The 72,089-nt window shown below is 44.6% G+C and overlaps 1 protein-coding gene across 4 annotated transcripts; it reads right to left on the bottom strand.

Moving 5' to 3' along the window:
• Window positions 1–32,372: 32,372 nt before the first annotated feature.
• Window positions 32,373–68,154, bottom strand: DDX3X (DEAD-box helicase 3 X-linked). 4 transcript variants are annotated; one of them, XM_084626707.1, is made up of 18 exons: window positions 68,001–68,154; window positions 65,426–65,480; window positions 63,905–63,955; window positions 58,255–58,389; window positions 55,918–56,041; window positions 54,235–54,396; window positions 54,041–54,140; window positions 49,468–49,603; window positions 44,357–44,442; window positions 43,134–43,232; window positions 42,897–43,057; window positions 40,604–40,748; window positions 40,297–40,486; window positions 39,806–39,987; window positions 39,588–39,705; window positions 36,928–37,084; window positions 35,404–35,552; window positions 32,373–34,910 (listed from the first exon to the last, which is right to left on the bottom strand). In XM_084626707.1, the coding sequence occupies exons 1-18, from the start codon at window positions 68,043–68,045 to the stop codon at window positions 34,825–34,827; spliced, it is 2,181 nt and encodes a 726-aa protein (XP_084482833.1). In that variant the 5' UTR covers window positions 68,046–68,154; the 3' UTR covers window positions 32,373–34,824. The 4 variants fall into 4 exon arrangements, with proteins under 4 accessions (XP_084482833.1, XP_084482834.1, XP_084482835.1 ...); XM_084626708.1 differs by having other exon boundaries at window positions 40,342–40,486; XM_084626709.1 differs by lacking the exon at window positions 58,255–58,389.
• Between the last annotated feature and the right edge of the window lie 3,935 nt (window positions 68,155–72,089).

The raw sequence follows: 72,089 nt of genomic DNA, 5'->3' as shown, positions 1-72,089 counted from the left end.
TTGTTCCTAGGTGTATAAGTTTGCATTTAGCTATATTTAAATGCATCTTGTTGCCTTGGATCCAGCTTACCAAGCAGTTCAGATCAATCTGTATCAGCGACTTATCCTCTTCCTTATTTACCACTCCCTCATTATTTATGTCATCTGTAAATATTATGGGTAGTGGTTTTATGGTGTCTTCCACGTCATTGATAAAAAAGTTAACATGCATAGGGCCAAGAACAGATCTCTGCTGGACTTCACTAGAAAAACACCTGCTCGATTATGTTTCCTCATTTACAATTACATTTTGGACCCAGTCAGTTAGCCACTTTTTAATCCATTTAATGTGTGCCATGTTAATTTTGTATCATTCCATTTTTTTAATCAGAATGTCATGCAGCACCAAGACAAATACCATACAGAACCTCTAAGTATATTACATCAACTCTATTACCCTTAGCAACCCAACTAGTAATCTCCAAAAAATATCAAGTTAGTCTGACAGACTCTATTTTCCATAAACCCATGGGGATTGGAATTAATGATATTTAGGCTTGGATGGATCAGATTTTTAGAGGTAAATGTTAGTAAACATTGATTTCACTGTACACACCCAAACAGATGAAAAATATTTCCATTGATGATGATAATCAAAATGTACAGATAGGCAATGAAGAAAAATGCTGCTTGAAAACGTCTTAGAGTTTGATTTAAGGATTTTTACTTTGTATATTTTGACATGTGATGTGGACAATTTATATTTTACTGGTTATTCAGCTTTGACTTGTTGAACTCAACGTCCACGGTCATTAAATAATTGTCTGGCCTCCCTCACTGTCTGACCCTGCCTCCTCGCATAATTTCCCACCACTGTGAACATTTAAATTGAAGGCTGGTTTTGTGGTTGGTTACACTGGACTGGGATTCAAGAAGAATGAGGGGGGATTTGATAGCTGCTTTCAACTACCTGAAAGGGGGTTCCAAAGAGGATGGCTCTAGACTGTTCTCAATGGTAGCAGATGACAGAACGAGGAGTAATGGTCTCAAGTTGCAGTGGGAGAGGTTTAGATTGGATATTAGGAAAAACTTTTTCACTAAGAGGGTGGTGAAACACTGGAATGCGTTACCTAGGGAGGTGGTAGAATCTCCTTCCTTAGAGGTTTTTAAGGTCAGGCTTGACAAAGCCCTGGCTGGGATGATTTAACTGGGAATTGGTCCTGCTTCAAGCAGGGGGTTGGACTAGATGACCTTCTGGGGTCCCTTCCAACCCTGATATTCTATGATTCTATGACCTGGATTCTATTCCTGAGTCCTTGGGTGACCTTGACCACTCATTGTATCTTGCTCTGCCTTGGTTTCCCCATGTGTAGGCTATTTGGCCTCTTCAGGGTCCTCCGCAGCCTACAGTGGCTTGCTTAGAATTCAGGAGACAATTCTGGCTGGTTTGGTGCTGAGGATCCTTCCAAGGCTTGAAGGATGAGGAGCCCACACTCACAATCACCTCCTGTCTTGGGAGGACCACAGGAGAAAGCAAGGGTTGGTGGATGGGGCAGCTGCAGGCCTAGCTGCCAGTGTTATACTTGGCATAATGTATTTTTAGATCATGCCTGTGACCCTCCAAGGTGTCATGGTGTGGGAGAAAGGGCAGCTCCAGAGTCTTTTCTCATTAGGAACCTCCTGAAGTGAAAACACAACACTGAGACCAGAGGGAACTGAGAATAAGACTGGCTTGGTGCATGTCATAGGCACTCAGTGCTGAGAATGGGGCATGTGGTAAATGCTACGGGCATAGAGCACTAGACAGTGTGGGGAACTGAGAACAGGTGGACTTGGGGCATGTCTCCGGGCTTCATTTTCCCCATCCGAGGTTTTGCGCTGGGCGGATCTCTTCATTTAAGCAAAGGAAAATGCTCTGAAGCTGTGTGAAAGGGGAGCTGTTATCCTTCTGTTCTAATCTGATTTGTCTCACCCCAGTCCTTGCCAGTGCTAAGTAATCCAGGACATCTTCTCCACCCATAAGGCTGATCAAGCATATCCTCCAACTTCCTGCCAGCATGTGAATGTCCTCAGCCAGCTACCTGAGGTGCAAAGGCATGCAGCTGCTAGCTTTGCCACCACCCCATGAATTGTTACTGACTCCCTGCCTTTTCCCTCTACCAATCACACCTCTCTCTCTCTCTCTCTCACACACACACACACACACACACACACACACACACACACACACACACACAAGGACAGAGAACTAGTGGAATTTTTGCTTTTCCTCAGTCATGTGGGAAAAAGTAGAGTTAGTCCATCAATATGCATTCAGAGCTTTGTTGGTGTTCCCATTGAAGTCAACTGAAGTTTTGCTATTGACTTCAACCAGCGCAGGATCAGGCCTCAGTCTGTAGTGACAAGATTGAATTGTCCCTCTTTGCATTAATAGAACTTACCACGCTTAGTGGAAGGGTCTGTCTAATAACCCAATAAATAGTAACCACTAAGAGTAATAATACTTGGCACTTGATGTCTTCAAGGCTTTATACAGACCTGTCTTAATGAAGCCGCACAATAGCCGTGTGAGGTGGGGAAGTATTACTATCCTAGTCTTACAGGTGGGGAAACTGAGGCATTTCTAAAGTCCAGTATTAACCTAACTCGCCTCTCATTTAAGTCAGTATTTAGCTCCCTTTCAGTTAAGTGGGAGCAGAGCTACGCCAGCACTGAGCACGTTGGAAAATCCAAAGAAAACATATGGTTTTACAACCTCGTGTTAAAACCCTGGTTCAGACCTCAGCATGATCAGCTACAATACACAAAGGCAGACAAAGGTCTTGTTCAAATGGGCCCATAATATATGGAACTACTCCTGTTCCCATGAAGCCAAAGGTAAAACTGCCTTTGACATCACGGGGAGCAGACCATGTAAGCCAGACAATACACCAGCTGCTGAGATGAAGCTCCCTTTTCATCAAATGGTGCCGATTTTACAAAAGGAAAATATCAAATGATACAGAGCAGTACATGTGAGTAACAAGACAGAAATTCCAACCAGCAGAGATGCACCTTCAGCTCTGTAGAGTGTTTTCCAAAACTGGAGCAAACTGAGCAACCCCGTCGTTTCTCTTGTTAGCTGTGACCCACTCACTAGCACAGAACTTCAAATGCCCTGAATTGTGAACCAGTGACACAGCTTCACCCAAAGAATTTTCACGTTACAACACACCGAAGAAAGTATCCGGTTACATTCTGAACGCACAACTTAATTCTAGTCAGAAAAATGAGGCAAGGACTGACGCCTAAGTCAAGAACTCAGGAACTAGCTCTTCCTTCACTTTAGAGATTGTCTGATATTTTTGCACTATTAAGAGTGTATAATGACTTATCTGGGCATGCAGTTGATGTCTCCTGCAGAACTGCTTTGATTTGAGAAGTACTGATGGGGTAAATAGCTTATTATGAGGATTTGGGGGTTACTATATGTAAATTTGTCAATCTGCATCAAAAATATGTCCCTGCACAATTAGTGGAAAATGACTTAGCTATCCCACTAATCTACGCAATTGAGGTCTGACAAGGCAGTTACATGTTCTTGTTTGTGGCTAATGATTTCTTGGTTGTATACCATCTACTGGCATTTAATTGTTTGGGGGTGTTTAGGTTTTTTGGTGTTCTACTTAAACAAATTCTTACAATTAAAGAAATGTAGGTGCTAGAAGAACACATCATGGGAAATATAAATCCCTAAAAGCCTGGAAAATAGAAATGTATCTACACAGAAAAGTTTTAAAGTGAAAAATCTAGCTAGTGTCTATAACTTTTCCCCACCCACAACAGACACAATTTATTTTCCAGCTCCCAGAATTTTGGCCAGTTTCCTTTAAAGTGGTTTATACCACTTACTACTGATGTGTACAGGAAATTTGTTTTATTTGTGCCACTTTTTTTTCTTTTTAATTAAGACAAAAACAGCCCAAATCTGCCCTGATCCCAGCATGGACAGGGCTGACTCATTGACGTCCGGTGCTCAGATGTGTTACTGATAAAGACCCCAGTTTAGGACAGCACTTAAGCACATGCTTAAAGTTAACTGTGTGTGTAAATCCTATAGCATATGCTGAAATGCTGTCCTGCTTAGGGATACTTTCCTGAATTGGGGCCTTGAAGATATCTGGTGATACCAGCATTAACTCCAAGCTCCAGCAGGTTTGAATTAGTTGCTATCTTAAACAGCTCATTTGCATCAATCTGTTCCTCTCCTTTCAGAGGCTTATCTACCCCATAAGCGTCACTCTCCACTCCTGCCTTTTGTTTTACTAAAATATGTAGGTCATCAGCAGACTTGCTTAATCTTTCCTCGTAACTCAGATTCTCAGAATCCTGGCTCATTTCATTAGGTTTCCTTCTGCTACAGCTTTTCGCCTGCCTTAATATCCTTGATTATAATATGGTGAGTAAACAATATACTCTGTGCACCCTAAACCCACACAATTGAATTCCTCTCACCTATCCCCCCTCCATTTAGGGGTAATCTCACATGCTCAATAATTTTCAAACATCTAACCAGATTTCAGCTTTCTGCTGCTTTTTACTCCCTCATACCTGAGATGCTCATGTGAATTCCATGCTTAGGAAGGCAGTAGATTAAGAGACCCGACACTTTCTGTTTACCCACAGAACAGGCAGTAACAGTGCCAGCTTCCCCACAACACTTTAAGGCAGAGGTCTCCAAACTGTGCAGCACGCCCCCCTCAGAGGAACGTTCAGGGGCGCTTGGCGGAGTCCAGGCCAGCCCCCACGGGATGGGAAGGGAGCACCACCCAGCGCTGCTCAGACCCCCCAAGCCTAGCCACGGCCTCAGGTCGGAGCCAAAGGCTGCATGTCTTTCTTCTTATAACGTGCATCTTTTTCTCTAATCTTCCAATCCAGCAGGCTTGGATCCAACGTAATGGGATCTGACATATCTAAGCAATGCTTTCTAGTCCCAATGTTGGTTCCTTAGTTTTTTGTTCAGCATACGTATCTGCTGAATGTCTGCCTTATGGATTGACTCTGAATACAGAGGCTGACACCTGTGCTCCTGTGTTTAGGATTTGCTGATTTTGGATCTTCCTTCTGAACTGGTGTTTTCTTGGAGTCCAGAACTATGGTTGACATGATTTTCAGAGATTATGTTGGCTTTTATTGCTAGGTGAATCAGAGGCAGAGGAGAGTCTATGCAATCTTTTGGCTCTTCTAAGAGGCTCAGACCTTGCTGGCTTGGCTGCCAATGCTTCCCATAAAAATATTGCTTGCAACCTATTCTGCCTTTTTTTGGGAGCCTTCGGCATGAAGGTTGAACTAATGAAGCATCTCGATGGACTGTTCCTTCAACATGTCTCCGCCTTTTAGGCCTGTTGGACTCCAAGAAGACCAAAAGGCAGGAGGCACAGTGATTAAAACCTGCTTGGTTTGAGGATGTCCCATCCCAGAACTGAAGATGATCTTATACCTAACTATTTACACTAAGACTTTAAAACCTATAAAGATGTATGTAATTCTATCTTAAAACTATTTAAAAAGGACTGAAAAGAAGGAGCAGGTCATCAGTCAGATGTGGTAAGAAGACTGATTGTCCTTCATGTGGGAACAAATTATACTGCTAGATTCTTGCTGGGATCCACCAAGGAAAACTATGCCAGGCTCGGAAAGATGCTTAATGAAATGGAGACCCACATGCTCTTCAGTGGGTTTCAACCCGTCCCTAGCAGAGGAGAACGAAGGTGAGACAAGAGACAAGATTATGAAGATCAACAGATGGCTCAGGCAGTAATGCTATAAGGAGGTTTTGGGGATGTTCAACCACTGGGAGGCATTCATGGACAGAGGACAGTTCTCATGGGATGGACTCCACCGGAGCAGGGAGGGAAATAAATTTCTGGGATGGAGATTGGCTCAACTGATTAAAAAGAGCTTTACACTAGGAATTTAGGGGAGATAGTTGGCAGATGTTCATGCAATCTCCATGCCTTATTCTAACACTGAGTGGGAGAAAAATCAAGTGAAAGAGGATACAGCAATGTAGAAAGAATCAACAGAGGGTAGGAGAATGGACAAGAGGAAAGATTGTGCCAGTACCACTGATGGTAACAGCCAGGTAGGTGATACTGGCGGTAAAATGACCTTACCTAGTCTGGCAAGGAATCTGGGTGAGGCCAAGCAGGAACAACTATGATGTCTATACATCAATGCAAGGAGCCTGGGTAACAAACTGGAGAAATTAGAACTACTGGTACAGGAAGTGAACCAGATATTATAGGGGTAACAGAAACATGGTAGAATAGTTGTGATAACTGAAATACAAGTAGTGAAGGGTACGTGCTGTTCTGAAAAGAGAGAAATAATAGTGAAGGTGGTGGAGTAGCATTGTATATTAGTGATGAGGTAGATGGTAAAGAAATTTGAATGGATAAAACGGAATCTGTTTTGGGTCAAAATCACTTTGGGGAAGAACGACAGCAGAGGCTCCACTGGGATAATGCTGGGGGTCTGACACAGACCCCCAGGATCCATCGGGATATGGATAAAGATCTCTAATATTTTTCATGAAATAAATACTACTGGGAATTGTGTGATTAGGAGAGACTTTAATTTCCCAGATCTAGATTGGGGGACAAATGCTACTTATAATGGTAGGACCCAGGTATTCCTGGATGTGATAGCCAACAGATTTCTTCACCAAATAGCCACCAAACCAACAAGAGAGGATGCCATTTTAGATTTAGTATTTGTAAGTAGTGAGGACCTCATAGAAAAACCCTTTGTAGAGGACAACTCTTGGTTCAAGTGATCATGCATTAATTCAGTTGAAACTAAATGGAAGGATACACAAAAATTGGATCTCAGAGTGGTAGCCGTGTTAGTCTGATCTGTAATATAGAAATCTGCCTTGATTTCAAAAAGGCAAACTTTGAAAAATTAAGGGAATTAGTTAGAGAAATTGACTGGATTGAAGACCTCAAGGATCTGAATATGGAGGAGGCTTGGAATTACTTTAAGTCAAAGTGGCAGACACTATCTGAAGCCTGCACCCCAAGCAAAGGGAAAAAAATTCATGGGGAAGGATTGCAGACCACACTGGGTGAACAAGCATTTCAAACAGGCTTTAGGTAAAGCAGAAAGTCTACCAGGAATGGAATGAGGGATGGATCAACAAGGAAACTCCCTCCCAGATGTCAGAAATTGTAGGGGAAAAGATAACTGCCAAAAGCCAAGCAGAGCTGGACCTTGCAAAGGGAATTAAAACCAATAGTAAAAGGTTCTTTAGACATATAAGGAACTGGCACATGAAATTGCAAGCCCATTAGCAAGAATTTTTAATTCATCTGGAAACTCAGGGGTTGTACCGTATGACTGGAGAATTGCTAAAATAGTTCCTATTTTTAAGAATGGTAAAAAAAGCGATCCGGGTAACTACAGGCCTGTTAGTTTGACATCTGTAGTATGCAAGGTCTTGGAAAAAAATTTGAAGGTTAAGGACATTGAGGTCAATGGTAATTGGGACAAAATACAACATGGCTTTACAAAAGGTAGATCGTGTCAAACCAACCTGATCTCCTCCTTTGAGAAGGTAACAGATTTTTTAGACAAAGGGATTAATAACAAGAATTTCTGTTATAAACTGGGGACGCATTACTTGGAAGTAACAGAGGAGGAGAAGAACCTCAGAGTGCTGGTTGATCACAGAATGACTAATGTTGGATCATATTAAAGAAGTTCTGTATTAAAATCACAAATGAGTTTGATTCCCCATAGTTTAAATTCCAGGGTATTATTAATTAAGAGGTCTCTTGGTTTTTGGTACTGTTTCTCTTCTTCTATGTGTGAAACTTGCAAGCTGCTAATTGTGTTAGTACATTCTAAGACAGAGTCTGTTCTCAAAGCAATTCTTTGTAACAACAACCACTCACACAGAGAGAGACTCAAAGCAATACTCTGTAACAACAGAAACAGCACCCAGAGGCTCCCCACCCTTTTGTTGTATTAACAATTGTGATTAAAATAGAGATAGAGGATGTATGTGGATGGATGCTTGGTGTGGATAATAACTGACTGATCAGGAAGGTGCCAGCCTAAGAATCCAGTGTCCATCAGCTGAAGAAGGCGTCAAGTGGAAATAACCAGAGGACCCCCGGAGGGCAGACTGGAATCCACCCAACAGCCTCAAGAATGGGAGAACCAAAGAACAAGATAACATCTGGCAGCACGGAGCCATCAGGAATGTGACATCTGCTGATTGATTCAGCAACAGCATGATGAAGCAATTCCCATAGTCTGGCATAGGAAGAAACTCCTATAAAAATGGACTCTAGAAAGTGAGAACTTTGGGGTCTGATTCTGCAAACCAACTTCCAGGAGCATCAGATGAGCGTCTGACGAGGCCCTGCTCCCTCCTCATGTCCAGGCCACCTGGCCAGTGGCTTAGCACGAGCAACTCTAAGGCTGGTAACTATGATAACAACCTTGCAGAACCTGTGTGTGTGTGTATGAATGAATGTGTGAATAGATATGAAATTGAATGGAATGTTATAGCTATAACTAACTGCTTACTATGATTCTTTCTGTATCCACAATAAATGTGGTATTTTGCCTTTTCCCCTTTAATAAGATCCTGCTGGTTTTTATTTTATTGGTATAACATTTTGGTGGAGAATTGCAAAAGGGGGAATATTGGTAAAAAACCTCAGTTATTGTAAATATTGGTGTGCACACTGCCAGCTTTATTGAGCGAGGCATTTCTATTAGGTTAACCAGACCTGCTGGCCTCCGAGAAGGTAGCAGGGAAAAACAGGTTAACCAGACCTGCTGGCCTCCGAGAAGGTAGCAGGGAAAAACAGGTTAACCAGACCTGCTGGCCTCCAGGAAGGTAGCAGGGAAAAACAGGTTAACCAAACCTGCTGGCCTCCAGGAAGGTAGCAGGGAAAAGTGTATAAATTAAGCTAAGGTTACTAAAAACGATGAGGTTTAACCAGACCTGCTTGCCTCCGAGAAGGTAGCAGGGAAAAACAGGTTAACCAAACCTGCTGGCCTCTGGGAAGGTAGCAGGGGACCTGCTGGCCTCCGGGAAGGTAGCAGGGGAAAAACGCATAGATTAAGCTATGATTTCAGAATCTAGGCTGTGTCACTTGCTAAGTAATACCAGGAGTGACAAAGAGATTAAAATATCCGTGTTAAAATGTTTAAAAGAAAACACAGTAAGCTAGTACCAGAGGGAGGAATGGAGTCAGAAGGAACTCCAACCTCATCTTTTGTTAAAAAAAAAAAAATAAAAAAAAATTACACCTTTTAAACAAATCCTTCAAAAATTTGGGCACAGTCCTTGGACTAAACAAGCCCTAGCTGATGTCTGCACTATTTCAGACCTAGAGGATAGATTGGCTCAGTATATCCTCATATACAAACCTTCTAGTGCTGCCAAAAGAGATGCAGCAGCAATTTGGTTGTTGTGGGAGGCATGTAAGGATTCTTCCCTCCGCTTGTCTTCATGTAAAGAGGAAAAGGCAGAAACGGAAAAGGGAGCAGACAATTGGAAGGTGCTGGCTACAAATACCCAAAGCCAGCTGAAAATAGTGAAAGAGGCACTCCAGGAATACAAAAGAGTGAAAAAGTTAACTCTGCAGAGGCTGGAGGGACACAGGTAAAGGGGGAGAAAGTCCTATGAATGGCACCCCCAGGCATAATTACAAAAAGAAAAGAGAGTAAAAAGATTAACTCTGCAGAGGCTGGAGGGAATTAAGCAGCTAAACTTTGTGAAAATGTTAAAAAGGAAAAGTGTTAGAGAAAGAGCATTCTTGGTTTCTTTGCAGCCATTCTGAAGGAAAAATGGGCCCTTTTCCAAAGGAATGTCTGTAAATTAGCCAGGCAAAAATAAACTATCTGATTAAAATCATTTGATTGGACAATTTAGTCAAATTTGCTAAAAGAACAGAAGGGGGTTCTATTGGAACTTAACTGCCTCAAATGTATAAAGGGAATGTAAGATGTAAAAAAAAAAAAAAAAAAGAGCAGCGTGGAAGGGACGTTAAGGAAAAGAAAATGTGTATGTATCTGTCTGTGTGTGTGTAAATATGTAAAGTTCTAAGGACCAACTGGTTTTGTTTTTGTTTTAAATAATGCCACTAAAAATCCATTTGACTCTTTAATTCAAAGTTGCAAAACTGACAGACCTGTTTGCTAGATACAGGTAATTAGTGTTGTTTGGCTTTGGGATTTGGCATTTAACCCTTAAAAGGTAGCTCAATGCTTTAAAAAATTTAAAATGTTTTTAAGTTGTGGCTGCAGCAGGGCAGTCAAAATCAGGAAAATATAAAAAAAAAATTCTGGATTTCTTTTTGTTTGTTTGATTTTTGTTTGTTTGTTTTTGTAACAAAATAGCAGATGAGAGTTTTCAGAGTAACAGCCGTGTTAGTCTATATTCGCAAAAAGAAAAGGAGTACTTGTGGCACTTTAGAGACTAACCAATTTATTTGAGCATGAGCTTTCGTGAGCTACAGCTCACTTCATCGGATGCATACCGTGGAAACTGCAGCAGACTTTATATTCTCTGTGTGTATATAAAGTCTGCTGCAGTTTCCACGGTATGCATCCGATGAAGTGAGCTGTAGCTCACGAAAGCTCATGCTCAAATAAATTGGTTAGTCTCTAAGGTGCCACAAGTACTCCTTTTCTTTTTGCAGATGAGAGTTGTAATAAAAAAAAAATTAAAAAAAGACAGTGCCCCTCTGAAGCAACAGCAGGGGTGAGGTGCACAAAACAAAAAGAAGCAATGTTAGAAACACTGAGTCTTAAAATGGCTCTGAGTAATCAGACTGTCACTTTGATAAAGGTACATGAAAACTCTGTAAGCAAAAAAAAGAAATAATTACACCTTATGTAAAAATGGATCTGGATAATGTTATAGAAGTTAAACTATGGAAGGAATGTGCATTTGCCCCAGAACATGTGCAGGGTATATTGTAGAAGGGGCAAAAGAAATGCAAACATACCATGCTACTTAATTAAAATGCTATTAGGGCTCCAAAGGGAGCCAGAATAGGTTGGGTTTTCTTTTTCAGATTGCTGTGTGTTTTGGAAGCAGAAGTTAAAAGTAATCAAAACTCTGGTGAAAGTTGATTGTGTCCCTTTTAAGATAGAGTCTCTGAGCTGCTGATGGCTTTAAATCCAAAAGCAGGAAGTGTCTGTGAAAATGCAAATGACCTAAATGATAAAGGAAGGAAAGAACTAGCAGCACAAAGGAGCTGCAGATAAAAGACTCACCTGGTCAGCAAACAAATTGTCTAACTAAAAGGCATGGGATAACAAGATAATTTTAATAAATTTAACGATAATAAGTACCCCTGTAACAACGTATAGTGTGTATGATTTTTGGAAAAATCCTTTAAGGTTGTATGGTAATGATGCTTCTCAGCTATTACCTGTAAATAAACTTAAAGCTTAACACAGCAGGAAAAACATTATAAACTTGGCCTGCTGTATAAGAAGGAAAACTGAGGTACCCCACCTCATGGATTTAATGACTAAACAGTGGGATAATTTCCACATAACCCTTAAAAGATAGAAGCCATTGAAACCTGGCCTGCCTATAGAACAAAAACAGGAAAATATGGGGGTAATTCCTCTGTTTTGCCTACAATCAGTAAGGGTATTTGTAAAAGAAATATTTTAAGCAATAATCTGCCACCCCAAAAAGGGGTAGAAACATGTTTTTTTATCTTTCAGAAAATCAGGAAAAGCTGATGCCAGCTGAAGAGCAACCCAATACCATGAATTTACTGTCACAATAGAAACTGTGTTTTCAGTTCTGTGTTTTGTCTTGTTGCTAGCACTGTTGTGTGTTTAAAAAAAAAAAAATACTGAAGACCTGCAGGTACTTAAAAATAAATTAAGCTCTCTGTCCCAGCTACAGGACAGCATGATACAAAAACAAGTACATGCCAATGTAGACTTGGTCCAAATTGGTCTGGGTAACCTAAAAGCCCGATGGAATCTTTGGCAATGGCTTAATACTACCACATGGCTTATGCATAAGAAAAAAATTTAGAAATAGGAAACTACACAGCTATAGCTATGGGATGCACTGAAATGCAGATACTTGCCCTAGCTACTTTGGAACACAAAACGTTCTGGGTCATATTGGGAAATATTAAGGGTTTGATGCATTTGTTAAAACAAAGAAAGAGATCATTGTTTGACACTTATCAATATGAATGGATGCAATATGTTTCCAGTATTGTAAAACCAGACTTGTTAATGGGAGAAATTGTTGTCAAAATTGCACACCAACAGTCCCTGGAGGCAAAGGTATTGAAGGTTAGCCCACTCCCCATATTACACATGGGATCCTTCTGGATACCCTGGACCTCGAGCCAGTGGGCTGCGGAGGGAGGGAAGCTATTGGACACTAGAGGTTGTACGAATGGACTCCTCAAAAGTGGGTGTGCCTCACCTTGCCTGTTGCCCCAGAACTTTGTAGTAAAGATACATCACTAGGATCATGTATGTGGGATGAATTGGAATCACAAACTCAAATTGCCTCACAGTACCTTCTCTTGAATAGGCTACATAGAAAGTGACACTGACGATTATAAATCTTAGTGTCAAAAGGGGGATTATGTTGGATCATATTAAAGAAGTTCTGTATTAAAATCACAAATGAGTTTGATTCCCCATACTTTAAATTCCAGGGTATTACTAATTAAGAGGTCTTTTGGTTTTTGGTACTGTTTCTCTCCCTCTATGTGTGAAACTTGCAAGCTGCTAATTGTGTTAGTACATTCTAAGACAGAGTCTGTTCTCAAAGCAATTCTTTGTAACAACAACCACTCACACAGAGAGAGACTCAAAGCGATACTCTGTAACAACAGAAACAGCACCCAGAGACTCCCCACCCTTTTGTTGTATTCATCTCGCTCTGTTAACAATTGTGATTAAAATAGAGATAGAGTATGTATGTGGATGGATGCTTGGTGTGGATAATAACTGACTGATCAGGGAGGTGCCAGCCTAAGAATCCAGTGTCCATCGGCTGAAGAAGGCATCAAGTGGAAATAACCAGAGGACCCCCGGAGGGCAGACTGGAATCCACCCAACAGCCTCAAGAATGAGAGAACCAAAGAACAAGATAACATCTGGCAGCACGGAGCCATCAGAAATGTGACATCTGCTGATTGATTCAGCAACAGCATGATGAAGCAATTCCCATAGACTGGCATAGGAAGAAATTCCTATAAAAATGGACTCTAGAAAGTGAGAACTTTGGGGTCTGATTCTGCAAACCAACTTCCAGGAGCATCAGATGTATATCTGACGAGGCCCTGCTCCCTCCTCATGTCCAGGCCACCTGGCCAGTGGCTTGGCATGAGCAACTCTAAGGCTGGTAACTATGATAACAACCTTGCAGAACCTGCGTGTGTGCGTGTGTGTATTTGTATGAATGAATGTGTGAATAAATATGAGATTGAATGGAATGTTATAGCTATAACTAACTGCTTACTATGATTCTTTCTGTATCCACAATAAATGTGGTATTTTGCCTTTCCCCCTTTAATAAGATCCTGCTGGTTTTTATTTTATTGGTATAACAAGGTTATGGGGCAAGTGATGCTGCTTTTCCACAATTTCAGCCCGTGCACGTCAGCGGAAGCATTCTATGTAGAAGTCCAGTCTGTTGTTTTGACCTTCAGGAGGAGTCCACCCAGAATCCTTCTTTTTGTAGTGTTGGTAGGAAGGTCTCTGTGGATTAGTATGTTGTTCAGAGGTGTGCTGGAAATATTCCTTGAGTCGGAGACGTCGAAAATAGGATTCTAGGTCACCACAGAACTGTATCATGTTTGTGGGGGTGGAGGGGCAGAAGGAGAGGCCCCGAGATAGGACAGATTCTTCTGCTGGGCTAAGAGTATAGTTGTATAGATTAACCATATTGCTGGGTGGGTTAAGGGAACCATTGCTGTGGCCCCTTGTGGCATGTAGTAGTTTAGCTAGTTTAGTGTCCTTTTTCTTTTGTAGAGAAGCAAAGTGTGCGTTGTAAATGGCTTGTCTAGTTTTTGTAAAGTCCAGCCATGAGAAAGTTTGTGTGGAGGGTTGGTTTTTTATGAGAGTATCCAGTTTTGAGAGCTCATTCTTAATCTTTCCCTGTTTGCTGTAGAGGATGTTGATCAGGTGGTTTTGCAGTTTCTTTGAGAGCGTGTGGCACAAGCTGTCAGCATAGTCTGTGTGGTATGTAGATTGTAATGGATTTTTTACCTTCAGTCCTTTTGGTATGATGTCCATCTGTTTGCATCTGGAAAGGAAGATGATGTCTGTCTGTATCTGCACGAGTTTTTTCATGAAGTTGATAGATTTCCACTCCATACGGCTAAATGCAGTGCCTTGCATAATGACAGGTTTCAGAGTAGCAGCCGTGTTAGTCGGTATTCGCAAAAAGAAAAGGAGTACTTTACATATTCTATTTCAGCTCACCATGAAAACCCTTTTTGGGAAGTCTGTCCTTGTCCATCCTGACAACATGACCTGTCCATCTAACCTGAGCTTTGGGTGATCATTGTCCCAATGCTGATTGATTTTGGTCTTTCAGGGATGTTAATGTTTGAAACTTTGTCTCATCAGTGAACCTTCAGAATAGAGTGCAGACAGTGCAGATGACTTTTTTCAAGTTGCTTAATGTGTCTGTGGTAAACTGTCCATGTTTCGCACAGTTAGAAAAGGGATGCTCTCACTGCTGCACTGTATATCAGTTTTGTTGACTGTTTGATGGCGTGCTGACTGAGTATCCTATGGTAAACTCTTCCAAAGGCCTGCCTTTCATATTCTATTTACAGTAAAAGCTTTGTTATCTGGCATGTTGGAGCAATGGGAGGTGCCAGTTAGTTAAAAATTTCAGTTAACCAAGAGTTATACTTGCCAATGGAATACCAATTTTCAAAGAATTAGAAAACAATAAAATTAATAAAGTATAAAATAATATACAGGTACTCACTAATCCAGTATTAGTACTGCAATGCAAAGTGGTTGGTTTCTTGAAGCACTTAGGTGTATACAGGTTTACTATACAGTAGAAACAACAAGGAGTCCTTGTGGCACCTTACAGGCTAACAAATTTATTTGGGCATAAGCTTTCATGGGCTAAAACCCACTTCATCAGATGCATGGAATGAAAAATACAGCAGGCAGCTATAAATACACAGCACATGGAAAGATGGGAGTTGCCTTACCACTCGGTAGGCTCACATGGTAAGGCAACTCCCATCTTTTCATGTGCTGTAATATATGTACCTGCCTACTGTATTTTTCACTCCCTGCATCTGATGAAGTGGGTTTTAGCCCACGAAAGCTTATGCCCAGATAAATGTATTAGTCTCTAAGATGCCACAAGGATTCCTTGTTGTTTTTGCTGATACAGACTAACACGGCTACCCCCTTGGAAATCTATGCAGTAGGTTATCTTATGACACTACATATCACTGTGGACAGTGCATGGTGTACACCCAGATCACTAAAAATACACTTAACAATAAAACTATACTGAACATAATTTAAACTTTCTTTGATGATTCAGAAGGCACTTCAGGATCTTGCAGTGCCTGATGGTCATCATTACCAACATCAATTTTCATTGTAGAAGTAGAAGGTGTAGGAGCTTGGGCTGAATCTGTAATGATCCTATGACACACCCTGGAAGCTGCTTTTTTGAATAAATCCCTGATATCAGCTTGCTTACTTGTCTTCTGCTTCTTTTGCATAAAAGTAGAGTGCAGAATGTGCAATTGTATAACTTCCTGGGCAGTATACTAGTCCCAGTTACTAGATTGAAGATTTGTATTGGGAGATATCAGAAAAGCTGGCTAATAGAACTTTCTGGTTGATAAAGTGCTGGATAACACAGCTTTTACTGTAATATTTCTTGATCCAGGGAATCATTACTTGAGATGAGGCTGCCAAGGTATGAAAAGTGATTGACACTCTTTAGTTCTGTACCATCAATGTTGATGTTTGGCTCAGTGGTAATGGATGATGGAGCAGGTTGGAAGAGGACTTCAGTTTTTTCCAGGCATCTGATGGTGAGTCCAACACTTTAGTTGCCTCTTAGAAACTGTCAAGGATAAACTTAGGTCACTTTCATTATGACTAAGTTGAGCACAATCATCTGTAAAAAAGCTTACGGGTTCCTAAGCCTTCAAAGACTGAAGAGTTTTCTATGAGTTCTGTGCCCCTTATGTAGATGCCATTTTGAAGATTGTCCAACTGCATAACTCAGAACATCTGCAAAGAGATCAAAAAAGGCTGGTGCCAGTACACAGCCTTGTTTCATCCCATTAGATATGGAAATGGTTTAAAAAGGCCACCACCTGAGTGTACTTGACCAGTCATGTATTTATATAATTGACATGGTGTTAATGAATTTGGTAGGACAGCCAGAGTTTTCTAGAATTTTTCAGAGCCCACTTCTGCTCACAGTGTCAAACACTTTTTTTAGATTAATGAAGGATACTTGCCTACTTTGTAAAGTGCTTTGAGATCTACTGATGAAAAACACTAGAAAGAGCTAGGTATTACTAGCAACCAACTAATATATTGGCAAAACCACAGGTGCAATCTATTCTCAGTAGGTTTAATGAAAAAAGACTAGCTGAGCGGAAGCCTCAACAGACAGTCTATATAGTATCTCTAATAAGTTTGCAAAACCTGTTTTCAGTGATTTTGTACATGAATGCACTCAAATAGCAAATGTTTTACAAGGTTGGCCTGTGTACTAATGAATCAGATCTACTCTGACCAGCCTCACTAAGGTCCATGCAGCTGTAAGTAGAATAGAATAGGAGAGCGTAGGTAAGGATTACTCATTTGGCAAGTGTAGAAACATTAAAGGAGATGTTATTCTACTGATTATTGTCCATGATGCCCAGGATATTCTGCGTTATACACCAATGAATACTAGCAAGGACGAATAACACTTTTTATGGGAGGAGTCACGTACTGTTGGAAGGCTACAGGTGCAATGTAAAGAATTCCCACTGGAAATCATTAGATAACTCTGACGTTTAATTCAGATTACCAGCATCCCCTTCAGGGTGTAAACTCCTCGAGGCAACAGCTGTCTTTGTTTGTGCAGCACCAAGCACTCTGTCACTGGCCTATATATACTATATGCCCTGTATGCTATCAAGCCATTGGCCGCTGACTCTGCTCTGCCAACAATGCCATTTGTCAAATTTTCTAAGAGGTACTGTGGTGCTTTCTGGTATGCAGTGTTTGTGACTATTAGTCTATATAATTGTTTCCTACTTAAAGATTAACTATGAAAAATAAGTTATTTTTGATAATAAATGTTATAAACAAGTGCAAAAGAACCAATAAGTCTAAATTAGTCCATACCAAAAGGCCTACTGATATAGTTCAAGGACTATGTTAAGATTGGACTTAATAATTAAAAAATATAGGGCAACCACATTACTTATTGCCAAATTTGGCTTTATGGAAATGGATTTAATTAGTAAACAAAATAATGAGGGGATAAACTATGCTGCCCACTTTTCCCCACCTCTTTTTTAAAGGAAACTTTAAAAAAGCATCTTGGCTTCTCAGCTAATCTCATGTTCCTTGACCCCAAGACAGAAGGAGCAGACCGGAGTGAAGGAAGGCCATGACATTGAGTCATCAGACCAGTGGGGATACCTAATTGTCAGAACTGCAGTCTGCAGCGGAACGTAAGACCCTGTTCTGTCTCCCTTCCCTTTTGTGTTACTTTCCCCTGCCCCACTGTTTTTTTACCTTTATGCTCTCTTAGCTTTTCAGTGGATCCCGATTTAATTGCACTGCATGCGTTACCACAGTAAAATGAAAAAAAAAACCATTCAGCCCTGCCCTTTTGAAGGAAAAAACAAACAAACAAAAAACAACCAGACAATATCCCTGACCGAAATGTAAGCCCAAGTTCAAGCAAAAAGCGTCATGGCCGATGTATCTATCTAATGCCTTGCCTCCATCCGTGACTGACCAGCCATCAGTGTTCCAAGAGCATCCAAAAAAGCCATATTTCCCCCACCCGTTGTAACCTGTCTCTCCTCCAACTTGTCTGGTTATTAAAAACAGAAATAAATACACTTCACACAAGACTGAGTAAAATTAACCCTTTCCTTTTCACAAAAAAAAGATGTGAGTAAAAATTAAAAAACTCTAATAATTTGCCTCCAAAAGGGGAGAAACTTTAATAATACATTTTAATTGTTTGAAATGGAATAATTATGCCAACCAGTTTCAGTGTAAATGCTTGCTTTGATTTACTGTTTTTCCTTGTGTTTAATCAATACAGTTCCAACTTTAAAATGTATGCTTTTGGGTATTTGCCAAAAAAAACAGCATCTCTGTAGAAACCCCTCTCAACTTTTGTATCACTATTTTAATGTTGGACAATTTTAAAAAAGTTTAACAGCAATGCAACAGGATTGCTCCTTATGCTCAGAAGTCCCCATAAAAATCCACATGGCAACACATTGTCCCTCAAATACTGCCTTAAAACTTCTCTCTGTCATAAAATCTATGAAGGCCCAGCAGCAGTTAAGCAGCGGGTGTGTGGTGACCACAGCTTATCTCGTTGGTCTTAATCCTTCCATTGTTACCTTGGACGCCTTCCTTCTGACTGTTATCCACCTGTTGTCACTCATCATATATTTGACTTGTAACCCCTGAGTTACAGGGAACTGTCTCTTTCTTGTATGTCTACATGGTGACTAGGTCAATGGAGCTGGGACCTCCGAGAGCAGTGGTCCCCAAACTTTTTACCTTGTGCCCCTCACCCCTGGAACCAGGGCCAGGAGCATGGCCATGCCTCTGGGAGGGGGAGGGTTAGGGGGCCAAGGCTGGAGCCACACCTGGGGGCGGGGGCAAGACCAGGAGCAGAGCTGAGGCTGGGGGCGGAGGCTGGCAGCCGGGTCCAGGAGTGGAGCCACAGGTGCTGAGTCAGCAGTCAGGGCCTCAGGCGCGGGGCCAGAAGTGGAGCCTGGGGCTAGCAGCTGGCTGGCAGCAGCAAGAGTGGAGGGGGGCCAGGAGTGGAGCTGGGTGGCACTCCCTTCCTGCTTTCCCATGGGGGCTGGCCAGGGCCCCAGCCGCGCCTCCTCTGCACACTCGGGGGGGGGGGCATGCCCCACAGTTTGGGGACCTCTGCTCTAGACATTAGAGTATTACAAATAAGAAATAACACTGATAATTAGGAATCAACCTTTTAAAAAAATAATATACCTGCATGTTAGTGCTTGATTTAATTCAGTAAATGAAACCAGCTTTTCCTTAGCTTCCTTTTTGGGATGATTCCCCCCACCCCACCCCACCCTCAAAAATCCTTTTCCCCGCTGCCATAATGAGGAGAAAAAAACAGTTACCTACCTCTCATAACTGTTGTTCTTTGAGATGTGATGCTCATGTCCACTCTACATCCATGTCAGGTGTGTGCGCTTGCCGCATGCCCTGGTGCCAGATGTTTTTGCCCAGTGGTATCTGTAGGGCCAGTTCTAGTGCCCTCTGGAGTCATGCGCATATGCGCTGGTATAAGGGGCACCGTTGCCCCCTCCTTCAGTTCCTTCTTGCCAGAACTCTGACAGAGGGGAAGGAGGATGGGCAATGGAATGGACGTGTGCAACACATCTCCAAGAACAAGAGTTACGAGAGGTAGGTAACTGTTTTTTCTTCTTTGAGTGCTTGCTCATGGTCATTCCATGTCAGGTGATGATCCTGCATTTGTCACACACATAGGTCTCCCCAAGGCAATTCAAGCTTCTCTGATGGGGATCACCGACAGGATTGGGCTTCTTGCACAGCTTGCATGGCTTGAAGCCCAGGGATGGGGGCATGCCCCGTCCCCGGGCTAAGTCCCTCAGGGGACTATCTAACAACCTATGCTAAATTAACTACACTAATTATATACAACTATATACACTAAAATCACTGCTGAAAACAGATAGGAAAGACCACTGGTATGAACCACTTGCTGAGGCAAGAGGACATTCCCGTACCATCACTGGCAGTAAGAAGGAACTGAAGGGAGGCTGGCAGAGCATATGCGTGTGACTCCAGAGGGCGCTAGAGCCAGCCCTGCAGATACCACTGGGGGAAAATCTTCCGGCACTGGTGCATGTGATAAGCGCACATACCTGACATAGAATGGACATGAGCAAGCACTCGAAGAAGAACCAGGCTTATACAGTCCAGTGAGCTCTTGAATGCCTCACCTCTATCCCCATCCTAGATTCTCTGCCTCCAGGTTTCTTCCCACTAATGGCATTTACTTCCCTATGTCTGGCTAACTGGAAGGGCCTGTCCTCAGGGTGGTAGATATCAAAGGGCAGGGGAGGTTAAGCCTCCCCTAACCCAACCCATGGCTCTGCCCTGAGACCCTGCCCTCACTCTCCCTCTCCTGCAAAGCTGGTGAGGGGGCTCAGCTCCAGCCAGTGGCCTGGAGCTCGGAGCTTAGGCCGGTAGTCAGGGGCACTGTTCCCTCTAAGCTGATCCTAAACCCTGGCAAAACACCACGCGCACAAAAATTTGCACAGAAGCACAATAATTGGTACAGAAGACATTTTTTACGCACATGGCCAGTCAAAAATTAGAGGCAACATTGGTCAGGGGCGGCGACGGCTTGAGGTGCTGGCCATGGGTGGGGGAATGTTTGGGGCTCTAGCGGATGGGGGGAACGGGTCCTTGGATGGAAGGGCCGGGGGCTAGCCTCCCCGAAGGAGGGGTTCACCCACCGTCCAGGCCTGTCCTTTTTACTCATCCTGTTTTGGTCTTTCTGCCATTCTCAACACTGCCAGACACTGCACTTTTGAGACACCGTGCTTTCTTGGTTTCCCTGCTTTGCTTGTCGCTTCTCCAGTAGCTCCATTAGTAACTCCTTTGCCTCCTCTTCTGCCCTGTGCATGTTGCTCAGGGTTCTGTCCTCAGGCTGTGTCTAGACACCCACCATGGCTGGCTTATGTCAGCTGGCTCGGATTCACAGGGTTTGGGCTACGGGGCTGTTTCATTGCTGTGTAGACTTTCGAGCTCGGGCTGGGACCCAGGGTCGAGGACCCTGTGAAGTGGGAGTGTCTCAGAGCTCAGGCTCCAGCCCAAACCCGGAAGTCTGCACAGCAATGAAAAAGTCCCACTGGCAGAGACCTGCAAGCCTGAGTCGACTGGCAGGAGCAAGCCGTGGATGTCTAGTTGCTATGTTGACATACCCTGTGCCACTTCCCAGGGGATCCAGGGTTCTGCGGCACCTCACCACCACCTGCCCTTCGTGCATGTTGATGGGAGTCTTGTCTGTGCCAGCTGTGGATCAGCTCCCTAAAAACCACCACCCTGTAGCAACAAAAGCACTGGCTTCCAGGACTCTGCAACCCTCTGCCTCTCTGGCCAGGTTAGTTATATTACAGAGAGACAAGATGGGTGAGGTAATATTTTTTATTGGAAGGGCTTACTGTGGGGGGAATCCGGGTGTGGGGTGAGAGGATTCTGTGTGGGACAATCTGGGTACAGGCAGCCCTGGGGGAGGGGGGAAATCTAGGTGTGGGGGGATAAGACAATTACCTTTTCCGTAACTGGTGTTCTTTGAGATGTGTTGCTCGTGTCTATTCCACAATAGGTGTGCGTGCTCGCCACGTGCACCGGTGCTGGAAGTTTTTCCCCTAGAAGTACCCGTAGGGGGAAGCGCCCCCGCACCCCCTGGAGCGGCGCCTTCCTGGCACGGTATAAGGGGCGCTGCGCTCTCCTCATCCTCATTTCCTTCTTTCCAGACAACTCCGACAGAGGGGAAGGAGGGTGGGATGTGAAATAGACATGAGCAACACATCTCGAAGAACACCAGTTACGGAAAAGGTAACTGTCTTTTCTTCTTTGAGTGATTGCTCCTGTGTATTCCACAATAGGTGAGTCCAAGCTATATCTGTTGGAGGTGGGTAGGAGTTCACAAGTTCTTGGGATGGAGGACAGCCCTGCCGAACTTGGCATCATCCCTGGCCTGGGAGACGATCGCATAGTGCAAGGTGAATGTGTGAACCGAAGACCACGTAGAAGCCCTACAAATGTCCTGGATGGGGACATGGGCCATGAAGGCAGTCGAGGAGGCCTGCACCCAAGTTGAGTGTGCCCTCACAATAGGCGGCGGGGGAACCCCCACCAGCTCATAACAGGAACGGATGCATGAAGTGATCCACTTAGAAAGCTGCTGAGTGGAAATTGGCTGACCCTTCGTGCGCTCAGCCGAGGCAACGAACAGTTGCAAAGACTTTCTGAACGGCTTGGTCCGCTTGAGGTAGAAAACCAGAGCTCGCCTCACGTCAAGTATGTGGAGACGGCGTTCCTCGTCGCATGAGGCTTGGGGTAGAGGACTGGCAGAAAAATGTCCTGACCCATGTGGTAGGCGGAGACAACCTTCGGGAGGAACGCGGGGTGTGGGCAGAGATGGACCTTGTCCTTATGAAAAACCGTATACGGTGGTTTGGAGGTTAGGGCCCTGAGCTCCGAGACCCACCTGGCTGATGTGATAGCTACCAGGAACACGTGGCCAGTGGTTCAAACGGGGCCCCCGTGAGATGAGCCAGCACCAGGTTTAGGTCCCATTTCGGAACCAGGGGCTTGGAATATGGGTAGAGATGGTCCAAACCCTTAAGGAACCGGCCAGTCATAGCACAGGAAAACACCGAGTTCCCTTGCAACGGGGGATGAAAGGCCGATATGGCCACCAAGTGTACCGTGACCGATGAGGGCGCAAGTCCCTGGGCCCTCAGGTGGAGGAGGTAATCAAGGATAAGCTGGATCGGGGCGGCCGTCAGGGAAACACCCTGGCCTGCTACACGCCTCGAAAACTGAGACCACTTCACCGCATAGGAGTGGCAAGTGGAGGGCCATCTACTTTTGAGGAGGACGCGCTGAACCTGTTCGAAGCATGTCTTTTCCTCGCAACCTAGCCACTGAGCAGCCACGCCGTGAGGTGAAGCATTACTAGGTTGGGATGGAGGAGGCAGCCCTGAGAGAGCAGGTCTGGGCGGAGCGGCAACTGCCATGGCGGAGCTACCACCAGCCCCGAGAGGGTCCCGTACCAGTGTTGCCTGGGCCACGCCGGGGCAACAACGAGGACCCTGGCTTTGTCCATCTTTATTTTATCCAGGACCTTGCTGATCAGAAGGAACGGGGGAAAGGCGTAGAGGAGCTGGCCTGGCCAGGACAGGGTAAAGGCATCAGAGATAGCGCCCCTCCCTAGGTCCCCCCTGGAGCAGAACCGGGGGCATCGTTGGTTCTGCCTGGTCGCAAATAGGTCCACCTGGGGAGTACCCTACCTTCGGAAGAGCTGTTGGAGCTACTTCTGGGTGTAGAGACCACTCGTGCTGAGAGGAAAAATTCCTGCTCAAGTGGTCCGCCCTGACATTCCGGGTGCCCATCAGGTGAAAGGCTTTTAGGTAGATGTTGTGGGCTATACAGAAGTCCCACAGACTGAGGGCTTCATGGCAGAGGGCAGAGGATTGGGCCCCACCTTGCCTGTTGATATAGAACATCAAGGCCATGTTGTCCGTGAGGACCCTGACTACCTTGGCCTCCAGGTGCGAGCAGAAGGCCATACACGCCAGTTGCACCACCCTGAGTTCCTTGACATTTATATGAAGGGGTAGGTCTTGCAGAGACCACAGGCCTTGGGTCTGAAAGTTCCCCACATGGGCCCCCCAAGCCAGGTCCGACGCGTTGGACACCAGCTCCAACGAGGCCATGTCCCTGAACGGGACCCGTTGGAGCATATTGTTTGGGGCAGACCAGCACCGCAGAGAGCTGATCACCGAGTTCGGCACGGTGAGGACTTTGTCCATTCTGTCCGTGGCCTGGGAGAACTGCAAGGCCAGCCAGAGCTGGAGGGGCCTTATTCTGAGTCTGGTGTGACGGACCACATATGTGCACTCAGACATGCGATCCAGCAGTTGCAGGCAAGCCCTAGCTGTTGTCCCCGGGAACCTTGTGACTGAGTCAATGAGCCCTTTCAGGGTCTCGAACCTGTCTGGTGGGAGAGAGGCCCTGGCCAACATTGCATCCAGTAGCGCCCCAATAAACTCTATGCATTGGACCGGGACTAACGTGGACTTGGTGTTGTTTATCAACAGGCCCAGGGCAGTACATGTGGACAGGAGGAGCGCCACATGATCCCTCACCTGTGACCGGGAGGTGCCTTTGACTAGGCAGTCATCCAGATATGGGAATATTTGGACCCCCTTGCATCTGAGGTAGGCCGTTACCACCGCCATACATTTTGTAAAGACCCTGGGGGCAGTGGACAGACCAAATGGTAGGACCGTGAATTGGTAGTGACTCTGTCCCACCACGAAATGGAGGAAGCGTCTGTGCCCCTTGAATGTGTGGATGTGGAAGTACGCGTCCTGTAGATTGAGAGCAGCGTACCAGTCCCCAGGATCCAGGGCGGGAATGATGGAGGCCAAGGAAACCATGCGGAACTTGAGTTTCACCGTGTAGTGGTTCAGTCCTCGCAGGTCCATGATGGGCCTGAGCCCCCCTTTGGCCTTTGGGATAAGGAAATACCAGGAGTAATACCCCTTGCCCAGGAACTCCTTGGGCACTGCCTCTATAGCTCCTAGGTCCAGGAGCCACCCCACCTCCTGCTCGAGCATAGCCTCATGAGAGGGGTCCCCCAGGAGGGATGGGGGCGGAGGGCGGTTGGGCGGGGAGGAGGTAAACTGAAGAATGTAACCTCAGGAGATGGTGTTGAGGACCCATCAGTCCAAGGCGAGCAGTGACCATTCCGGGAGGAAAGCACATAACCTACTGGAGAAAAGGAGCTTTACTGGGGGGTAGGTCCCTGCTGAGAACTGGCAGGGTACCCCTGAGTGTCCCGTCAAAAACGCCTTTTGCCCACCTGCCTGCCTGTAGAAGACCCAGGCTGGGAGGCAGGCTGGGATTGCCATTGCGCATGCTTTCCATAGTCCCGCTGCTTTTTGTGGGTGGCCTCAGCAGGAGCCTGCTGCAGCTTGAACTTGGGTTTTGCCGGAGGAGGGACATAGAGGCCCAAGGTCTGGAGGGTCGTATGGGAGTCTTTCATGCCATGCAGCCTTGTGTCTGTTTCCTCAGCAAACAGAGCCTTCCCATCGAAAGGGAGATCTTGCTTCACTGGAGAGCTCAGAGATCAGAAGCCATGATGCCCGTCTCATGGACACCGCTGAGGCCATGGACCATGCAGCTGTGTCCGCTGCATCCAAAGCAGCCTACAGGGATGCCCTTCCTCCACAAGGGCCTTAAACTCCTTCTTATCGCGCTCCCGGAGGGGGTCCTCAAACTTGGGGAGGGATTCCCAGAAGTTAAACTCGTAGCTACCCAGGAGAGCCTGATGGTTTGCTACTCGTAGCTGAAAGCTTGACGACGAATAAACTTCTCTCATGAAAGTATCCAGCCTCCAAGAGTCTTTGTTCTTGGGGGTTGGGGCTGGTTGCCCCTGTTGCTCCCTGTGGTTGACCGACTCAACCACCAAGGAGTTGGGCGCCTGGTGGGTATACAGATACTCGTGTCCCTCGGTGGGTACAAAGTACTTGCGCTCCGCCTTTTTAGAGATGGGAGCCAATGAGGCCGGTGTTTGCCACAGGGCATTTGAAATTCTTGCCACCCCGCCCGGTGCTGAAGGGAACAGCACATTGAACAGGGAGTCTGAGGGCTCTTCCATCTCCTCAGCCTGGAGGTGGAGGCTTGCTGCCACCCTTTTTAGGAGGTCTTGGTGGGCCCAGTAATCCTCCTGCAGAATGGAGGGGCACGGAGCAGCAATCAGCTCCTCTGGACGGGGCGAGGCTGGTGTGGGGCTTTGGGTATTGTCCAGCACCAGAGGATCCACCACCTGGTCAGACTTGGGGCAAAGTCCCCATGACCTTTCTTCTGGTGGTCGAAAGATGGACGCTGATGGTGCTTCTGAGGCCCCGGCCATTGAGCAAGCCCGCACTGGGCCACGGTGCCCACTGGGCCGGCCATGACATTTGGTGCCATTGCGCTTGCTGAGGTACCGGCGGGGCCGGCTGTTCAGGCTGGCGAGATTGGCCTGTAGACGGGCGGCTGGGCTGGCGTAAGATCCGCTGCTGCCTCTGGACTGGGAGTAGCGGTGGTGCCAGGATCTACATTGGCCACGGGACCATGATCTTGACACGGAGAAGCGGCACCGACGGTAGTAGCTGCTCAGTGAATGGCCTTGACAGGTGGACCAACGTCAGCGATATGCCAGCAATTGATGCCCGGGGCTACGGTGCCTTGGTGGGGACTTGGAATGGGAGTCTGAGCAGGAACGGCGTCGATGATCATGCCACGACCAACCGTGATATCTCCTGCGAGACAAGGACAGTTGGCGACGTCTGCCACGGTCCTGTAGGTATTCGCGAAGACGAGCAGTGCCAGGAGTCCCAGTGGGGACGGCACCCATCCAGACAGTCTGGCCAGCGTCGAGGGCAATCCATGTGGACTGAGCCCTGAGTGGTTGCTGGGCGGTGTCAGGAACGTTTGCTCGACCAAGACTGGTACCAGGCCAGTGGCAATTGCGGTGATCCCAGCAGTGGCTTGCCTCTGGAGTGTGGGGCCAACATCAGCATGGACATGATGTCCCTGGCTGCCTGGAGGGCTTCGGGCATAGATGACATCCGGAGAGGCCTGCTCCGAAGGGGCTGGGCTACTCCACTCAACATGAGTCAGAGGCCTAAAGCCCGATGGGGATCGAGGACTACCCGACATGGGCCTAGCCTCTGTCCCAGACTTCCCTCGGTGCTGCTGCGAAGAGGGAGTCTTTCTGGTCCTCTTGGCATGCCCTGTGGACAGGGAGCAGTGCCAACTGAATGATGGTACCGGTGGGTTTCTGCATACTGACACCATGGTGTGCCAGGGTTGGGGCCAGCGCCAACTCCATCAGGATTGCCCAGAGCCTAATGTCCCTTTCTTTTTTGGTCTGGGGCTTGAAAGACTTGCAGATCTTGCACCTTTCGCTGATATGCGTTTCTCCCAAGCAGTCTGCGTGCAGGTGGCTCCTTGGCATAGAGTGCCTACAAGAGCCACACACCTTAAAGCCTGGGGCATGCCCTGGCCTGGGCTCAATGTCTAACTAAACTAACTGAATTAGCTAACGGACTACAGGTACTACTGAGTTCTGGGGACGAACTGCAGCAAAGCTGGAGCTGAGCAGTTCTGACGCACCTTCACTGGTGGCAAGAAGGAACTGAGGGTGAGAGGAGCACAACCCCCCCTATACTGTGCCAGGCAGGTGCCACCTGAGGGGTTGGGGGGGCACTCCTCCTTAAGGGTACCGCTAGGGGAAAAACTTCCAGCACTAGTGCACATGGTGAGCACGCACACCTATTGTGGAATACACATGAGCGATCGCTTGAAGAACTGGATGCACAGAAGTGCGTTTCCCAGGTGAAAGTGGTGAGGGCTCTGGGGGTGGGAGTCTCAGCAGGGGCGTTGAGGCTCAATTGGGTGGTGTTTGAGTATGGAGAGCTAGGGGGGTTCTGGGTTCCCCTAGGAGTAACTGCAGCTTACTAGTTATGCCTTGCACCACAGTTTGGCTGAACACACAGGCACAGTGCTTGTATATATAGTGACAAAGTTTATTAGTACTTCATATCAGAAATAAGTGGTTATATATAAACTAGTTCTTCTCCTGTCTCAACTTACCCAATGTTGTCTCTGCTTTTTTCAAGCAAGCCTGGCTGAGATTGCTTTTCCATGATGCAAACCTGCTGTCTGTTAGTGGCACCCAAACTTTTCCACTTGCACACCCCACCCCTGCAATGGACTCTCCCTGCCCCCCCGGGGCTGAGTCATGGTAAGAGTGGAGCTAGGTAGCACTCCCTGGGGGAGGGGGGGTGTCCAACAGTTTGAGGACCACTGCCCAAGATTAAGGATGTCAGTCTTTCTTTCTTTGCACTCCTATATATACCAGCATGTGCCCTCAGGATTTACCACTTCATGTTAGGTTTCAGAGTAGCAGCCGTGTTAGTCTGTATTTGCAAAAAGAAAAGGAGGACTTGTGGCACCTCAGAGACTAGTGTTCTGTGTCTGCCAGCTTGTCATTCACATTTGACAGACACCCCCCAATTGTAGGAGATATGTACACAGTGCTTCCCCTGGCAATAAGTGGCTCTCTCACTGGCAGAGTGTACCTCAAAAGCAGGCCACACCTAGGGCATGTGTCTTACCTGCATACTTTAGACTATGTGAGGAGGTTGGTGCACACACATTCTTTTCCTGTCTACACTTTTATGAAAAGCACTATGACAGAGGCTTTCAGTACAGAACCAGGGGGAAGCCAAGGTGCTTTGCCAGTCAGCATCCAGGTTTCTTTGGTCACAGTCTCCTTTGGGCATCCAAATCTCTTTCAGTTTTATGGTGTAATGGGTCAGTACTAGTTCCACCCAGATTGTTGGAGGTGGTGTTGCCAGATTTGCTGGGATAAGTGGCATCCGGGCTCTGATGTTTTCTTCCCCGCCTTCTATTTGCTGGTAGACCAGAAGGGGGGGTGTCTGCTCACTCACGGAGCCTCATCCTTTGGGCTCTTTGGAAAAGGGCAGCTCTGGGTCTGAAGTGATGTGTTACTCTTATGTCCCTGAATGTATAAGTCCTGCAGGCAGAGGATTTATACACTCAGTGCCTATTGGGAAATTGACCCCCCCCCCCTTAAAAAAGGCATCAGCTATGCCTATTGACCAAAGAAATGAGTCTATTAGAGGTCAGCTATAGTTTAAATCCTGAGAGTTTAGCATAAGGCACCTCACTCCCAGTCCCCAGGGGGTTCTTTTGAGTGTGGGGGTTAGGACTGTCAAAAGGAGGGCAAAGATGAACTGTCTTTACAAACTAGGCTAGATTATTAATTTGATGCTTGGAGACAAATTAGACTGCTCACCCATTCCCTCTCCATCCTAGGTGGGCAGGTTCATGGCTGCTCTGTGCCCCTTATATGCCTATGTACAGTGCCAAGTCATTACTATGAAAAAAGTAATCTGATGTTGCAGGCATAAGGATAGAGCCTACTGTTAAGGACAGTTGCAGGTCATTTGAAAGTTACTGCAACTGCTCCAGAATTCTTTTTTGCCATGAATCTAACTCAGACACTATTATGACCACCATTTTTTTTTAGTAGTGCTTAGTTTTTCAACCAGATTTGTGAGATGTCTTTTGACAGTAACTTCTGCGTCACCCCACTCTTCCCTTGAGACATTTGCCTCTTACAGTGGAAATTAATCCTGTTTTACCAACTCTTCCCCCTAAAGTTCATGAAGGCATTCTGACTACAAACCTTAGGTAGGCTAATTAGCAGCTCTGATTCCATTCCCATTCAAGTCAGAGGCAAAAGCCACCTTGACTTCTTGGTAGCAGAGACAGAGTCCCCTTTCCTGAAATAGTCATCCTAGTTCCTGGTTTCAGAGTAACCGCTGTGTAATCTGTATATACACACAAAGCATGAAAAAAAATGGGTGCTTACCACTACAAAAGGTGGTCTCTCCCCTCCACCCCACTGTCCTGCTGGTAATAGCTTATCTAAAGTGATCACTCTTACAATGTGTATGATAATCAAGTTGGGCCATTTCCAGCACAAACCAGACTCCAGTGAGAGAGTGTTGAATTGGAATTCATTTGCAGATAGGCTTGAATAGAGACTGGGAATGGCTAAGTTTAATTGTAGCCAAAGTCATTATGCAAGGTAACGTATTTCCCCTTGTTTTTTCCTACCCCCCAGGTGTTCTTGTTAAACCCTGGATTTGTGCTGGAAATGGCCCACCTTGATCACACATTGTAAGGAGAGTGATCACTTTACATAAGCTATTACCAGCAGGACTTGGGGGGGAGGGAAGGAGAGAGAAAAAGCCTTTTGGAGTGGTGAACACCTATTTTTTTCATGTTTTGTGTGTATAAAACAATCTTCTATACTTTCCACAGTATGCATCTGATGGAAGTGAGCTGTAGCTCACGAAAGCTTATGCTCAAATAAATTGGTTAGTCTCTCAGGTGCCACAAGTCCTCCTATCCTAGTTCCTGTATCTCTAATACAATTGTAACCAATTTCTCTGCAGTGAAAGGCCAGTTGAATCATTGGGCAGTAGCTGAAGCCCTACTTTATCATTGAGGAAAAAAAAAAAATGCATTGACCTTGTAATGTATTTTGGCAATAGTTTGTTACTTTGAGGCTCCTTAATTTAAAACAGACCAAATAGAAAAATGTAAGACAAGAAAATGTAAGGGGAGGCTTTGCCCATGCCACCCTTCAGGCATAGGAGTTCCCCGTAAACACTCATGAAGCTGCCTTGTCCTTTAAATGGCTCCTGCCCTGGTGCCTGTGGAACAGCTCTCCACCACGGCTAGGCAGGAGATCTAGTTTTCGTAGTATTCAGTTGCACTCCCATTCTCTACCTTTTTTAATACTTAATTCTTCAGTATTCTACACAGCACCTTGTACAATAGGGGCCACACGACTGATGCTGTGATGTGGAATTATTTGAATACTTACCTCCTCTCCCCAGAAAACCAACTTAAAATGATCCCCATCTGACTTCTGAAAGTTTTAAATTTTCCTTATAATGTCAAATAGATAATTGCTTGAGCTTCACCTCTTGTCAGATTGGAGATTAGAATGACCAGTCTGATCCAGTATAACAGTCCCACCTAAGCCCCATGTTTTTCAGAGGCAAAGAAAGAACAGGGTGTTTTATCATGTGATCCTGTCCTCTAGTCCCAGCTTCCGGCAAGGCCAAATGTCCCCACATCTGCCAAATCATATTTTAAAAAGCAGGCTAACATTTTCAGAAATGCCACATGTAGAATGTGCACCAAGCCTGAAGACATCTGTCCATTTAGCTCAAGGGCAGTCCAAGGGCCCCATTTCAGTTCTACAGCTTTAGTGCACATATGGCCAGCCTTTTCATCAGTTGCACATGCCTTGTGCATAGAAGGGAGTCTATTCCAGCATTCCTTTGCTATTTCTAACTTTGAAACATTATAAAACTGATTACACACAATTAGAAGTTTTGTTAACGATTGCAAAGTTTTTGGAGCCACTAAAAAACAATTCATAAAACAGAGCCTGGCCTGTTCCATTGCAGAGATGGAAATTTAGTTAGAGGGCCATGTTCATTTTAACAAACCCTTGCTAAAGACAATAGCTCTAGCTAAACAAAAGCTAAGCATTAGGAGGGCTATACCACCATTAGAATTTTATCCCATTTCCAAGATCAGTACATCTCAGTAACATGTTGGAACAGTACAATATTTAGTTCTTGCAATTTTCCTACAGTGGAAGCTCTTTCCATTAGCCAATGCACATTATCCCTGAACATGTGGTTGTGACCCTTTACAGTTTCAATTTGGTAGATTACACCAAGCACAGGTGGTGCTTGGAGGCATGACTAATTGCCACTCAGCAACAGTGGCTGTGCACTTCAAGATCTCACCCCTTTTCAACCCAACAGCCAGTTTTGCCTTTGTAATAGGTCTTTTAAACTAGGCAGATCCTGATTTATGAAAAATGTAATCATTCTGAAAATGAAAATTCAGGCTAACCTGACTTTAAGCTGTTTCATATGTGTGGTGTACCATTTACTACAGTAAATTTGTAAGTCAATCTGCAGCTGTAACATGTCCAAGACAATGTAGGGTTTCCTGAAGAAGCACACACTCAGGTCCTGGACATTTTTTTAATCCCATTAGAACAGCCTAATTTTTTGCTATGATCTAGTCTCTCCAGGACTGCCTGGAATCTGCAGCCCCAGGGAGGTGAAGCCTAATGTGTCTAACATTTTTGCACCCTCCCAATTCTAGGCTACTCTAAAAGTTTAATTACTGACAGTCAGGGGCCGGCAGCTCTGCCCAGAATCTCCGTGCTGCTGTTCCACCCTCTCCTACCCACTGCATACCCTAAACTCCCATTTGTGATGGGGTCCTCAAAAGACAGCTTGTGGCAATCTGCCCCAGATTCAGTAAATTGTGACCCCTGGCCAAATCAGACTTTTAGAGCACCTTTACCTGGCATTCAGGGGCTGGAGTAAGGGATGGGGGGGGGGGGGAGGAGGAGAGGAACACAACATGATGAACAAACCAAACAAAAAACCCACAAAACACACTCACCTTCCCTGTCTACTTACTGCAGACTACAGTTCTCCCATATACACAACAACTGAGGCAACACTTACCCCTCTCAACTGATAGCTATACAGGACAACTCTACCACTATATTTTGTGCTTGCAATTTTGTAGCACATCAGAGCTGGCTGAAAGAATAGAACACAGTCTGGCACCTGGCATCTTTATGCAAGATCAAAGATTGTGCCAAATTGTTCAGTTTACAGATATGACATGAAATAGTGATGCTTAAAAATGAGTGGACTCTGTGCAGTTCAACTTTTTATTTTAATAAAATCAAGAGTAATGCACAGCACATGCAGTGCTAGCATCTAAACTAATACAATAAGCAATTACTAAACCTACAGTGACTTGAAGTTGAATTTTTACATTCAGCAAGTTTAAACCCATTCTTTGCATATGATTTTTAATCCTTATTTCTGAACTGAAAATATTGTTGGCTGATAAAACTTGCTAAAATGCACAAGTCACTGATTATGCCAATACAACAAAGATAACCACATGTTTGAGGATTGCAATGTGCCAGACATTCACTGAAAAATAAACAAAAAAAACCCACACACAACTAAACAAAACTCACGCAAACAAACATCTGAGAATCTGGACACTTCACATCAGTGTTTAGAAGTGTTTCATTAATATCTTAAGACAAGTGTATCAAAACCTTGGCATGTTTAATTTTAAGTTGCCAATTTTTGTTTTACTATCAGAAAGTTATGGCTACACCGTCAATGCCGGGTCTGCTTAATTTGACTTAAGAGTTTAATATGACTTAAACATTAAAAGCTCACACTACCCCGAAATATATAATTTCACGCATACGGTGACATTCAACATTCAAGTGCCAGTGTTTTTGTACTGTCTTTTGGTCAAGTTTCTTTAAACTTTCAAAGAATCACTTTTAGGCTTACAAAAATAAATATTTGTCAAAAATGTTCAATAAATATTACACAAAACTAGCAGCAAAAAGTATCTAGAAATCTCGTGTGCAAATAGTTTTCTTCCCAGCTATCATTCCCATGGTCCCAAATAAATTTTAGAATCTAGTTCCTTCTCCTTAGACAAGCTGCGTTCAATCTCCAAGAGACAAAATAAGATTGGAAGTTAAGGACACGCACACAAGACCTATATAAAATTCTCTGAATGTGCAATAAAAGAAGTATTTTGTAAAAAGTTATGGGCAAAATGTACAAGGGCCTAAACCTAGACTAATTGAAATAGCACCATAACAAATGACCTCAATACTGTCAAGTGCACCTACTTAATAAAAGTTTTAGAACAAGGCACAATACACTTGAAAAAATCTATTGCACTTTAGGAGATTTTTGCCATTTTCCTATGCCACTGTAGATTAAGAGTTGATAATGGCTCTGGCCACAAAAGTTAGCACAGAAATTCCAAGTGGCAGAGGCATTTTACTGGTGGACAATACTTATCTTTGGCCAGATTTAGCATAAACAGACTATAAATACAATGGAAACCTATGCAACTAAAACTGACTAAAACTGCACTTTAATAGCAGAATTGAAACCTTGTGCAGTTATGTACATTTCCAACCTCTGTGATCTCAAGATTTGTTAGTTACTCTTCTGGAGCCATTTTACAAAGTCTACAGTAAGCCAGTTTAACATCTCAACGCAGCTTGAACAGAGTAATGTGAATCTGCATTAAAATAAAGCCTGCTGCATAATTCTTCCTGTTCATACCCTCTTGACCAAAAAACATCAACACTAGCATGCGTTATTAGACCAAAATCAGTCAGGCCCTTAAGGAGGACCAGTCACTGTTGTGGTCAGCCATTCTACCATTTCAATTTCATATGGCAGGCATTTTTAAAAAGTCTAAATAGATGAATTCTCCTAAAAACTATTTCAAGTTATCAGACCTTTAAACGTTCCCTGTAATATTCTGCCCACATTTGGCTAGCTCACATTAATGATCTGCCTAAACATTGAAAAAGGAATTGCTGTATTTACTTGCATTAACTTCAAAAACAGTGCTTTTAATGTATGCATGTATCCATACATCATCTCATCATGACTGGAATGGCTTATTAAAGACTATCAGGTTCTAAGTACCTATCCAGGATAGAGTGAGCAAATCAGAACTTTAACTTAGTACAGTTTTGCCACATTAGAAACTAATTCCATTGATATGCTTCAAGATGTTTGTTTGTTTTTTTTTTCCAAATCTGCAAGTATCAAAAGCCCTAATGCAGGCTACCGCATAAGTTTTTGTAATATTATGGATGAATCGATGATTCCTGTTTAAGTTGTATCACACCTGTGTGCCAAGGTTTGATTTTAGCTCAAGTTCAGTAATTTTGATTTTGTCAACAATTGATATCTTGAGCATTACTGAGCCAACAGGACATCAAAATAAAAGTTGTCTAAAGTTAAAGGCACAGTACATTAACAAACAAATGATCCTCAGTCACAAAATTAGAAATGCAGTTTGGGGTTGGGGTGGCTGGGAGGGGAGTTAATCCTGACTACAGCAATGGAATCTTCACCTTCAAAATAGGGCTGCTTGTTCCTTTTGTTTCTTCTGTGACCTTGAGCTCCCTTAAAAAAAATTTCAGTGGAGAATCACAGCTGGTAATGTACTGCGAGTTCTTGAAGCTACACAAGGTATAGTCTGGCTAAGTTACATGTGGTTTCCATATTAGCTTGTTTGGTGGGATGTCTGCTGCAAGCAGACTCAGTTGCCCCACCAGTCAACCCCCTGGGAGTTATAGTTTCCTCCATATCCATCACTGTTGTAGAAGCCGCCTCCATAGCCACCACCTATTAGGAAAGAACAAAACCACATCAACTTACTAAAACCTTTATGTCCTTACACAGGCTACCCTTTTCTCTTCTTCCCTGGACAGAAGCTTTCTGTGGACCAAGACTGGGGGGGGGGGGGGGGGGGGGGGAGGCAGGGGGAAGAGAGGAGGCAGTGGATGAGAACACACTGACAATACATGGTATCATAAAGCTAAAAATTAAAAAAAGAGATTAGGAAAGCTTCAGTGCGTAACCAGTTTACAATAATTTTGGGTGCCACAACAGATATATTGTGCCAGCTAAATCATCCGCTCAATTGTAAAGTTCAGTGTAACAGGCTATAGTAAATTCACAGCCCTTACACAGACAAACATTTAAGAGTGGGCTACTTTATAAAATTTGTTTTAAGACAAGACTTTGTTTTCCTAAAAAAGGTTCCAGAGCTTGTTTTGAAGCTGCCATCACCGGCCCCCTCCTTTGTATTGGATTACAAGGACAGACAGACAATTACCTCCAAATCCTCTGCTGCCTCCATGGCCGCTGCTGCTACTGCCACCACCACCGCTGCGGCTGCTGCTTGGTCGACTACTGCTAAAGCTGCTACTGCCGCCACCGCTACTTGTTCGATAGTCTCTGGCACCAAATCCTCCACTGAACCGACTACACAGAAAGAGAAACATTCACAGCTTGTTCTTATTGCGGTCTGGCAGAATGCAATTATTAAGATAGCTGCTTTGAAATCTAGGGCAGAGTTTTGTAAAGCAGTTTGAAATGAATTTCTGCAGAATATAGTAGTGCCCTTATCGCTTAGTTTCAGCGCCACTGTTTGTTGCTTGCAAGCCGCTCACTGCAACTTGGACAGGATGAGGCTGTCAATGTTCCATTTGAAAGAAGCAGAAGAAAAGGCGCTACTGTCAATCTATGCACCTTACTTTTCAGTTGACTAAACCATAATAGATGGCAAGAATGTAGACTCCTAGACTACCGAGAGAGTTGCTTTTTTAGAGTTCAGCTATAGGTCTGATACAGTACAACCCCCCCAGTTGTACAGGGGTGAAGAGGAAGCATCTGAAGAGCAGTACTAGCTATTTAAGGAACTAGTGACAAATACCACTATTCACTCAAAACTGATAACTACAGATCATTAACATGAAGAATAAATGAATGACATTTCATAGGCACTTGTTTTTTAACCCCCCATATTATGCTGGGTATTTATTCTGCTGCACCATCTAGAGTTGTTTCTATATGAAGGAGTTCATTCCCTCTTAATCTGTAGCCATCTAAAGATGGCTACAATATCTTCAGCCCCCATGTTCACTGGCTTGGAACCCACAGTATAGCAGTGCAACAAGAAATATTCTTGTCCATATGGCAGCAATTCATTTATTGGTTAATAGGACAGAATGAATATCTTACAGTAGGAAAGTGTCTCAGCTGATGCAATATGATTGAGACCTTGCTTTTTACTGCATAATAGTGGAAGCTATTAAAAAAATAAAAATCACATTTATCTATTCCAAGTGGTAAAGCACACTTGGTTTTCCAATGGTTTCTAATGTGTAAAAAAAACAACCAACCTTGTCTTATTTGTTCCTCTTCCCAAAATGATTATTCAGCTCTTAAAAGAGGAATTATTCCTATCTAGTTTAACTGGATTTTGGAGACTTTCAGAATAGGAGATTTTAACATAGAGGGGACTTTAACGACAAGATGTGGCTTCCTACAGGGGGCTCATTTTGAAACAAAAACTGAAGGAAAAAAACTAACGGAAAAGCAAATTCTCAGAGATCCTTTATAGTAGAGTTGGAAATACAAATGAAGGCAAATGTTAAGACCAACAACTTGGAGCAGTTTAGAGGACTCACACTGCAATCAGACAGCAATACTAAAATCTCTCAGCTAAAACTGTCTTCCATGTTATCTGAAGTTTAATTAAAGCAAAGGTTTAGGCAATAGGAACCTGAATCTGCAACCATGGAACTGGCATAAAATGGATTATGCCCTTAAGTAGTCAGAGTCCTATTCGAGTTACCTCTTCGAACGCCCACGACTGCTACCACCCTTGTGAATCTGCTCATAAGCCATGTTTTCCAACCATGATGGTACTTCCTGTTTCGCTTCAACAAGGAGATCCAGCAAGTCCTTGGTGATGTTTATGTTCCTCTCATTGAAGAATGAGGTGGCAAGCCCTTTAAAAAAATAAAATAGATTCTCAACATTAGGTAACTTGGTATGATGCTTCAAGACACTATTTCTGTGTAGCTCAGATGAATGTGTACTTGAACAGGAGGAAAAAAAAGTACTTGGTGGGTTTTATATTGAACAGGCTAGGCTTGTACTGAACTTTAAAGATATCTGAAATTGGTCTTAGGACAGGAAGCTGCCTAATAAAATAAGTATCCATCACAGACACCACTAGGCTTGGAGTGCAGACAAACTAGTTAGTTTCTCTTTACTTGAGAGCATCTCAGGCAATACAAAACATTAGAATACTATGTAATTGGGGTATTGCATAGGAAGATACCTAGCAGATGCTGAATTTCCTCTGAGATTTACAGTAAATCAGCAAATGTCCAAATATTTGTTCCCGTTTCCCTCCCTGGGAATTCACTTTGAGAGTTCTCTCTCAATGAAGCAGAAGTGTCAGTGAGCCTTCTCTTGTGGCAAGTTGCCTTATTAACCTGATGTTAGGTAGCCAGCCTACAGGACTTGGTATAAATTTTATCCAGATTATGGTGTTATACTAGCCTTTGCAGCAACAACCTGACTGCAAATAATTTTATTTGTTTTAACAGAACATGCATAAATGGCAGTTGGTCCATGTGCACTTGCATGCAAGAATTTAGCAGCTTTCTTAAAGAGAAAAGCCAACTGGAGCTCTGCTATACTGGTTTCTAGGGCTGTTATTTAATAAGTTAACACATGCCATTAACTTAAAAATTAATCAGCTTTAATTGCACTGTTAAGCAATAGCATACCAGCTTAAATTTAATTTTTGGATTTTTTTCTACATTTTCAGATACATTGATTTCAATCACAACCATTTACAGTGTGAACTTCTATTAAAAATATTTCTGCTATAAACAAAATATTTCAATTCACCTCATACAAGTACCAGAGTGTAATCTTTGTTGTGAAAAGTGCAACTTACAAATGTAGATTTTTTTGGGTTCCATAACAGCACTCAAAAAACAAAACAGTGTAAAACTTCAGTGTCTACAAGTCCACTCAGTCCTACTTCTTGTTCAGTCAATTGCTAAGACAAAACAATCTGCTTACATTTACAGGAGATAATGCTGCCCTCTTATTTACAATGGTCACCAGAAAGCAAGAACAGGCATTTGCATGGTACTTTTGTAGCTGGCATTGCAAGGTATTTAGTGCCTGAGACGCTAAACATTCACATGCCCCTTCATGCTTTGGCCACCATTCCAGAGGACATGCTTCTACGCTGATGTTGCTTTTTTTTTTTTTTTGGGAAAAAAAAAAAAGCGTTAAATTTGTGACTGAATTCCTTGGGGGAAGAATAGTATGTCTCCTGCTCCATTTTACCTGCATTCTAACGTCTGAGACTGCTATAACTAATAACCCAGCACATTGTTCATTTTAAGAACACTTTCTTTGCGTTTTGTCAAAATCTGCAGTGAAGGCACCAATGTGAGATTTCTAAAGTTTGCTACAGCACCTGACGCACTGTTTAAGAATCTGAAGTGCCTTCCACAATCTAAGAGGGATGAGGTGTGGAGCATGCTTTCAGAAGTCTTAAGAGCACACTCCTGATGTGGAAACTACAAAATCCAAACCACCAAACAAAAAAAGCCAACCTTCTGCTGGTGACATCTGATTCAGATAAAAGTGAACATGCATCAGTCTGCACTGCTTTTGATCACTATTTATCAGAACCCCTCATTAGCATGGATGCATGTCCTCTAGACTGGCGATCACAAAGGGATATATGAACCTTTACTGCATGTGGCACAAATACTTTGCCACACTGGTTATAACAGTGCCATGTGAACACCTGTTCTCACTTTCAGGTGACAAAATAAAAAGCGGGCAGCTGCAACTGTAAAACTTGTTTGTCGGATTAATTGGCTGAAGTAGGACCAAGTGGACTTGCAGGCGCCAAAATTTTAGCTTGAAGCCAAAAATAAAACAGGTTTTTTGGTACTTAATTCTACATTTGTAAGTTCAACTTTCATGATAAAGACTGCATTACAGTACTCATACAAGGTGAATTGAAAAATAGTATTTCTTGTTTATAGCACAATTTAATATAAAGCGAGCACTTTACACTTGTTGTAATTGAAATCAATATATTTGAAAACTTAGAATATTGTTTAAATTTTGGATGTTTTCTAAAAAATAAATCAGTTAATCACTTGACACCTACTGGTTTCCCATACTGCCTTCCTACCTATTCTACTATGGCTTTAGACATGGGGAAGGGGGGGAGAAACTGGAGCAATAAAAGACTTGCATGGAATTTTGCTCAGTTTAATAAAACTGGAATTAAGATTACTGCTACAAAGACTAGACGTGGGTTTGTCTGAAACAGTAGGTCAAGTAAGCTTTGTTTTGTAGTTCAAGTTTACTCTATAGCTAATCTATATATAGTGTTACTTATAACCCACTGGAATACTACACTTGAAGAGCATCTTCTAGCAGACAATTCACTTTTAAGAGTCTTACCAAGGTTTCCCACACGGCCTGTACGACCAATGCGATGCACATATTCTTCAATGTCACTTGGCAAGTCAAAGTTTATGACGTGTTTCACATTTGAAATGTCCAATCCTCTTGCTGCAACCTAATGGTGAAGAAGTTCAACTGTCAGCTCTTAGCAAAGCTTCACAAGAATGAAGTGAAATTTAACATACATCTTCAGAAAGAAAAAATTAGGGACTTACTGCTGTGGCAACCAGAATTGGGCTTCTGCCTGAACGGAACTGGTGCAGAGCTTCTTCTCTGTCTCTCTGAGAGCGATCTCCATGGATGCTTGTACAAGCGTATCCTTCGTGGTAGAGAAAGTCCTCCAGAGAATCAGCTCCCTTTTTAGTCTCCACAAACACCAGAGTCAGTGAATCTTTGCCTAATGCAAGAAGTTAAAACTACAGATTTACCACCAGCAATGCTACATCTGCAAATATTTAGCACCCCCAACTGGTAAAAGGTAGTTTCTGTATCTTCGGTTGCAGTTTAATTGTGTATTTATTACATTACTTCATTCAATGAGAGATGAGTACCAAGGCCATTCCCCCTCCCATGATGTTTATATTACCCAAGAAGTTTATTTGCATGCATACTGTTTTAAGTCAAAGCAAAAACATTCACAACATATGAAAAAACAGGGAGGAAAAGACTAACAGCTTTTCCTCCACCTAACATAGATTCTCATTACCTGAGCCATTAGAGCTGTGTTGAAATTCTCCCAAACAGTCTTTACCTGTGGCATTTAGCAGGTCAAGCAGAAATGACCGTTTGTCTGACTCTTCCACCCACACTACTTTCTGTGTGATGTTCTCAGATGTAGAGCCAACTCTGCCAACAGCCAGGAAGATATATTCATCCAGGAAGTCACGGGCAAGCATCTAGGAGGTAGACAGACAAAAAAAAAAATTCACCATTTTTCCCCCCCACAAAGGACTGGGGGAGTTCAGAAAGTACATTAAGCTTGTAGGTCAAAAAAGCCTCAAGCCAGACAGTACCTGGATTTCCTTGGGAAAAGTAGCACTGAACATCATGGTATGACGAACTCCCTTTGGTGGCATAGTATCTTGTTCAACAATACGGCGAATTTGAGGCTCAAACCCCATATCAAGCATGCGATCAGCTTCATCCAGTACCAGGTATCTGGGAGTAGATGAAGAGGATCAAAATTGCTTAAAGTGAGGAAAACCGGGGTTTTTTTTGTGTTTTAAAAAATCCACACACATACCAGGCTATTTTTTCCAACCACCATTAACTATTTAATATAGTATGTCAGAATTATTCAGTGATAGCTTGTACAACCCAATGTGAGTCAGGAAGTATTTATGAGCTATATGCAGCTTTAAAATGACAGAAATAGTCAATTTAACAGTATTAAGGCATCCTTTTACAAATGTTTGACAGCTAATTTGACAGCTACAAATGTTTGTCAGTAAAATTCTCTGCACACACCAGTATGATCATTCCCACTGGAACCTCAGCTTAGAGTAGGGTTTCCTCAACAAATTTTGGTTGCCTCAGAGCGTGGCCACCAACTCTTGGCTTACTGACTATTTTTCCTAAAATACTAATTAATTTTAGGAAAACACCAAACATGCATATAAGTGTCCCAAACCATTGTAATTTATGAAGAGTTTGGGTTTTTTGTTGTTAACTGAGTAATAAAAATGAAGTAGTTGTCTCTATTCTTTACCTAGCCTAAACAGAACAGAAACAAGAATAAGGTGTTTTGCATGCTCTTATCTTTTGTTTCTTTTGCTGGCCTTTAAAAAAGGCCACACATTTGCTAGCTAGTAAGCCTGCTGCTGTGAAAAGTGGTATTTGTATGTTTGCTTCTGTGAAAAATATTAATGAACATACAAATATCACTTTTCACAGCACATTTACTCAGCACTGGCAAGCTAGGGGAAAATTAAGCTGTGGATGTGGAGGAAGGTAGCGGGGCCAGCTCAGATTTGGAAGGTGGGGGGTGAGCCTGGAGCCAGCACCTGAAGCCCTGTGACCAGGAGCCCACTGTCATGCAGCTCAAAGATGCAGTGGGGGCCAAGGGTGATGGGTGAGCCTGGGACCAGAGGCCAAAGCCCCGTGGCTGGGGCCTTGGGATGGAGTCCACTGCTACACACCCAGAGCCCAGGGATAGATGAGGCAGCGGGGGCCATAGAATCATAGAATATCAGGGTTGGAAGGGACCTCAGGAGGTCATCTAGTCCAACCCCCTGCTCAAAAGCAGGACCAATCCCCAATTAAATCATCCCAGCCAGGGCTTTGTCAAGCCCGACCTTAAAAAAACTTCTAAGGAAGGAGATTCCACCACCTCCCTAGGCAATGCATTCCAGTGTTTCACCACCCTCCTAGTGAAAAAGTTTTTCCTAATATCCAACCTAAACTTCCCCCACTGCAACTTGAGACCATTACTCCTTGTCCTGTCCTCTTCTACCACTGAGAATAGTCTAGAACCATCCTCTCTGGAACCACCTCGCAGGTAGTTGAAAGCAGCTATCAAATCCCCCCTCATTCTTCTCTTCTGTAGACTAAACAATCCCAGTTCCCTCAGCCTCTCCTCATAACTCATGTGTTCCAGACCCCTAATCATTTTTGTTGACTACAGGCAGATGGTGGTGAGCCTGGGGCCAGCACACACAGGCCACTGCATGGCTGGGGCCAGAGCCTGCTGCCCTGTGGCTGAAGTCCAGGGCCGAAGGAGGCAGTAGGAACCAGGTGTGGGGTTTTTTTTGGGGAAGGGGGGCGAGGAAGTGATAAGCCTGGGGCCTGCTGCTCACCACCACGTGGCTGCAGCCACAAGCCCAAGCCCCACCGCCCCCAGGAAGGTAGACAACTCACACTAGCTGCCTGCTCCTCCAGCATTTCTGGCTCCAGAGGGGGCAGGACTCAACTCCTTCTAGCAGGCCCAGGGGATCCCCCCCCTCCCCCATCACTACCCAGGAGGCAGGGGACCCAAGAGAAGGCTCTGGTGGCCATGTTTGAGAAACACTGGCTTAAAGCATCCCCTAGCTTGCCAGTGCTGAGTAAATGTGCTGTGAAGAGTGCTATTTGTATGTTCATTATTCATACAACAGGTATAAAGGATTAGTATTGTGAAATTTAACTGTTCAACTAGTAAGCCTTTCCTAAATAACTGTCTAGCAAAACATCAGAAAAGTCTTATGGATTACTATTATTTACATTTAGATGTTTTTTCGGTGTACAAACCAAACAGCTAAGTCCCAGGATCTTGTCAGAAATTCTATAGACATTTCTAAGATTATCAAATTCCGAGACCATTTCACCTACTTGCAAAAGTCCAATCCAATCTTTCCCCTCTCCATCATGTCAACCAGTCGTCCTGGAGTTGCCACAAGCAAGTGACACCCACGTTCCAAGTCACGTATCTGTTGACCAATGTCAGCACCACCGTAGACAACACAAGGACGAACTTTGGAACGATATGCAAACTGTAAGAACAGAACTAGTTATTTTCTGTTTTTTTAAAAAGCTCAGGATATTGTACTGACAAGTTGCCAAAGATACCTTTCTGGCTTCTTCATAGATCTGCACTGCCAGTTCTCTAGTTGGAGCCAGGACTAAAGAGATTGGGTATTGCTTACGGCGTCCATACCTTCCATTTTCCTGAAGACAGACATTTAGAATAAATACTTGAAACTAGAGCCATTTCAAACCCTGCACACATGCTTCCCGCATAATTCTGAAACTTTGCCACCAGCACAGCACTCTCGGCTGAGCTTGGATCACAGACAAAATGGACCATCGGCAGCTTTCTTTGCTCTAAAGTGGACCACTACCTGCAATTGAGGCTCTCAATGTTATTTATATTTCAAAGGACCTGTTGCTGAGTTGTTAAAAAGGAGTACAGGAAGTCTTCCACTGCAGAAAGTCTCAATCATGCTTTAGGCACTGGTTCTAAAGACTTGTGTCCCAGGTACACTATCAGGTATACCAGGTGACAATGCTAACAGTGTGTCTTTAGGGGGCAGAACTGCAGAGATTTTAAAAACCCCTGGTGAACATTACTTATTTTTAAGTCTGAAAAAAGGGATTCAATACTCGACTTTTTTTTATTGGGGGGAAAAAAAAGTCTTATTGCTGCACCAGGGAGTAACTTTACTTAGAAAAAGCCACATTTCAGGGTAGACGGCTAAGGCTACAAGACATGCTTATTACCAGTATGTTTTTTTCAACCTTCATTCTGGAAGCCACACTGCAAGCAATCCTCTCTTTTTGAAGATTATGTGACTAGTCCTAAAGGAGAGTTTGGTCCCTAGACTATCAAGAACGGCTCTGTAGTCCTCTACCAGCCTAAACTAAATAGAAATTTGGCTGCAAGCAGTTTTGTTTTAAGGTGTTCCTCTTGTTATAAGAGCCTGATTACTATAATTAACATAATATATATAATAATTATAATTTAGTATGTATGTTTGTCTGAATGAAGACAGGATTTGTTCATTAGATGGTAATACGCTTTGTTTGTGAGCCAATACAAAAAAAACCATGAGGACCATGATGCCTATAGGTGAGCAGACAAGCAACAAATGAGCAGCTCTCTGAAACGCCCCCAATAATTTAGAGGGCAAAGAAATTGGGCCCAGGCCTCTCTGAAACAGACTGCTTGTTAGTATGAATGCTATAATTGGACATCTCTAGAAAGATGAAACAAGAATTGCAGACAAGGAAAGCATCCTTTGGTGGACTCAGCTTGTTTTAACATTTCTGGGATTGCACATCTAAGAACTTGCCTTCATAGCCCTCAGAGCATCACCTGGACCATCTGTATAGATCTGACTCAATATTGGTAGAAGAAATGCAGCAGTTTTCCCAGAACCTATAAGAAATACAAAGGTTAATCTTAACTCAATGGAAGTATTGATGCTTTTATTGTCATCAGCCACAACACCTTACACAGTATTCTAAACACCTAGCTGAACTAGACTGTACTCCTGACATTGCTAACAAGGCAAAAGATAAAAACGGTTACCTTTTTGAAACTGGTGTTTGAGATGTTGCTCATGTCCATTCCATTTTTGGAGTGTGTGCCCACCACGTGCACTGGAAATCCCCCCTGCCAATGGTATCTGCAGGGGACGGCTCTGGTGTGGCACATGTATGCCCAGGCATAAGTAGTGCTGCTGGCTCCCCTCCACCCTCAGTTCCTTCTTGTTGGAAACTCCAATAGTGGGGAGGAAGGGGTTGGGTAGGGTCATGGAATAGACCTGACTACTACATCTTGAAGAGCACCAGTCACAATAAGTCTTTTCTTTGAGGTCCATTCCATTGTAGGGGACTCCCAAGCAGTACCACTGGAAGCAGGTAGGTGTTCATGGACATGTTGATTGCAACAATGCTCTGCCAAAGTCAGTGTCATCTCTGGCCTGCTGAGAGTGATGGTGAAATGCATTGTAAACATGTGCAGTGAAGACTGCATGGCAGCCCTGCAGAGGTCCTGGATAGGGACATCTGCTGCCTTCCTGGTGCAAGACACCTGAACCCTAGTCAAGTGAGCCTTTGCTATCAGAGGCACAGCCTCCACTAACTTGTAACAAGTATGGATGCAGGTGGTGATCCAATTTGAAATCCTCTAAGAGGACACCTGGAGGCCCTTCATTCTGCCAGCTCTCATGATAAAGAGTTGGGTTGGTCTGTGGAAAGGCTTGGTGTGCTCCCAGTAGAACGCCAGGGCATGCCAGAAATCCAGAGTGTGAAACTGCCTCTCCCTATTGGTTGGGTGAGGCTATGCACAGAACACCAGGAGGAAGATATCCTGGTTGACATGGAAATGCAACACCACTGTAGGCAGGAAAGCTGCATGGGGCTGCAACTGGACCTTGTCTTTGTAGAATACCATATACAGTGGCTCCGAAGTGAGGGCTTTAGTTTCTGATACATGCCTTGCTGAGATAATTGCTACAAGGAATGCAAACCTTCCGTGACAGATGGGAAAGGGAGCAAGAAGCCATGGGCTCAAAGGGAGGGCTCTGCGAGCCTGGAGAGAACGAGCCGAGGTCCCATCGGCAGAAAGCTATTCAAGGCCCTTCAGGAATCTGACTGACATCTCATGCAAGAATACAGATTTACATTGGATGTGAGGATGGAGAGCTGATATGGCTGCCAAGTGCACCTTGAATGAAGAAAAGGCAAGGCCCTTGTGCTTTAAGTGAAGCAAGTAATCCAAGATGAACTGTAAAGGTAACTGGATCAGGGAGATGTTGCGCTCAAATGCCCAGTAAGAGAAATGCTTCCACTTTGCCAGGTAAGTTGCTCTGGCGGAGGGCTTTTTGCTTTCTGAGAAAACCTCCAGTACCTGACTAGAGCAGGCTTGTTCCTCTGGATTCAGCAATGCAGCATCCACGCTGTGAGGTGGAGGTACAGTTGGCTCCTGCACTCCCAACAATGATCCTGTGACAGGAGGTCTGGGTGGTTGGGCAGAGGCCATGGCCAGTTCCATGAGACAGTTGGAAAACAGGAGAGCAGGATCCAGGACACAGGCTGGAAAGTCACCTTTGACCACACCCTCAAAATGCCTGCTCACCACCCACTTGGTTATGGGTGGAGCTCAAGCAAGCAGAGGATGGTGGCTGGTGGTCTTGCTGGTGCTTCTAGCCCTTGCCCTTCTTACAAAGGGTCTGACTGAGGTTGGCTCTCAAACCTATGGGTCTGTTGCAGCTTATACCACTTCCTTACTGGCACGTACAGGCCCAGTGTGCAAGGTAGCCCTCAAGTCTTTCAGGCTGTGCAATTTACTGTTTGTCTGCTCTGAAAACAATGTCAGACCATTGAATGGAAAGTCTTGGATCAACTGTTGAACCTGTGCTGAAAGGCCTGACAACGGCAACTAGGACACTCACCTCATTGAAATAGCTGAGGCCATGGTTTGGGCTGAACCTCTGCACCAGTATCCCTGGCTTGCATCTGAGGCCACTTGTAAGGCTGCCTTGGCCACCATCCTGCCCTCATCTAGGATAGCCAGGAAACCCTTCCTGGGTTCCTCTGGCAGGGAGTCAGAACTTGGCCATGGACTGCCAGTTATTAAAATTATAGCAGCTAAGCAAGGCCTGGTGGTTTGCCACTCAGCTGGAGATGTAGAATAAGTTTTTCTACCAAAGAGGTAGAGCCGCTTTGCTGCCTCCTTCAGTGTTGAGCATAACACAAGGCCAACCAGGATCATTAGCTGCTGACACAATCAGTGAGCTTGGGGCTGGGTGGGTATAAACATACTACATCCCTGTTAACGCTGCTTATTTGGAAATGGGGGCAGCGAGGCAGGTGCCTGCCCCACGGCCTTAGTGATTTTCATCACTCCCTTGTGCACCAGCAATGCCACTGGCAGGGGCTGCTGCACTCAGTACATCAAATGAGAACTTGACCTCCAGCCCCATGTTTGAGGTGACCATCTTCAAGAGCTCCTGGGGAGCCTTGGCATTGTCCTGGGGGGAACTGGGTGAAAGGGCTTTGCTATCACCTCATAAGGTGAGGATGAGGCAGGTATGTGTCTGCCAACTCTGCCACAGGATCCTTAGCCAAGGCTGGCTAAACCCAGGGAGCCTGCTCTGACTCTACATCTGTGTCAGGGGTGGGCGAGAGGCTGTTGCTGACAATTTGTTGGATACCTATGATCCTGCGATGGTTGGGGAAATCCCTAGGGGTTCCAGAGTTGGCAGGGGGCAGGCCACTGGCCCTGGGGCCATGCTGGCAGGAATGCTGGTGCCCTTGATGGGTGGTCCTAGGCCACAGGCAGAATCTCCTCCCTGCTGTCGGAGCCTGGGGAGGGGGGAAATACACATCTGGGGGACCAGGATGGTGCCAAGGCTGCCTATCTACCCTGATCATCAGTTCTGGCCCTGAACTTCTGCAGAGGATCTGTATGAGGGTGATGGCTCCCAGTGCTGTGATCCTGGCACCAGTAACCTGGCAACTGACACTCTGTGCTTAGTGAGGGATGCCGTTCTGTTGAGCAGGAATGTGAGTAGACGGACATGTCTGAGACTGCCGACATGCTTGTGGTGAACTGTACCAGTGGTCCAGCAATGGGGATCTAAGGACTGGTGTCTTAATCCTCTGGATTGGTGCCATGTCCTGGGAGGGTGGCTCAGGTGCTCAACTGCTCAGCCCTCACAGATCTTTGCTCTTCTCCAGCCCTCTCCTTCCCTTTACAGGATGTAGGAGAACATCCCCTCCCAGCCTTTGTTTTTCAGCCAGTAGCAGCAGATGGGCGCTTGTCTGAGGCCGGCGCCAGCAGCACGCTCCGCAACCAGGCAGTGGTGCTAGGAGCAGAATCCAATCTGGTTGGCTCCAAGGCTAAGGAGCACCCAGAGACGAATATCCCATTCCTTTGTGTTCTGTGGTCTGAAGCTCTTGCAAATGTGACATTTGTAGCTAATGTGAGTTTCCGCTAAGCACTTCGAACAGCTCCTATGGCAGGAATCAGCAACCTTTGGCACATGGCCCACCAGAGTAAGCCCCTGGCAGGTCAGGCCAGTTTGTTTACCTGCAGCATGTGCAGGTTCCCACCTGACCACGGTTCACTGTCCCAGGCCAATGGAGGCTGTGGGAAGCAGTGGCCAGCACATCCCTCAGCCTGTGCCCCTTCTTGCAGCAGTGAACTGTGGCCAGTGGGAGCCACAATCTGCCAAACATGCAAACATGGCAGGTAAACAAACCTGCCTGACCCACCAGGGGCTTACCTTGGCAGGCCGCATGCCAAAGGTTGCTGATCCCTGTTCTATGGGAACTCACCTCACTGGCATGGGTATCTTACAACAGGCAGAAGATTTGAAGCCTGGGGACCAGGGCCTGCCCTGTCCCTAGGCTAAGTCCTGTTTGGGACTAACAAATCCACTAAAACCACACTAAGAGAACTATTAAATAAAAATTCTAACTAGCCACAGCTGAGAGGAGTAAACTTGCAGAGGCAAGGAGACATTCCAGCAGCATCACTGGCAGTAAGAAGGAACTGAGGGTGGGGGAGCTGACAATGCTCCTTATACCAATGCATACGTGTGCCACTCCAGAGGGCGCTAGAGCTGGTTCCCTATGGATACCACTGATGGGAAAGAACTTCTGGCATGAGTGCATGTGGTAAGCACACACACACACACACACACACACACCCCCCCCCCCCCCACAATAGAATGGACATGAGCAGCCACTCTAAGGGCATATCTACACTTACTGCCAGTGTGATCAATCCCGCAGGGGGTGGGGGGGTTGATTTACTGTGTCTAGTGAAAACACAATAATTGACTGCTGAGTGCTCTCCCATTGATGCTGGTACTCCACTGGAGCGAGAAGCTTATTTTCATAGCTGAAGCTGCCTAACAGACTGACTTAGCTAGCCTGCCACCACCCCTGCCCAGTGTAGACCAGGCCTAAGAAGAACCAGGTACTCAAGGCAAGTAGTTTTATCCCCCCTACCTTTCACTACATTCTGAGTTAATACTGATCCCACGTGGGCCAAAGAAACACTATAAAAACATGGCAGTTGTCTCAATAGACAGAAGCCACCATCTGCCATTAAAATTATGTACTAAGCCTTAAAAATGCTGTATTCTAAGTACTAAGAGGCACCTGGCACCCTCAGAAGAGGACATGACAAGTCAGTCACCCCCACCTCTATTATTGGTCAATCCAGATTTTGCGCTAGTGTGCTCTTGCTCAAAGGATAGCAGGCTACAGTTCCCAGTATGAGGGAAACTCAGGAGCACTAAGTTTGTCTGTCATGAGCAAGCAGCTGCTTCCTTTCTTTAGAAATTTTTAATCATCATCTGCAGTTTGAAGATTTGATCCAATTCCCACCCATTTCAAGCTCAACTGGAAAGTCAAAATTGTTCTAGGTGCAAGGTCAGAAACCTACCTGTCTGGGCACAGGCCATCAAATCTCTCTTGTCCTTGATGATAGGTATAGCATGTTTCTGAACTGGAGTAGGACGGGTGTAGCGAGTGAGCTCAATGTTGCCCATGATAATTTCTCCCATGTCAAGGTCACTGAACTGTAACAGACATGGAGGGGTGGGGGGAGTAGAAAGGAGAGTTAATGGAGAATTGACTTCAGAACCTTCTCACCTGAAAATATAACTCAGCCCAAGTGACTCATGTATCCATAAGATTAATCTGCTCAGTACATGTACATAAAAACAAACTTAGCAACATTTTAAACTTGACATATTCAATGATGTACTTGGTTCCTCTTTGCCTGTGTATAAGCAGCATAAAAGTTTAAGACCAAGTAGAAGTCAGGCTTCCAAGCAAATGAGACTTATGCATAACCATAGAACTAGTGGTCTCATCATCATGTGACATCCCATCTAAAAATCTTCTTAGAAAGCTTTAAAAAGTGACAAACCCCAACCTCATCCCTACAACTAAAGCAACAAGCAGCTCTCACACCACTTCTATAGACCAAGGCATCTTCCAGTAAAGTCTTTCAGGCATTTAAACCACGCCCCACCCCCCAAAAACCCCCACACACCACACACAGAAGAGCATCACTAGTTCCTTCTCTGCCCCCTTCCCTTGAAATCTGTCTTTAAAGTACTGCAGTGGTCCTTAATTCAGAGTTTAATCTTGCACAAAAGACCAGTGTGGTCAACTGAGAAACCTGCAAGTCATGATTAGTTCATCATAAAGAGATGCTAGAAAGGCAGACGCTAATAAGATATTCCAAAGTTTATTAGTTGTCCCAAAGCTCTTGCGGACTGACTACATGGCAGGTCTCCTGATCATGGACATACTGGCAGGCCATCACATGTGCTGAGAACCACTAAAGTAATAAAAACCCCAGAAAGCAGTGTTCACCTGTTGCTGCCCTACTTCACCATAGAGTAGAATCTATCTATACAGTAACTGAAGTGGAGATGTTTTATCCCTATGGGTGGTCCATCATAGGACTGATATAGAATTCTCAAAGCACTCAAGCAGGAAACAAGGATGGGGTATAGGATCACCTTGTCATGGTAAAAAGGCAGTATAGAAAAGGTCAGCCATGAGTGCCCCCAGATTCCCTACCCTCTGGCCAAAGTTATGGTGATTAAGAATCAAGTCTTCAGGAACAGGTGGAGGAGTGAACAGCTGGAGGACCCCACAAGTTCAAACGGAGGGTTCCTTAAGTGAGGAAACAGATAATACAACATGCTGAGGAAAAAAAATAAAGTCCTTTGACTGGTGGATAAGAGGCTATATAATAGCAGCCAAGTAAACTGCAGTAGAGCATAGGTGATTACCTGCTGGATTTATAAAGCACCAGGGTTATCAAGTATATCTGAGGCGAGATTCAGAAAGGAATCCAGACTGATGGATACACTAGACTTGAAAGCACCTCAGCTTTTGTAGCTATGTTCTCTCCTTGCTGCTCAGGAGTAGGGACTGAACCTCAGGACAGTAGTCCAACTCTATGCCATAGAACCAGTTAAGGAACTATGCCTTATGGTATAGAAATGAGATGGGTTATGGTACCAGTGTCCTGCTATCTCCAGAGATTCGCTACAAGGGAAAGACAAAGGCACTCAGATGTGAAGCAGGTCCAGGAATCATTCTTGCCTTAGCTAGGAAGATGCTATTAGGATAGCTACTACTTGCTTATTTCCATTTGTTCAAAGCCCTGAAGATCAATGGTGTGGAAGCAGGTGTACAACTGAGTGGCCTAGGGATAGAGAGGATGCCTCCACCCATGGAGATTAAACTATTCCCTCAAGAGCAGAAGGGCTGCAGAGATCTACTTCCAGGAAGACTTGATTGGCAAAGACTTTAAAATATCAAGTTGCTGAGTTCCTAGTCATGGCCTTGGAAGTGCCTGCTCAGACAATATGCTATGGAGTCCATTAAAAAGGGACACCCCCCCCCACCCCTCCTTGCTTGCCTCCCCCCTAGGACTTTCACCTCTGGTCCAACCCCCACAGCTGGTCATACCCTGCACCTGTCCTTAGGCCTAAGCACAGAGGACATTACAACCCAGCCACAACTTTGGACAATTACCTCATTATGGCAGTTGACCTTCCATAGCCTGGGCAACAAATAAAAATGACCCTATTCAACCAGACACTTATGGATTCCAACAAATTCCAATACCTGCTAAAGGACAACAGCTCCCCAACCACAGGGCAAGGAGTCCAGGACTGAACTGTTACCATTCTACACTGGCCTCCAAACAGCCCCTTCCATCCCCATTGCCTACACAAAATGGGGATGTGTTGCAGGGTAACCAAAAAAACAAGAGGTGTGGAAACTCAAGTGCCCGTGGTGGGAAAACAAAGGCTGACTCAGACATGATGAAACAATGAACCCAACCAAAAGCCTACCTGCATTCCCAGAGTTCAGCATAGGAACTTATCAAGTAGTTCTGGACACCCCCTAAAGGAGTTCCAAGGAAAGACCCATGAATCCAATCCTTGCCCTTCCTGGCTTGTGAATGGGTCATGCACACCTGATTCAGAGGAGAAATCTTCTGTTCCTCCTTCAAACATACAATAGTCTGACCAACAAAGAAACCCAACCTGGAGATTTCAGCCCTAGCCATCTACTGCCCAGTGGCAAAACTCCCATTCCCAAGCAAGCTCAGAGACACGAGCGAGACCAACTACAAGCTCATCTAACTTAAGACCGCATTCTAGACCAGCACAATCTGGATTCAGGCCAGGACATGGAACTAAAACAGCTTTAGAGAGCATTAGTGCCACTTTCAGTCAATAGATACAGGACAGACATCCATTCTCATTGGCCTCTCTGCAGCATTCAATGCAGCTGTCTTACTAGAGATGTGATGAGTCCAGGGTAATGCACTAAAGTGGCCTGAGTCCTTTCTGGAGGGATGCACCCAAAGAGTAGTGATGGAAACTACACCTGCACCACTAGAACCCTTGCTTGCAGGGTTGTACAAAGATGGTCCTTTTCAATATCAACACGCAACTAACAGATGAACTGTAAGATCATATGGACTCAAGTACAGCAAGATGCAGATGACAGCTCTACCTATCCTTCAGCACAAACCACAAGACAGCCCAGTGCTTGGATGAGGCCAACTCATGGATGAAGCTGAACCTGGGTAAAAAAAACAGGTGGTGCTAGTGGTCAGAGAAAACTATTGAGTTCACAACCATGGTGTAGATTGCAAGTTCCCATTTACAATGGGTCAGTTCAGTATGTAACCTAGGATTGCATTTGGATTCTTTTGGACACGGTTTCACATTGCAATAGCCACAAGTAATGCTTTTATCATCTCCTCCAGTTGGCCAGGAGACTGTCCCATGGTGGTGAAGACCTGGCCTCAGTCATTCATGACTGTCATCTCTCAGCTGGACTACAGCAATACACCATACTTGGGCATGAAAAAACCTTCGACACTTTGTAAACTCTGGCTAGTATAAGACACTGCAGCTCATCACCTCACAACACAAGCTACTGTGAGCATATCACATCTGTCCTTCACTCTAAGTGGATTCAAAATTTTATGGGAAGCCAAGTTGTAGGTCTGTTCCACCCCCACCATACCACACCCTGCACTGCCCCAATGAGCATCCCACATCTAGATCCCCAAACAGCTGAACCCATACCCCCACCCAACCAGCACCTTGACACCCCCTGTGCAGCATCCCATTGTCCCTGCACCCTGAACCCTTCCCAACAAGCCTGTGCCTCCAGATCCCCACACTGAGCTGCCCACACCCAGAACCCTCTCACCCCACACTAGGATCCTGCTGAGCTGAGCCTGTCCCATACCTGGTGTGGAGGGGCAGGCCCTTGTGCTGCATCAAGGTTGGGTGCAGTCTCACTGCTGAGTTGGGGCGGGGGGGGGGAGGAAAGGGGAGGCAGGACCAGCTACAGGGTGCTCCCCATTGCCATGCTGAAGCCTCTACATTTTGACAAATAAAATTTGCAGAATTTTAAAATACCGTGCAGAGATTTTTTTTGGTGCAGATTTCCCTCAGGAGTACACAACAGAATTCAAGGGAAAAAAAATCTGCACAGGAGACAAACCTTCTCCATGGGTGATGAGACAGTAGAATGAAGTCTCCCAGGAACTGAGGGCCATAAACCCTCACCACCTTCTACTCTAAGTGCAAGGTGCAGTTATCTACTATAAGCACACTGCAACAGGTTTCACACACAAAAACCCAACAACTTACAAGACACTTCACCACATATGCTTTGAGTGAAATCTTTCCAGCTGCACACCTATGATGGAGCTATTAAAACATAAGGGAAGCTGTCAAACAAGTGACTCTCGCCATTCAGAGTTTGCTTACCAACTGCTTGGTCACGCTTTCTGATTCACTGAAGTATGGTGTATCCACTATGTATCAGGAGGAAAAAGTTGCTGGACATAGTGTAAGCATTAGAAGAACCAACTCTGATTCATCAAGTTTCACCTGGAAGTTTACTTGGTATATGGCAACTGAGTCTAGATTCAATATTAAAAATTTATAAAAGCTTACACTTTCAATATGTGGAGGACAGTTGCTGCCTGTTGCCTCAACAGGAATGTCATCGTATTTCTCAAAGTTAATGCCTGTATTGCCTCCGGAGAAGAGCTCTCTGAAAGCAGAAGAAGATCGAAGAAATCAGTATTCCACTAGTTAACCTAGATTTGATTGGCATGCTGATACCTAAATGGAGTTACATTACTCACTGTTCCAGACGATCACTTGGTGGAAGTGGTTTTGACCAGTCATCTTCATCTGACTTTTCAGACCAGCGACTATTTCCACCACGGTCAAATCTGCCAAAGCCACCCCTATCACCACGACTGCCAATGCCATCATAGTCACCGCCTCTTCCACGGTCCTCAAATCTAAATACAGCAAAAAACCTAGTTAGAAATCTAGCTCAACAAGGGTGGTTGTCTGACATGGAAACTGAGGCCCATTACGTTTAACTGCATATTAATTCCACACAGTAGGTAGAATAAGGTAGTGCGATTCCAGATTTGGAATATAAAATTCAACAAAGCAGGGCCCTGCCCATTGAGCTGGTGTATATTACATATACCCTTTGTTTGGTAAAAGTTAGTGACTGATATTTTTTGGGGAAACCTTAATAGTGCTGCTTCATACATTAACTGTTCAACTGTTTGTAAACAAGAGCATGGATAGCCTAATAATCAAAATAGGAAGCTAATTATAGGAGTTAAGAATTTTTTTAAAATACTGTTACTTAAGAAGCAAGTTGAGAGAAACAGAGTTTACCTGAGGAATGGCAATTCAGAATTCTCCCTTTACCTGAGTTTGAATTACAGGTTTTAGTGGACACCTGTTCTAGAAAGGTGAGAGTTTTGTACAATGGGGAGGCACATTAAGCAATGTTAATTCATTGAATGTACTTTATAGTAAAAAAATTCACAACTGGCAAGTTTAACTTGCTCCTACATTTTATTCCTCACACAAATAGAAATTTTCCAAACTGAAGTACACATGGCCCTTTGTCATGTCAATACGTGCATTATACAGGCAAGCTCCCTCTTTGTAAAATGGGCTTTGGATAAAAGGTAGGAAAAAAAAAGTCCTTACCTGGGTTGCATTTAGTTTTAGGTCTGGTAAACCACGTTTGAGAAAATTCAGGATACGGGACTAACGAGTCGAAAAAGGTCACTCTCACCACACTTGTGCATACAAACATGAGGTGTTTAGAACTGACCAAATAAAGGGAGAGAACCTGCAAGAGTCTTGCCCAATTGTTTTATTAAATTCACTCAGATTGTTCTCAGCTACACTTTTAAAGAGAAAAAAATGAGAACATTCTAACTTCAATTGTGTCATTTTACATTAATCACTTCCTCCCGATAACTAGTAAGTGTTCATCAATGATGCAAGCATCCTATTGCCATTTCCACAGAAGTGGCAAATCACTACAACTCAAATATCATTAGCTAGTCCAAAGACTCAAGCCAATTCACTCAGTATTTCTCAACCTTTGTGCTGGCAACCCCCTGCCTCAAGCTTGGGGCTTCAGCTGCCCTGCAGCGTAGGGCTCCAAGAATCCGCTGCCTCATGGGGCTGAAACCATGCACTTTAGTTTTGTGGTGCCCTAGGCAATTGCCCTGCTTCTTACCTGCTAATGCCAGCCCTGCTTACAACCCCTAGGTTGAGAAACACTGCTTTAAAGTTATTTACAACCCTGCCTACCCTGAAAGGCTAGTTTTCCAAGCAGGGTTCTCATTCTGCTGCCCCAAATTAATAAGTAGCCCTGTTTCCATGTCATATTGAGACCTGAAGCTAGAGTGTGGCAAGATCACAGTTGTACCATAAAACTGGTATTAGTGCAGATGTTAAAAAAAAAAAAAGTTTTGCACTGCATGGAGCAAGAAGATACTAACCTGCCTCCTCTTGACCCATTCCCACGTTCACTGAAGAAGCTTGATTTTCCACCACGGTCACTCCGAGCACCAAAGCTGCTGTATGCATCCTTGTCTCTACCAGAATTCCACCCACTGTCAAATCCTAGACATGGAAAAGAAAAGGCTTACTTTTCTAGTCATAAAAAGTCAGTACGTCTCTGTTCAGGGTAAGAAGCCAATTTCAACACGCAAGAGACTCCTTTCAATCTAAAGCCACCATGAAGGTGCACATGGGTTAGGAGCTAGCCAAAAAGAAAACATCGGAGTGTATTCTCCCCACCCCCACACTTTAGTGATTTAGCACAGGAGAGAGATTTCAGACACATGGCTCGCTATACTCATGTAATTAGAGGATATTGGAAAGTTGTACAGTATTAACAAAATGACAGGTCAAGCAAGAGATTCACATTTTGGAGTCCAACTATGCAGTTATTTAAATCTACACTACACAACTTAAACACAATGACTTAGTACAGGGATAGTGAAAGTATGGCTTGTGAGCCACATACAGCTCTTAGTGTTGAAGTGTAGCTTGGAGCCGCCCCCCCCCCCACACAAATTCTCCACCTACCAGATGGAGGGTGGGCAGGGAGAAGGGAAGCTTGGGACCTCTGCCTTACAGCAGGGTGGTGGGGTTGGGACTTCTGTCCAATAGGGAGGGGGTCTTGGAGTTTCAGCCCCATGGAGTGCACCTGCCAAGGCTTGGGGCTGTAACAGGAGCAGAGCTGAAGCCCTGAGCCCTGTCAGGTGCACCCCAGCTCTTGAATTCTGAGACTGTTGTATGTGGCTTGGAGTATCAGTAAGTGTGGCTACCCGACTTAGTATAAAATAGTCTCAGTATGCTGTGCTCATAACATCAGTACCTGAATTGTTGCAGTTTAAAAAAGCCCCAATGGAAAGCAAACTGAGCTCTAATTTACTAGTCTAATCATATTCTGGGAAGGAATGTCCACAGGTACTTAATGAAGCCACTCTTCACCACTCCCCAGCCATAGTATCTCATTCCTTACAGTTCCACTGTACTGCAAATAATAAGACACCCATGACTGGCTCAATCGCTATGTTATCATACATTGTTAACAAAAACGAACTACTAGCAAACTGCTACCCTTGAAAAGTCTAGCTTTGGAGTTGGGGAATCAAGCAGATCCCCCCCCTTCTTGTGCATAAGTCTGAGTTCCAACCTCCCTTGGCTGCTGAAAACAAAATTTCTCCAACCCCTACAAGAAAAGCAGGCAAAACTCCCCAGTCCCCACCCAAAAGTGAAGGGGTCAGTATGTCTGTGTAAAATGATATCTTTGCATCCAGAAGTTTTGCAATTGTGACCTGTAGGATCTACTTTGAATGAGCCTTCTGACCTTCAAGAGCAGGAAAATCAGACTACAGACTGTCCCTATCTTTTTTTGGCTACCTGTTTTGAGACAAGAAATAAATACTACGTCAAACAACTCCCCTTTCCTGTAAAGACACCAGGAGGGTTAAGAGTGAAATATCTAATATGAGACCACAAATGCTAAAGACAGATTTGCAGATGTATGGAGTCATGAAGAACAAAGTTAAAGTTTTGTGATAGTTGTAAGTAATTCAGAGAGACTAAAAGCACTGACACATTGGTTTTGATTTGGGAATAGTTCTACGACCATATTTGCATTTTGGTCAGGCAACCTGCAGTTTAACATCTCAAAAACCTTTATTAGCAAGACAGTTTAATGACTAGAAAAGGCACCCCTTACACACAAGCAACAGTATGCTGTCATTTTGTGGGTGCTTTCCAGGGACAAAGTTAAGAATCTGAGATTTTGATTACTCCACTTGAGCTAGAACACTGGTTTGTAGTTATGGCACTGGACTGGGAACAAGGAAATCAGTTTAATTCCTTGTTTAAGTACAGACTTCCTGCATGACCCTGGGCAAGTCACTTTGGTAGCATTTCTCTCCTTTTAGACTGTAAACTGCAGCAAACTCCCACCTCTTGTATTCTCCATTTACAGTGTAAACTCTTCAAATCAGACCTTCTATCCATGTATAATGTAGCAGCAGCAAACAATGGCATCCCAATCTCAATTAAGGCCTGTAAGCCCTACTGCTTGTATCCTGGTAGGTGAAGACAAGCAGATCAGCACTAAACCAGAATTTCATAAGCCACAAGCATTCATGTGAGATCTGTCTCAAATGCTACAAACTTAAAGGGAACTGAAACTTTCAGCAGTGAAACTATTCTAAAGTTATGGCAGAGTAGTTCTCATCAGGTCTCCTGCAATTTGGTGTGGAGTGCAATTGGCTGAAAGGTGACAGTTTAATAATCCCCTCGCCCACCTCTGTCATCATGTCCAGATCCTCCTCTAGATCCAAACCCATTGCGATCACGATCATAGCCATTCATCCGGCTGTCTCGGTCATAGCCATTCATATAGGCATTACCTCCGCGACCAGAGTCCCAGTTGGGGGAATCTTTGGCAGAGAATAAAAAGTGAAACAATTAAAGGAAAAATGTCACTCATGCCAGTGAGCAGTTTGCAAGCTCCATAGCACTAATCCAGAGGTGGTGTGTAATCTTTACTGCCAGAATGCAAAAAGCTGCAGCAATACAGAATCCTTCCAAAGACAGGGGATCCTTTTAGGTTGCTATCCTTAATTGGGGTCACAGGCCACCTATTGGGAAGGATCCATAGCAAGAACAGTTTCTAGTTTACAAAAACTTGTTCACAAATTGTTAACTCTTATTGAGGAGATTCCAAACTCAGCCAAAATCAAGTCTGAGTTTGTTCAAAAGGCTTCTCTGAAAGCTAGTTTAGTTAGATAGGTCAGAATGTTAGTGACCTGGAGCAAACATCAAGACTATCCTGTGCACTATGGTTATTGTCATACTTAAGTTGGAGCCTGCTGCAAGAACTCTGGGTTCTTGAGAATAGCTCCAGTACTTCATATGAAGATAATTGAAAAATAGTAATTGAAGGAGATTTAAGATTCTCCCCTCCAACTTTATGTGCTCCTTAGTTAACAGGTTAGAATAAAGGAAGCCTGACGGCTTGGTTTAAGAGTCAGGAAAGCCAGATTTTAGTATGTTACACAGGATGAACTCCTAAGAATTTTGGATTATTATGTAGTATACTGTGTCACATAAGCGAAGCTGGTTAGTCAGACAAGCCTTACTAGCAAGGCACTATTGGAAGACAGCTCACAGTAAGAATGGTTTTGAGAAAGGGGAATAAATGTGGTTAGCAATGAATCAACGACTGGGTCCAGAGAGTTAACAGCTACATTAATGGAGAGGTCTCAATTGTTAAGATTTCACTGGTGCAGAAAGAAACAGATCCTAGGAGGTGAAGATTTTGATATCCTCATTTCCGATATGGAATGATGCAGCAAGACATGGGCATAGTGAATTAGTTTCAGCAAGGTTTAGACCCAGTCTCACTACACAAAGCTGTGCCAGTTTTAAAAGTCAGTCCAGCTTTCAATTGAAATAGCACAGCTTTGTTTCAACCAGGCCTTAGTAAAGAGATATGCAGCCACTCAAAGACAAACATCTATACCAAGGCAGTCAATGTCATACTAGCTAGAGAAAATAGTATTCAGAGAGAGTCTTCACTCTGAGTGAATTGTAATCTTAAACTTGTGAAGGCAAGCAGAACAGATTACAAGTTTAAGGAATGAGCTGTGCAGTTAACGTGCAAGAACTAGGAGACAGTATTTTAAATGGTGAACTACACTAGTGATGAAAGAACATGGCAAGCAAGATGCAGGATTTTACCTAGTGTCATTTATACCCATGCAAGTGTCCAAGTTAGACGGTACACACTTTCCTCCACATTAGGAAGTGCAACTCAAATAAGCCAGTGGAAGTCAATTTTAACTTTGAGTCTCATTATGCATGATGGCTTTCATCAGTTTCCAAATACAGAGAAGTCTCAAACCTTGGTGCAAATAGAACTGCAATGTTAGAAATAAGAGTCTGATGGGAGTTGACTTACTCTGCAAGTGTTTGTTGAGTCCTTGGCTTTATAACTATTTACAGGCAATCTTTGCCAAAGTCATTTTACAAGGCTTTCCCAGTAATGGAATGGCAACCTTTCATCTCCCAAATTACTACTAGACCCCATTGCCTCAGACACCAGTTCTAGAGAAAGCCATGCTAAATGTTGTACTATGGTATAGTAGACAAAGGCTTAGGGGGAAAAACAACAATTTAAAAAACCCATCAAACATGCTTTTAAACCTACTCTTCATCCATCCGTGGTGATTAAATGCAGAATGGTGCTGACTTAGGGTAGTTGTCCTTTTAGCCAAATTAGCTAAGGATAAAAGTCTACAAGGGTGCCATTTCTTACCAGTGTAGCCCCACTGTACTCATGAAAAGCAAGAACTCATCTATATGCATGTCTTTCTTCTGCTTTAGAATTGGTATAAAGGTTACCATTAATTACAGCCCATGAACAATAGCCAGCATCAAAATGCTTTGTTTTGGAAGCTTGCTTGGATACCAGATACATGTATATTCTTAATATGTCACTTTAAGGTAGTTAAATATATCTTAGGTCCGTAGAAGCTGTTAAAAGTGTTACATAAAAACATTTTAAGCCAGGCAGCAGATAGTATACATGTATATCCAAAACAGCTGAAATGCTGTCAGCAAGGACATGGTTACCAATTTATTTAAAATGAAAAAAAAAAAAGCAAATTCAAATATCACTTGTTAGTTCGTTAAGTCACTGCTGTATGGCCAGTTCCAATTCATGCTATAGAATAGCATAGTTATACATCATTGCACTGATGATATTGACTTACAGCTTCTTGGTAGTGGCCCTGAATTGGAATGGTGGTTTTTCATGTAGTTACAGATATTTCCTGTCGTAAAGAGAGCCATGAAAACTCCAGGGATATAGCAGAGTCAAAACCAAAAGGCTTAAAGAAAGCTTAAGACACAGAATGTATTCTATTATTTCTCCAATCAAGCATAGTTCCATCAACCTGATGATCAAAGAGGCATTACAGAGAACCTAAACGTACAGAGATAAATTTTAACTGCCTGGTATGGCTACAAAAGAAAGGGGGAAAGACAGATTTCCCTAGAGGACAGACAAAATTCCACAAGTTAAAGGCTTTTGTTTTCTCCCATGCATGCCACAGACAGTGGCTGGCACATTCATGAGTCAGCTGAACAGTATAGCATCTCATTTCATCCAGTAAGATTGAACAGTGATTTAGCCAGTTAGTGATATGTAAACCCTATTAAAGAGCAATGGTAGAAATCTTTCTTTAAGTAGTATTATCTTGGGCCAGCAAGCATTTGAATCACTTCCACTTCAGAATTACTTGAACACTCTGCCTACTCCACCAGAGAAGAATTTGGTAGCAAGATGGTCTCCGTAGGCAGTTCAGAAGAGGATTTTAAGGATGTACCCACATTAGAAATAAGGCAAATGCAGAAGTAGCTCTCTTCTACCCCACAACATGGCCTTGGATCCACAGCACCAGGACTTTCCAATCAGTAACTGCATCCTGAAGATTAGAAGCTATGTATTTTTTGTAACAATCTTGGAAGCAGGCTAGAGCATTTTCTGCCATCTGTAGTAAGGTGAAGTAGTGGCATCCCCATAATCTCAGGGCTATGCCATGGGTAAGTTTGGAAAGTTGTGGGCTAAAGGGAAAAAAAAATCTCATGTCCATAAGCAATGACAATGGGATTTAGAATGAGTTACCATGCATAGAAGGGGAAGTATCAGCAGTACTTTGGCTCCACCTTCCTGTAGCTGAGCAGTCAGGGAGGTTTGGGACTTCAGTCTACTAGGTCTGGCCCATCCTATTACTTATCAATTCATTATTTATATGCAGTATTTTCAATTTAAACATGAATTGACAATTTTCTTTACCAGACCACTCTTCAGCCCCAAAGGCTCTACACATTCCAGCATATTCAACTGATAAACAGGCTGACTTGGTGCTGCTTTAGGCAATGCCTACCTAGGGAAAAGGTGTAATTTAATGTTAAGGTAAAGGTTAGTCATAGTATGGGGGGGTATGCTTCAACAGCCACAAACCTGGGGATTAGCAAGTGCTCTGCTCAACAGTTTTAACCTTGAATTTTAGAAGTGCTTGCAAGCAGAATAAGTCCGTTTATGGTTTGTGCTAAATGGCTCCAGGAGTACTAGGCTGAAAGGTCAAATTAATTTCCATTTCAGTATCTCCAAAAATCAATTGGTGCCATTATCCCAGGAATACTAGTACTTCAGACTACCTAATGTTGAGAAGTGAATTAATACAGGGATCTCCAGAGTTCACTAGGTTATCAGAAGTTGCTAAGTCAAGTAGCATTCAAGATGCTTTGTATTTGTTTTAACTAGTCAAGATTTGACAATAAAAATCTATTTTAAGTCATACTCTTGTAATTAATGAATAACAGAATACAGTTTATGGGATGGATTACTGTTGTGGTTTTGCTAAATTTAGCACGATACCAGATTCGAGCTAGTCAGTCTTCTTTCCACTAGCAAGTTGCAGGAAGTAATGTGACACAGCTGATTGCCAGGTTCTGTAGTTTTAGTTGCCCAATTCTAACTATTAGGCCAGCGGTCAGCAACCTTTCAGAAGTGGTGTGCCGAGTCTTCATTTATTCACTCTAATTTAAGGTTTCACATGCCAGTAATACATTTTAATGTTTTAGAAGGTCTTTCTATAAGTCTAAATATATAACTAAACTACTGTTGTATGTAAAGTAAATAAGGTTTTTAAAATGTTTAAGAAGCTTTAATTAAATTAAAATGCAGAGACCCCTGGGCAGTTGAGTGCCACTGAAAATCCCCTCGCGTGCCACCTTTGGCACACGTGCCATAGGTTGCCTACCCCTGTATTAATCCATTGTCAGAAATTATGCCCGTGCCATTTTTGCTCTACCTGTTCAAGTGGATATCATGTCCACACTCTACTGCAGTGGAGTGCAAATACCACTCATTGAGCTGTTTGAAGGACTTACCTCTTTCAGACTCACTAAGATAGAAAAGAAAAATGGAAGAAGGCAGGATTCCCCTCCTATGTATTACACTGACAGAGATACAATTTCTATGCTTCCTCCCAAACTGTGAACTATCCATAAATAGGTAAAGATTAGACAGCTTCATTTTATCTGATGCCTCACAATTTTATTATACCGTAAGCAGCCCTCTTCATAAGCCATACATAAACCACAGTTTATCATATATTCCATGTTTCCCTATGGCAGCAGGAAACAGGTGTGTGGTTTTGGACCATAGGAAAAACAACAAGGGTATACCACGGATACTGCACTGCTGCTATTACCCATGGGTTTGTTTTTTTTAAAAAAAGACATTACACAGAATCTTAACTGAAGTGTACCAGAACCATTTTTACTACTCATGCCAGCCAGCAACAGTATGTACGGAATCAAGAAGTGCCTCCTATCCACAGGAAAATGGATCCCGACTATATACTTCCTCAGAAGCGACAGCAGGAGTGAAGTTAAACTAATTTTGGCAGATATCACACTGCACTTGAGCTATCCCCACACTAGCACCAATGAGGGATTAGAACCCAAACTGCTGACCCCAGATCACTACAGCAAAACAATCATTTGTAAGACTAAGAGTCCATCTTGCTTCAACATGGTCCATTTGTTTATGACCTACGCAACTTGGAAGCTGATGTAGTCTCAGGCTCCCATTTCACAAGTAGCTTGGTAGACATCCTGTGCAGTATAATCAAGTGACTGTTCAACTACAACAAAGATCAAATTTAGTGTTTAAGCTAATGATGCAGCCAATGAAAGCCAAGGACTTGTATGACTATGTAAAGAACAATCTAGCAGTATACATAGTCATTTACACTATGAAGAGTAGTGTAAAAATATCTTACTACTGAGATGAGCGTTCAATCATGATTGGATACTTGCAGTTGTTCTTTGCTGTATATTAGCATTAATTAATGCCACCACATTAACAAAAACACATACCCTGTTTTGAAGGTTCTCTATTCCGTAAATGAGGAGGAATGTATCGACCTTCTAAAAAAAGGAAAAAAGAAAAAACAGTTAGTTTTGTTCAAGAACCACATACAAATGTGTAGCAGCAACATCTGTTAAAACTGGTCTTCTCCACCAAAAGGGTCTTTATCCTGAGAAAAATCTGGTTCAACTACCTGCCTTAGTCAGGGGACTCTTCATACAACCACACCATCCCAATTAAAGCCCATAGAACCTGCCTGAATTCTAGAGGCTTCAAAAGCAGCCCAAGACAATGCAGTTATGACAGGCATTGTGCTGTACACTGTTTCACAAGAATGTATTTGCCAACCCCTTCTATTCAACACAAATGTAATAGTGCTATGTGGCTTTATGGCTTCATAGCAGAGAATTGGCTGGTTCTCCAGTTTTCCTTGGTCAGTGGAGTTTGGCAGCATTTTGGCTAGCTAGATTTGACCCAACCCTCTCCTCTGACTTTCGACTTCTGAGACTAAGGGTAGAACTCCGTTTTAGCATGTTGACGCTTCAGGAAGCATTGGCCTTACATAATACCATTTTAGAGGACTTTCCCTAGTAAGTCCATTGAAATGCTTCTTGCTGGCCTCCCCAATAGGGACCTTTCAGAAAGGACATCTTGTTGCATCTCTCTAGAGAATACTGTTTATTTGGTGGGCTTGAGTATAGTATAGGAAGATGTTCTCTCTCTATAGTACTCTACTACTTGAGCATCATCAGTCTCATACAGATGCTGTCAGGAGATGTTGATGTCTCTAGATATCCAGAGACAACCCCACCCCTTTCAGAGTACTACTAGAAGCAAAATGATTGCTCCTTTGCTCCCAATTCACTACGTCAGCAGAAGAGAACACCAAGCTACCCTTGCTTCATAAATGTGAAATCCATTCAGTCTAAAGGAAGATTCCCTACTGACACCACCCATATCAGGGCCTCAATCCTGTGGTGCAGTTAAAGAGCCTCCCAGAAATGCAATTAATTCCATGTGCCAGAAATTGCAATTCATGTCTTCAAAGCATCACTTAACTGACAAAGTGGAAGTAGACTGGCATCCCAGAACCACTATGAGAAGATGCCTATGCAAGACAAGTAACAGCCCCAGTAGGCAACTAAATTTGAGAGTTGAAGGGCCCCTCATGCAGCTTAGCTTCTAACTAAATGCCTGCTTCAAAGACTTATGCAGTGGTGAAGACCAGAACAACTAGTCTCAACCTTGGAGACCAGCTTCTGTCAAGTTAAATCCTTAAGGATCTGAATAGGTTTTGCCTTTAAACAGAGAAGTATTAACCCATGCTACTCATTGATTCAGTGCATCCCTTTTCCCCACCAAAACAGTCAACCCCTTTGATTTCCCTCCTTACATTAAGTCACTTAAAATAAAAGCCCAGAAACAGGTTGTTTTTTAAAGCTGTACATAACAACCAACAGCTATTTTTCTACCTATGTATCTGGGTATAGCCAAAAGAGAACATGTACATTTTTAAATTATATACTTACTTGCTGTGCTTCCACCACTCTGAGAGTCTGAGGAATTCAGGTCTAGACCAGCAAACTACCAAAAAAAAAAAAAACACACAAACCATTCCTGTAGTTTATATTAACACATTGCCATCAATTCATATCATGGCATTAAGAATTAGATTACTAATGAAACTTGGGTTGCTATTTGGAGCACTGGAGAGATTCATAAGAACAAATAAGCTTCTAATGTACAGGAAGAACAATTGTAGAAGAGTTGAGAATGATCTTTGGTCCTATTCTACTTCCACAGCGCAGGGAAAATTCACTTTTTGAATGCCTTTATACTCACAAATGAAAAGTGCACCACATGCAATGGCTGCTTGGTAACCAGAACTTAGCTCCCAGCACTTGCAATTCAACAATTAAGATTATCAAACCAAAAACTGCCATCATTTCCCTCTTATGCTACTAAATTTTCTTTAGGACCATGGGAACACTTTAGAAAGCATCCTTGCAGCGTTTTCTACAATGAATATCAAAGTTCCAAACACACAATTTTAAAAAAACCATGGTTGTGCCAGAAGTGGAAAGAGCACAGAACAGTTTTAAGGCACAATAAATAAAGTTTGATTTTTGTGTAATCATATAAGATGGCTGTCTTCCTGTCACTAAACTAAACAGTATGGGGGTAAGGAGCCACTGCCTTAGTAACACTTGCAAAGTAACTATATGGCATTCAATCTAGGCCTTAAGAACTAGAAAAAGGTTGGTTTAGAATTTTATTTTAAGTTTTCTTTTACAATAGAAAATACTAAATTGAAAGATTAAAATATATTCAGTGGGTATACAAGCTTTTGATACAGGTACATTACTATGTGTTAATGTATTAATCTGCCTGTATTCGTAGCTTTGTTTTCATCTATATTAACACAGGCAAAAAAAATCTTGCTATTACAAGACAAGCTGTGATTTGCCAATAGTTGTCACAAATCGAGATTCAACGTGGAGTGGGGTTAGGTAGCCTACTAGTTGCACAAACCAACTACCATTTATAAAAAAAATTCCGAGTAAATCTAACTCCTGGAAAAGCTGAAGTACATTTAAGCCTGCTTACAAGAATGTCTACAAGTGTTCGCTGAAACCACGATTGTGTAAGACGACAATTTTTTTTTATTTAAGTGGAGATGGCATGCTGCCAAAAGCCAAGTGGAAGAAACCTTCCATATGCACACTGTTCTTGATGTCACTCTATGTAACTTGCATAAGGGGGGAATGTTTCCATTTAGGTAACAGATGCCCAACTCCCACTTCAAAATAAAATTTGCTAATTTTTTTCCAATCCTATGCAAACAAAGTACACAACATATGGGCTGTTAGTTTCAGAGGTATGGTGTTTACACTTGCTGCCCACTGACACCACTGCTGTGACAAGCAAGCGTCACTCCAAATTCTGGGGACGGGATCGGGGGAGAAGGTAACCCAGCGCAGAGATTTCTCCGATTTGGAGTTTCAATTGTATCCTTAACACGGCCTGCCATTTTAACCTAAGGCTTATGGACGGGGCGGAGTCGGGAACCGCTGCAGCCGCTGTCCTGGCTTTTCCTCTCGAAGTAGGTCAGACAGCCGGTCCCGGCTCCGAGGAAACACGTGACCAGTTGCCGGATTAGCCGGGAGGCTGCTCCCTGCAGTATCTGAAATCCCCGCCTGCAGCGCTTGCTGCACCGCCGCACTGAGATGGCTGCCGCAATGGCAAATGCCGGGAGGAGGGGAGCGGGTTCCCCGTCACAGCGCCGCCCAGCGAGGGCCAGACTCGGGAAACGAGCGAGCGCGCAGCGCGAAAAAGCAAGGCCAGTCCAAGCAGCTCCCCGGGCTACTTGCCCCGCTTCCTTTCCGCGCTCCCAAAGCGCTGCTGAGGCACGTGGCCAGAGTCACTACCCGACCCCGCGGCACGAGTACATTAGACCTGCGGGCCCCTAGCGACTCCGGGCTTACCCCCCCCCCCCGTTAGATGCGGCCACCAGAGGCTCCGCCCGCGGGGGGAGGGGAGGAGGCGGCAGCGCGAAGCCGGGTCCGCCCGTGACACTCGCCGGCAACGTCTCAGATACGTCCTGGCTCAGCTGCGTCACTGGGGCCCAGGCAGGAGCGGGCGCGAGAACAAAGAAACCCCCCCCCGCCCCCAGTCCCGGAGCGCGCGAGACAAAGGCCCGGCCCAGCCCGCCGCCTGCCTCCGTCACTCGCACAATGGCCGCCATTGTCGCCCCCCCCCCGCCCGCCCGCCGTTCCCCGCAGCCGCCGCCAGGGGTGCCGGCCTCACACAAAAGCCGGGCTTGGGGCCTGCTCGCCAGGCCGCAGCGACACGCGCAGCCCGGTGGCCGGGAGAAACCTCGATCCCTCGCCCCGGCCCCGCGATCGAGACCACCGCGGCGATTAATCGCAACAATTAAGTGCGCAAGAAGCCGGCGGGGGGAGGGCTAAGCAAGAAAAAATATCGCGACGTCATCATCAAGGATTGAGGCCGAGTTCGTAGGTTTCAGGATAATCGTGACTCGATGCTACTGCTCCCTCCTCCGCCCCCATCGTCGCTTATCTCGCGGCCCCGGCGGTCCCTCACCTGCTGGTCTAGACTGAGGGCATTTTCCACCGCCACATGACTCATAACGAGCGATCGTCTCGGGAGGTCGCGCTCCGCGTCTAGAGAGTCAGATTCGCCGGGTCTCGAACTCGCTGCTGCTGCCGCTTGTTCACCTCGAATCGTTTCGCCTCTCTAACTGAAACCCCCCCGGCTCGGCCCGCCCCTTATATACCCCCGCCCCCTCCCTGCCAGCGTGCTGACTTCAGCACGCAAACTACGCCCCCTTTCGGCTCGCTCCCTTCCCCCGCCCCTGCAGCAAGGATCCCGCGAGAGAACCGGCAGCTCTCGATTAAGGGAGGGGAGGAATCCAGAACTATCGCGATATCTCTGCAGGCTCGTCCCCTCGGTTTTCGATGGAGGAGGCTTCGGAGACGTCGCGCGAGATCTCCTACCATGGGCTTCTATGACCCCAAGCGGAGCCGCTCGGCTTTCCTGGAGGATACCGCGAGATCACCTCCTTAGCTGTCCCCTCACACCCACCCCCGGATTCCAGGAGAAAAGACTCCCGAAGTATCGCGAGATATTTTCGCTTTCCCCGCCTCCCCCCTCGACTCAGAGCTCGCGACAGCGCGCAGTCAGCCCTTCTCTCGCGCGGTTACGGAACGTTCTCTCCAGAAGGGACCCGAATCTAGGTCACGTGGGCGGCCCGGCGCGGGCCAGCCGCCATGTTATGAGCTTCGCCGGCGCTGCTGCGCAGGGTCTAATGGAGGCGCGGCCCGGCCCAGGCTCGAGCGCTGCGAGCCGCGGTTGGGTGCGGGGCAGAAACTGCTCGTGTAACCGGGGCGCGGCGTGACCCGCCCGGCCCGAGTGTGACCTAGAGCCGGAGCCCGGGCAACGGGGGGAGATGACCCCCCCGCGCGGGCTAATGCCCCGTGGTAGCTGCCCACGCCGGCCTGTCCCTGCCGCCCCCAGTGTCGCTGTTTCTTCCCGCTCTGGAAGATCCAGCCTTGCCCCCGCCAGCTGGGGGATCCGGGCAGCCGCCTCTGCTCCGGCCTTGGCTGCGGCGCCCTGCCTCGTTGTTGCTGTCATGGTCTGCCCGGCACATGGCCCTGAACCTGGCAGCTCTTGTTGCCTCCATCTCCCCCTTTAGCGTCCCGCAGCGGCTACACCTCCAGGCGCGCCTACCCCAGCCAGCCTGTGCCGGCTGGGACCAAGTTGGAGGGCCTACACAGAAATGCACCAGCTTGTCTTTTGAGACACCCGCTCTACCCATCAGATCTCTTATTTCGCAGCAATGTCCGCTGCGAGTTTTGGTTTGGCAGTGATGGTAGCCTTGTCTCACCTCTGCTTCTGCCATAAACACTGTTCTCATGGTTCCCATCAAAATCCATAAAGTCACCCACTACCTTAATCTCAAGATTCAGCTGCGCTGTAATGTCTGTGGCATATTGCTAGCCAGTGTTGGCTAGACAGGCAGGCAACTAGCTCTTGTTTATTATGCAAGAGCATGATTGTGTGCAGAAAGTGCAGTAACAGTAAAACAAACATGTTTCATCCACCTGCTGTATCCACAAACCTTGAATTCTGGTCCTGTAGATATTAGTAATGTCAGTCACTTGAGTAGTCCCATCAAGGTCAATGAGACTACTCAACTTGTAGGTCAGAGCCCTCAGCTGTAAATTATCTGGGCCAGGAATTGAACTTTTACTACATATTTGTATAGGACTTAACACAACTGGGCACTGATCATGGCCTCTAGGGCACAGATTCACAAAAGGCCATAGGCACTTAAGTCCAAAAGTTTGGCACTACCAAATTCCTCAAAAGCTGCTCAGCTGCTGCTTAACATCCCTTGGCCCCTAGCTTTTTGCCATAGAGAAGAGATTCTCATACTGGGTGGCACGGAATGTATGGGGGGGGGGACACAGGAGAAGCTTTAGCAGAGGGAAATTGCACACATTCAGAGCTAGGTGGCTGGAGAGCAGTGGCTGCTGGTTGGGCACCCAGCTCTGAAGGTAGCACCACCCCTAGCAACAGCAGAGAAATAAAGGTGGGATGGGATTGCCACCCTTACTTCTGCACTGTTGCTGGCAGCAGTGGTGCCTTCAAAGCTGGACACCTGGCCAGCAGCCACCACTCCCTGCTCTGCCTTTAGAGCTGGGTACCAAGGGAGGCAACTGTTGGCTAGGTGCCGCAGGGGGAAAGGCATAATCTAGTACAGACACAAAGAAAGGGGGGGGTGATTAAATAAGTTTGAGAACCACTGTCTTTGAGGTCCCATGGCACGTACAATACTGCTGGGGATGTGTGAAACACCTATCTCACACTTAAGCCCCAGCAAGCACCTCAAGCCCAGTGAAGATAGCTATTACCCTACCCATCTTGCCTGCAGGACCTGATCTGGTAAGTGAGCTCTGAGCACATGTACTGGATCATCGGACCATATAAGACTCCAGAGGAGTTGGTGCCTCCCTTGTAACCTTTTGTCTAGTTAGTGGTTATAGCTCTCACCTGAGGTATCAGCGATCTTGGTTCAAATCCCCTCTCTGCCTGATGGGCAAAAAGGATTTGAGCCGGGGTCTCTGACCTCTTGAGAAGTGTCCTAACCATCACTGTGGAACAGCTTCAACAGAAGAGACTGAAAAAGACACGCTCCCATCAGAATATCTTATAGCCTATGGTTCGGACACTCCCAAGAGGTGGGACTGGAAGTCCCCTCTTCAGATCCTTTCATCCCAGTAAGCAGGGGGAAAAATGAAGCTGGGTCTCCTCCATCCCAAGTGAGTGCTCTAACTTGACCTGGGTACTTTCACAATGTAGATACACCCTTAGCTTGGGGGTGGGGGAGGCACATACACCCACATCACCCATTTCACAGTGGTTCTTCCTCTACAAACACAGGGAAGGAGAGCATTCCTACCGCATCATAAACATAGGTTGACTTACTACTGTTATTTGTACTATCCCTATAACACCTGTGCATCAAAATATTTTCTCTCCTATTCAAATGTGATTTGCAACCACCTCCTACCCCAAAATTCATACACAGGCTTCCCCCAACCTTCCCTAAAATTGAAACTCTACAATTTGAAGTCCTCTCCTAGGATTAAACTCTAGCAGACTTGGGTACAAGCAAACAACCTTCCAAATGAATTGTACATAGCCCCTTTCACAGACATATAACAACTATTTAAGGAGCATTATCTCTGTTTTTAAGCAACATATTTACCATTCTTCTGCTTTGTTCCTCCATAAAGCTCTCCTAGCTGAATGTGTCTCAACAGAGTTAAAAAAGCATGTCTGTTTTCCCCCCAGATGTGTCTATTTATGTAATTTAAATGTTTGTAGGTGTGTCTCCATCATCGTTGGTGCCTAAGATTAAAGGAAAACTGTTGGGTAGTTTAGAACCCAAATTTAGTGTTTAGAGGGGAAAGGGTTCTAGAAAACGTATTGTTAACAAGCGTTTTAATTCATTTTCTTCTACATTTTGTTTGGATTTAAACTTCCCCCTACAATGTTTGCCACCCTGACACACCCTGCCTCCCTCAGCACCCAGCCCCCACTGAGCCCCAGCCACCTTCACCTGGAACCCCCCCACAGATTCCGATTCCCACTGCACCCTGAACCCCCCCAATGAGCCCCTGTGCACCCAGGTCCCCAATCCCCCCGCATTTGGACCCCACACTGAGCAGCCCAAACCAAGACTGCCCCACACAGAACTCTCTCACCTCACACTTGGATCCCCCCACACTAACCCTTCCTCCATACTTGGATCCTGCCAGGCTAGCCCCACACCTGGATTGTGGGGCAGGGCTGGAGATGCGTGCAAGATTCTGTTCCTCTTGCTCACTATCTTGGTGCACCTGGCATGGAGGGGCAGGGGCAGGCTTCAACAATACATTTGTTTGATGTGTGTATTGCATGTGCTGAAGAAAACCATGATTACTGGACAGGGTCTGTTTTGTGCTGAGAAAACATCTTAGACTTATTTTATTGAACAACAACAAAAGGTAGTAGCCCTTCCATCCCAGGAGAACAGGGTGTATTTCTTTCTAAAAATATAGGGAAAGAGAAAATCCGATCTACCAGTCTTTCTGAAAGACATATTTTGACATATGTCATATAAGG

Source organism: Lepidochelys olivacea, assembly GCF_965140295.1.
Source record: "Lepidochelys olivacea isolate rLepOli2 genome assembly, chromosome: 1".
Taxonomy (NCBI): Eukaryota; Metazoa; Chordata; order Testudines; family Cheloniidae; genus Lepidochelys; species Lepidochelys olivacea.
The sequence above is the reverse complement of the archived record's forward strand: the minus strand, read 5'-3'. Positions and strand labels throughout refer to the sequence as shown.

Coding starts and splice junctions, on each gene's coding strand:
- DDX3X (XM_084626707.1), bottom strand. CDS start 68,045: ATGAGTCATGTGGCGGTGGAAAATGCCCTCAGTCTAGACCAGCAG. Junction 54,397..55,917: donor AATGGGTCAAGAGGAGGCAG/GTTAGTATCTTC, acceptor TGCTGTATTTAG/ATTTGAGGACCGTGGAAGAG. Junction 40,487..40,603: donor CTTTTCCCAAGGAAATCCAG/GTACTGTCTGGC, acceptor TCTACCTCCTAG/ATGCTTGCCCGTGACTTCCT.